The sequence below is a fragment of the Lactuca sativa genome, chromosome 8, assembly GCF_002870075.4.
Source record: "Lactuca sativa cultivar Salinas chromosome 8, Lsat_Salinas_v11, whole genome shotgun sequence".
NCBI lineage: Eukaryota > Viridiplantae > Streptophyta > Magnoliopsida > Asterales > Asteraceae > Lactuca > Lactuca sativa.
The window spans coordinates 82,076,606-82,148,694 of NC_056630.2; the positions used below are offsets into that span (position 1 = coordinate 82,076,606).

General features: G+C 36.2%; 3 protein-coding genes and 1 non-coding gene across 5 annotated transcripts; 2 read left to right on the top strand and 2 right to left on the bottom strand.

Moving 5' to 3' along the window:
• Positions 1–11,168: 11,168 nt before the first annotated feature.
• LOC111896151 (heavy metal-associated isoprenylated plant protein 36) lies at positions 11,169–12,632 on the bottom strand. Its single transcript, XM_023892170.3, has 3 exons — positions 12,488–12,632; positions 12,294–12,369; positions 11,169–12,186 (listed from the first exon to the last, which is right to left on the bottom strand). Exons 1-3 carry the CDS (start codon positions 12,536–12,538, stop codon positions 11,405–11,407), a joined length of 909 nt encoding a protein of 302 aa, XP_023747938.1. The 5' UTR covers positions 12,539–12,632; the 3' UTR covers positions 11,169–11,404.
• Positions 12,633–41,861: 29,229 nt separating this feature from the next.
• LOC111896126 (dephospho-CoA kinase) lies at positions 41,862–43,574 on the bottom strand. 2 transcript variants are annotated; one of them, XM_042897620.1, is made up of 4 exons: positions 43,126–43,405; positions 42,854–43,006; positions 42,539–42,684; positions 41,862–42,465 (listed from the first exon to the last, which is right to left on the bottom strand). In XM_042897620.1, the coding sequence occupies exons 2-4, from the start codon at positions 42,893–42,895 to the stop codon at positions 42,021–42,023; spliced, it is 633 nt and encodes a 210-aa protein (XP_042753554.1). In that variant the 5' UTR covers positions 42,896–43,006; positions 43,126–43,405; the 3' UTR covers positions 41,862–42,020. The 2 variants fall into 2 exon arrangements, with proteins under 2 accessions (XP_042753554.1, XP_023747913.1); XM_023892145.2 differs by lacking the exons at positions 42,854–43,006; positions 43,126–43,405 and adding an exon at positions 43,412–43,574.
• A 96-nt stretch (positions 43,575–43,670) lies between these two features.
• On the top strand, positions 43,671–43,741 carry TRNAG-CCC (transfer RNA glycine (anticodon CCC)). The gene has a single exon. It is a non-coding gene; the product is annotated as a tRNA-Gly (tRNA).
• An 8,437-nt stretch (positions 43,742–52,178) lies between these two features.
• On the top strand, positions 52,179–54,300 carry LOC111896042 (pentatricopeptide repeat-containing protein At5g56310). The gene has a single exon (XM_023892064.3). The coding sequence runs from the start codon at positions 52,466–52,468 to the stop codon at positions 53,825–53,827; it is 1,362 nt and encodes a 453-aa protein (XP_023747832.1). The 5' UTR covers positions 52,179–52,465; the 3' UTR covers positions 53,828–54,300.
• Positions 54,301–72,089: the final 17,789 nt, after the last annotated feature.

Sequence of the window (72,089 nt, forward strand, 5' to 3'; positions counted from 1 at the left end):
CGACAAATCCCAGAATGAACCCTTCCACACTTTCCAAAAGAGTGGCTCTGCTGACTCCCAGGCCTCAAATCAGCGGTTTTTGACCGCTTTGGTGCCGACTGTGACTGTGTCGGGTCCGGCCGCTGCTCCCTCAGCTGCAGCTCAATCTCTAACTCCCGCCGTCTAGTGGCCTCCTGTAACTCCAGAAGAGTATCACATCGCTGGGTAGATACAAACTGTCGGATATCAATCTTGAGCATACTCAGATAACAGGTGATCTGAGACTGCTCGGAAGCAAACTCTAGGTAGAACATCGTCCGCTCAGTGAACATACGGGTGATCTCCGTCACCGACTCCCCATCCTGTCTCAAACTCAGAAACTCCTGTGCCAACCGCTCCCACTCAACCCGTGGGATGTAACGGGCGCGGAGCATGTCTCTGAACTGCTCCCAGGTAACCATAGCTCTCTGATCATCAGCGTACGACCCAGTCGCCAGTCTCCACCAGTCTTTGTCCCTAGACCTAAGCAGGTTCAGAGCACACCTGACCTTCTGGTTAGCAGGACATGAGCAAGTGAAAAAACACCCCTCGACATCTGAAATCCATCTCATAGCCTTGATGGGATCCTGCGTCCCATCAAAAGTAGGGGCTTCGTGTTATCGAACTCCCTGTACTGAAAACCTCTACCAACTCCTCCCTGTGTCGCTAATACAGTTGATGCAGCTGTTGCGGTGGCTGTCTCTGCAAGGGCTACGTAGCACTCACCAAAATACTCCACCATGACGGTCTTAATCGACCCGAACATCTTCGGAATGCAGCAACAACCTCATCATGTAGGATCTCTCAAATCCTGGCATCCAACTCCTCTGTACCCATCTGCACCACCGGCTGAGGTGCTGTCAACCCCTCCTGAAACATACCATAAGATATCAGATAATCCCTATAAATAGTTGGGAGCCAACTCCCCACTAATCCTAGGGATTGTGACTTACTTGACATGCGTATGGGTCCTGTGCTTTCAGTAGTACGAGCCCATACTACCTTCCACACCTACCCATATTAGCCTCAAGCATCATCACAATGCCCTAACTGAATACACAACATGGCGAGCGCTCAATTCTCACCCTAGAGGAGTGATAAACATCTCATAACTTTCCTCCCGGCCTCACTCAACCCACCTATCCATGAAACTTCCACCAACCCTGTGGCACTAGTGTATGCTAGCCATACATAACGTTGGACCCTATAGACTTTCGAATATCCAATCCTACCCTAAGCTCCTAATCAAACAAGAACAGAACATAAGGCCAAATCAAACATTCTCTGGCTATAAGATCTTAATTATATATAACTGTGATGCATACACTAAGCCACTACAGTAATGATGTCAATTTCATATAAAGGAAACCCTAGGCTAGCAAGCATCATGAAATCAAACAATTCTACCGTGCAATTTCTGAAGATCCCTAGCCTAGTACTAACATGTTGTTCTAACATATCACATAATCAAATAACTTGTATGGTATTTTGAGGTCTACTTACTGGCTCCGGCTGATCGTACACCCTGCATCCTCCTTTATTTATTTTGAAAACCTTTTTAGAAAAATCATTTTGAAACTCCTTTCCTTGATTTGAGATTGGAGTTACACGAGTGTTCCTCCAATTCACTTAAACCAAGGCTTTGATACCAACTTGTAACACCCAAAAATTTCAAACCAATTTAAACTTTTAAAACATGTCAAGTTCGTCAAAATATTACAACTTTGTTTTCAAAATATTATTTATCAGAGTACTCCCAGAAACATGAACATAATATGAGGAGTTGTACGATCATGTCTTCGCCTTGTCGCGATCCCCTGATGTACCTGAAACAATAAACTAAAACTGTAAGCCCGAAAGCTTAGTGAGTTACCCCCAAAATACCGATACACATACAGTCCACATAACCATGTCAGCAATAACATATCATAACAAACTGAACAGAATAACACATAACGGGTTTACAGCCCTACAGACTGTAATACCCATGAACCCACAGTACGACTCTCCCTTAGCCCGTAGCTGGAATGCTCCCGAGCCCACAGTACGAGTCTCCATTAGCTCGTAACTGGAATGCTCCTAGGGTTTGTTGGCTACCGCACGAAGGAGTACAACCTCAACCCATCCCATATAACAAACACATAACGTAACCACTGAGCATGCAATAATCACATAACGTCATAGGTAGTCCTACAGATCTACCTAACTGGCATAACCACTAGCATGCAACACTAACTCGTACTCAACCTCTAACACTACTAGGATAACGTATCCAATGGGCCGGCCTTGGTGCCTTAGACCCCTTAGTATAGTGAGGATAACTCACCTTGCAACTGTCGTCTGAAACTAGAAAGCTCGACTCCTGGATCACCAACACGAACTTCACCACCTATAGTCAACTGGTCAACTCTTGGTCCAAGTCAAAGTCCACAGTCCATGCTGACTCGACTCGTCGAGTCCTTCCTGAACTCGAGAAGTCATGAAATCCCTGATTGGCTCATCGAGTTCCCTTTTAACTCGCCGAGTTCCTCTGTCCAAGAATTGGGAGAAACCCTAGCCGACTCGTCGAGTCTTCGAACGACTCGCCGATTCCAAGGAAATCTTCAACGGACTCGCCGAGTTATTAATCCAACTCGTCGAGTTTATGGCTATCTTCAACGGGCTCACTGAGTTGTTCATCCAACTCGCTGAGTCCTTGCAGACCTTCATCCATGCCGACGCTTTTAAAGCCATGGCAAGGCTCCAAATTACAGATCCAAGCTTCTAGGGCATGTTTATCACGTAAAGTCACAAACTTTACATGCATGCAAGGCTTTAAGACCCTTAAATGGCAAAACTAAGCTTACAATGAAGTCTCACACTGGAGGGAAGGCTCCTACCAGGCAAGGCTGATGACTTTATGGATCTAGAGGTCAAAGGGAGTCCATATCTGAAGTTAGAACTTCAGATCTTAGCTTAAACATGGGGAGCCTTTCATAAAACCCAACCAAAAGAGGTCAAAAGAGAGATGAGCTAAAGGAACAGCTTAATACCTTCCAGGGAGTGACAACTGATGAACCTCTTAGCTCCCCACGAGTTCCTAGGCTTGATTTCCTTGCTTCCCAAGTGTTTCCTTCTTCAAAGTTCCTCCTCCAAGCTTGAACACACCAAAAGAACACACACACACACACACACACGATTTAGGGCTTGAGAGGGACAAAGGGCAGTAAGGGGAGGCTGGGGGAGGCCAACGATCCTTTAAATAGGGTGCAAAACCCCGAGATTTAGGGTTTCATCTGCCAACTCCTACTCGTCGAGTCCCTTCATGAACTCGGCGAGTAGCTCATTAAAATATGTGGCCAACCCGCTGCTACTCGACAAGTAGGGTAATCAACTAGTCGAGGAGCCCTTGAAATCAAGAACTCACACACTAACTCAATACCTGAAAATCGGGGCGTTACAAAGTTCGCTTAATGAGCACTCGGGAAGTCACATTGCATAGATTAGACAAATGTTAGGTTAGAAAGTCATAGAGAGGGTTGGACCCCGATATTGCTCTCTGATGCCTAAGTTAGATGTCGACGTGGGGTTATAAGAATAGATTGATTAGAGTCCCTTTCTTGAGAAAGATGAAACTAAGTATTTTATAGGTAAGTCATGTCTGGTTCATGGTCTTCTTATCCGGGTCTTGCTTTGGTCCAAAGATTACAAGGGTAGAACCTTTAATAAAATAACCTTGCATTTTTCCATGATTCTTCGGATGTTGCTTTAGGGATCTTATACAGAAGATTTTGTTTGTGTGTTATTGCAAGTCTGCGTGACTTAGTAGATTGACTACCAACCCATTTGTGGATTTTGGCATTGCCTTATCTTGTTTAATACATCCGTTCTTTCATTTGCTTGCCCTTGTATGGGTCGGTCCCCATATACCATTAGTGATATCTACATTAAGGGGCTTTCATCGTCTTTATTCCACGAGTTTCGGTCCAATTTGAACATTCTTTAATTAAATTGAATGAAGATGATAATGTATATGGATGATGAGACTCATGTTAGATCCATTTTTGTTTGACCTTATAGTTTTTTGTATTTTTTGTATTTTATTTTTTTTAATGACAAACTAACATACTCTTAAATATCACTTATGTATCCTAATAAGACTTGAACCCACGACTTTTAAATTGGAGAAATATTATGTCTAACAGTGATACATCCAAATCTTTTATATTTAAAAAAAAAATTAAAAGATATTATATTTGCTTCTTCTGGTGACTATCAAACCTATATTGTGAGTCACGCTAATTCTTTTGTGAAGGAAAATTTCTATCTCCTTTATATAGGTAACAAGATTCACCCTTTAAACGCTTTTGGCCAAAAGATGGATACCAGTTTTATCAAAACTACTCATATTTAAGCTTTTAACAGCAAACATAGGCGAGACCTTGATCACATTGGCCATAATTGATTTCCCTAAATGTATACAAACAGTTATATATTGATCTTTAATCGAGTAAGACCAATCTATCTTTATGATACATAGGTTATGAATATAAATTTGGATTTAAAACGTTAATATGTGTGAGCTTGTTTATACTTTAGAATAAAGTAAGTAACAAAAAGGTCTGTTATTACAGAAAAATACATGCAAAAAATGTTGGTGTTACTTTTCCATCTCTATTCTCGTTTTTAGGAGGAGTAACGAGGAAGATATTCCAAAATAAAAAAGAACCGGAATTCTTTTTGTCCTTTTCCTTGGCAATTACCCAAAATGACAACGTTATCTTGTTTTTAACCAAAAAATAACATCTTATTATAATTTTATGAATATATTGTTATTTTATACAAAAGAAAAAAATCCGGTTAATAACTAGTAATGGTAACAAACTTTGCTCCGGTTGGTTATTACTTTTTTTATATAGATTTTACCATTCACTTTTTACATGTTTACTAATATTATTATAAATGGTTATTATAGGTTTTATTATACACTAGGTGTGAAACTCATGTATTATATTAGTTTATTTAAAAAAATATTAAATATGACATTTTAACAATTTGAAAAAGTTTGAATTATTAAAATTAATGAGGTTTTAATGTATTGAACATATTACATATATAAACCATTTTTAATAAATATTTTACATATATATTACCATACATATTAAATATAAAATTTTAATTTAATAAAATGAAAAAATACAATAAAATGACAAGTGTAAAATAGAAAATTCAAAAATTATACAAAATGTCATGTGTCCAAATGAAGGAGAAGATGACATGTGGTAAAAATTTCTTTATTTATTAGGAAAGATATTTACTCACATATCTTTATTTTGTGCACATTTTACTAATCGTTTATTTATATATATATATATATATATATATATATATATATATATATATATATATATATATATATATATATATATATATTGATTTACCATTAGTCTTACGTATATAAATATATATTATTATGCATTAACACATATAAGTATTTATATAAAATATATAATCTACATATTAATATTTGTTTACTTATAGTTATATATTTTAATGTATACATACTTATTTTTCTATTAAAAACTATGTTTTCATGTATAAATTATATATAATTATTATTTAACTTGTATTATATATATATATATATATATATATATATATATATATATATATATATATATTGTTTATTTATAGAATAATATCATAATTATAGTCCATCTTTCCTTTTTAGTTTGTCCCAAAATAATAGTCCACTTCTAAAAATAAATAACATTTTTACTAAAATAACTCTCATTATTACTTAACCAACTAAGCATTTAATGGAACATTAAATGAAAAGTGAGGACAAAACTGTCATTTTATTAAATAAAGTTAGTGGTAATTAATATTTTTCTTAATCTGTGTGTTTTTTGGTCTGTGGACAATAATATTGGGACGGATGGAGTACTTGTCAGCTACCGAAAAAAGTTTCAATCATTCTATTATCACATTCAATTGTTTTTAAATTTTTGAGGATTCAAATTAAAAAGATTAGAACATAACCGATGATAATTCACAAAGAGCCAAAAAATTTTGAAATGACAATTATATTAAAGAAAGCAAAAACAAAAGCTCACCAATGAGAAAGAAGGCATGGAGAATAAGAAAAACAAATTACATTATACTAAAAGGACAACACCACCATTTTGACCAATTACAACCATCGAAGTTACCTCTATATTTGACCCAATTAAACACCAATAAAATAATATTATTCGTCGTCTTGGCAGGAGAAGTGTAAATGTTGTTGAAAACTTTGTCGTTTCTAGCTTTCCAAATGCTCTACAGGTATCCGTAGACAATCGCCATAATGATCTTTCTTTTTTTAGGGCAATTCCCCCAAAAAGCGGCAAACTGAATGAAATCAATCACCGAGTCCGGATGAAAGGATGAGATACCACACCATCTCAAAGATCCATTTTTGGACCTCTCGAGCATAACTGTAGTTGACCAAGACATGATCAGTGACCTCTGAGATTGAAGACGAACACAGTTGACAATTGTTGGAAGGAATGCAAACCCCCCCTTCGCGAAAAAGCCACTTAAGAAGGAATCTGACCCATAGAAGCCCACTAAACGTAAGTGTTAACCTTAAGGGGCACCAGATGTATCCAAGTTGTATGGTTATCAACACCCTTAGTAAACTTAGCGTCAATAATGCTTCTGAAATCGCATACATGAAATCTGTCATCAGAAGCTGAATTAACCCACCAAGTATCTAAACCACCAGGAAGAGCAAAATTAGAAAAAATCGCACCAAGTCGATGTAATTTTGATCACTCAATATGGTTACGGGGAGCTATTTTCAAATCCCAGTTGGGGCCAAAACGATTTAGCCTATCTGAAACAACACAATATTTTCTTTTCTCCAGAGCGTAAATGTTAGGAAATTGGGAAGGAAGTGACATATCATTCAACCAAGGATCTTGCCAAAACAGAAAATTAGATCCGCAACCCACCTTAAAAGAGAAAATAGTTTTTAGATCAATACCAAGATTATCAAGGTTGTAGATAATACTAGAAATATTTTGCCAAACACCAGGAGATGATTTTTAGCAAAAATGAAGGCTGGTTTTCGATTGAGATTATAAATGCCCCTAATAACTTTGCTCCAGATAGACCCGCTATTGGTCCTTGGAAGTATCCCTTTATTTTACTTCACAAAGAGCCATATTACTTTGTTTTCATGTTGTAGATTATTATCCACAACTAGCTGTGTTTAGATTTTGTCATTTTCAATTTTCAAAAGTTAGAAAATAATTGCATATTGATGATAGAATGATTGAAGTTTTTCTCGGTGGCCGTAAAAATACAATGTAATATTATAGTAAAAGGTGCATTTTTATTTATAAAAATGTTGTGTGTATATATATATATATATATATATATATATATATATATATATATATATATATATATATATATATATATATATATATATAGAGAGAGAGAGAGAGAGAGAGAGAAAGAGAGAGAGAGAACCATAATAATTGGTTCTTCAAGGAACCAAATACTTTTTTTCAATTTCTAGAGCTTATTTTTTATCGAAAAAAAATCAAAAAATATCTAAATTCATATACTAACATTGTGAATGTGAAAAATATTTTTCGGATTCATCGTGTGAATCCGGATTCACATTATGAATTTTCAAAGATTCACATTGTGAATTTGACTAAAAAAAATCGAATTTGATATCATTGGAAAATGATAAAAATTTATGAATTTCTGTATTTTTAGTTTTTTTTTTTTGATAAAAAACAAGTTCTAAAAGTTAAAAAAAAAATAGTTTCTTGGTTTCTTGGTTAATTATGGTTCTCTATTAAACCTCACCCTATATATATATATATATATATATATATATATATATATATATATATATATATATATATATAGGGAAAGGATCAAATGAGAACACCTAAAAGGTTGAGAACGCGAGAACAATTCTGGACCAATCAATATATAAGGGCATATTAGTAATTGTATATTTTAATTAAATTAAAATAAAATAAAATTCAATCAAATTCCCTTAAATTTAGGAGCAGTTACCAAAAAAGAAATAAATATTCAATTTTTTATTTTTATTATTAATGGAATATAAAAAACAATTTTACCAAAATTTATCTTAAAACTGAAAAAAAATTAAGAAAATCAATTTTTTTCTTTTAATTTCACGGTTTATTTTTTTTCAAAAAAATGAATAGAAATCGAACCCTAAATTAATAAATTTGTATTCACAAATGATTTTTTTTTTCAAAAAACCTGATACTTCTCCAATCACAAATGAATACACATCAATTTACAAGTAATCTAATTCCTTTTTTTAATCAACTGAAAAATAAAAAGAGTGCAAAAATTATATTTTCTTCATAAAAAGAATACATCTAATCATAAATAAATACATTCATTAACACATGATTACACTGCTATTCAGAAATGAATTTACTGCTATTAACAAATGAGTTCCCTATTATTCACAAATGAATAAATGAATACCTCTAATCATAAATAAATATATTCATTCACACATGAATACACTTCTATTCAGAAATGAATACACTGCTATTCATAAATAAATACACATTTTAACATTAATATAGAACATAATACAATTTTTCATTCTCCTCTAGCTCAACTTTACCATTTGGTTTCCCATCAACTTTAGGAATAACTTTGATGTTAAGATCAACCACGAAGCTAGAAGCTTCAACAATTCAAGCATAAGACTTTTTGCTAACATCATTGACAATAGTAACCACTAGGATGATTTTGATTTGGAATCATTATCAACAATCATCGGCTCATTATCCCATTTAAGATCCAAAAAACTAACTCCCTGGTTCATTTTCAAATCAGTCCCACTATCTGATCCCATCTTCACATCATCATTTGAACCCTCATTCATTACTTCATCATTACCACTACCAGAATGCTTCACAATCTTCATAGGAATAAGAATCGTAACATGAGATGTTTCATGAACAAGGGATGTACCAGGAATCTTACCCAAAATACCCTTAGCATGAATCTGATTAAGATGGCGGTCCCAGTTTTGACTTTCTATGGTTTGACAATTCAAATCAAAAATCAATTCTGATTCCTTCTTTGAATATGAAACTCAATTTTTGAAAAACACCGAATTTGATTTGGAATTGAGTTTCTAAAGATCCATTATGCATCAGTTCATAAACAAGAAGCTTGGTTTCATCATGAACCCAATATCCCAATAAGGTGATGATATTCGGATGATGAATTTTACTCAATAGATCAACCTCCGTCTGCAAAAAAGAAAACCCTAATCACAAAATTGCAAGAATTAAAAGATTAATTAAAGTCTGAATCTTTAATATAATGATAATTAACCTGGAATTCTTTAATGGCGTCTTGATTAATACCATCTAATCTTTTAACAACTACATGCAAATTATCATCGAGTCGAGCTTTATACACGCATCCAAATCCACCTACGCCTAATATCTCGCTTTCACCGAAGTTATTTGTTATTGATTCTAACACGTTATAATCCATAACAACCACCGATCCCTTTTCGTTTTTAGTTTTGAAAACACTGTTAGTTCTGCTAACGAATGAACTCAATGGAAGCCCTTTCAAAGAATCTTGAAATTAAAACAACAAATCTGTTTAGAATCTGTAGAAATTGTCAAAACCTATTAAGTTTTACATCGTCTTACCTAATTTTTTGGTACCTATTTTGCCTGATTTGTGTATATTCTTTCTGTGGCATATCCACAAACACATGATGGACACTATGATGATTGCCATCACAGACGAAACTGTGATGAGCCCAATAAGAACCTTTCGACTTGAACTGTGTTAGTGCTTCGTGATATCGATTTCAGTTCCTGATTCGGATGAAAGTAAAGATGTTAGAGGTAGATAGCAATAACCCGGATGTGAATGATGGAAGGGGATATATACCTGAAGTGAAGTCGACCCATTGATGTTGGAATTGAAGGAATGGGAGGCGCAACATGCGAAGTTCACTTTGTGGAATGTTTCTCCGGCGGCTCCTCCTCCGACTACCGGCGCCATTCAATGGAGAGAGAGAGAGAGAGAGAGAGAGAGAGAGACCGATTAAAATGTTTCTCCGCTGATTCTATGGCCTCCTCCGGCTCTGATATGTTCTATGAGATGAGGCGGTGAGATGACTAATTATATGAGATTAGGTCAACCAAATAAAGCGACATAGAGTAATTATAGGAGTTTACAAAATTAGGGTAATGTTTATTTACCTTAATAGCCTTTATAATTTTTTTTAATTTAAAATTTAAAATTTAAATGTATTAATAATTAGAAAAATAACAATTAATTATAGTCACACATCTTAAAACGTAGATGGTCCAGATCTGTTCTCGCGTTCTCAACCTTTTAGGTGTTCTCATTTGATCCTACTCCTATATATATATATATATATATATATATATATATATATATATATATATATATATATATATATATATATATATATACTAGGTGTAAAACCCGTGTATTACACGGGTTGATTAAAAAAATATATCAAAGTTTAAATATTAAAAAAATTTAAAATAAAATTTCAAAATAAATAAACATATTCAACTAATGACATGTGGCATTTAAATTTAATTTAAAAAATTACAAAATTACATGTGCAAGTTTAATAAGAAGATGACATTTGGCAAAATGATCTTCATTTATTAGGATATATATATATATATATATATATATATATATATATATATATATATATATATATATATATATATATATATATATATATATATATATATATATATAAAAAATACAGGATTAATAGTAAAATGTATATATAATATAAAGTATTAGTGACTAAATATATTAAAGATTATAATTAATACCAATATAAAAAAAGATTAAATATATATATATATAACAAAACCTATGATAACGGATTGTCATAATATGTTAAATGTATTAAAAAAATAGTAAGTATGTACAATAATATGTTAAACGTATTAAAAAAATTGTAACCAAGTATATACAACTATACAAGAAACAAAATTCGGTTATTATTACAGTAATAACTAAATGTATACAAGAAAGCAAAATTCGCTTATTATTACAAGACATTATGCCAAGAAATTTTTACAAAACAATAATTGGAATAAAACTTACGCGCTATTTTATATAGTTTGTTATACTTCAACTGATTATTTACAAGTTACAGCCAGCGACTATACTTTACAAAATCCATACAACACTACTTTTAAGACCATATTTATAATTAATCACATTTAGTATCTCAAACTATGATATATAACTTTTATATATGTCCAACAAACTTATATTACATAGTTCACTTTTTGTCAAGGATTGTAACTGAATGATTCTTGCGTCACATGATAATGCAACCCCTCCCCTGCCCATTATTTTCGTCATCATGGTCATCAAACGCGCTTCTAGGATAATACGCCGGGGGTGGTGGTAGTGGTGGTGGATAATAGACGGATGTTGGATGTGATTGGGCGTATCCATACACCGGTGGGGTATAGTATGATGATTCAGCACTTGGGTAAGTTGTACTGTAACTTACCCCGTACGCCGGAGTGGGGTAGTAGTTCTGATATGCGGGTAGATCGTACGGCGTCGCGTATACCCCCGGACGGCTGAGATTTAACTGCTCCATGGAGGCCCCTACATTTTCTGCCATTAACTCCGGTGCATTGCCCGCAGGTAGGCCTTGGGTATCACCGTTTGGTGGTGCGTTATTGTCCTTTTTATCAACTTTACCTTTCTTTTTCTTGTTTTTCTTCTTTCCACCACCACCACCACCACCACCGTTACAATCACCGGCGGCGACACCCACCTGGGCTATTTCCTGTTCTTTTGCGCCATCGTTTCCTTCAGTCGTCGCAGCTTCGGATTCCTCTTTTTCTTCGTCGGCATGTTGGTTATCAGCATGCGTTGTTTCGTCCTCCTTCTGTTTGTTCTGTTTGTTCTTCTTCTTCTTCGACTTTCCGGGCGCACTATCTGCAGCCGCCCTAGCTTCAAAACTCTCCGGCAGCACCTCCGCGTGCTTACCAGATTTTAGAAGCTTCTGGACGAGAGTATTGCCGTCGACGGATCCAGTAACTATAGCCTTGTGCTGGAGTGAATCGATTTCGGTCTTATAAACTCCTGAAAAGTTATATCACGGAGACATACACATAAAACCTAATTAGTCGAGGAGTAAAACTGAAAACAGAGGATTGAAAAGGAAGGAGCAAGATGATTAATTTAATCACCATCGATACTCTGAAGAACTTTGAAGACTTTCTTCTTGCATCCTTCGCAATGGATGTAAACTCTCAAGGTCCAAGTCTGCAAAGTAATTGATTACAAGGAAACAGCTTATATACTCAGAGAAGAAAGAAACTATATATTAACATGATGAAAGACGCATAGCGACTATTGATACGTTTTAGCAGCTTATACTTGCCTCAAGGTTGTCGCAGGTGCTGTTGTTACCGGCAACAGGTAGCTTTGCCATAATTTCCGGCGAGGATGTGTGAAATTAAATGGCAGGAAGTGAGAGTGGGAGTGTGGTTATAACGAAGGTGGTGGTGGAATGGGGGGAGGGTATGTTTGGTGTGGAGGACACGTCAGCACACTATACACAGGAAGACAGCCATTCACTAACACGTCATTAATGTCACGTGACAGAGCAAATGCCCAAAAGTAAATATGCACCAAACCCAACAACTCTAGGTGGATCACAAATTACAACAATATTTGTTAGCTTAATTATGAATTCATTTTTTTCACTTCGATTTTTATTTTTTGGATTTTCAAAAACATACCATAAAAGTGTCAAATTTGTCGCCATTTGATTGACGAACAGCGATTTAAAACTAAAAATTTTAGAAATTTTATCACTTAGTTATTATAAGAATATATTATAGCAGGGTAAACATGCTATTATACGATGACAAATTAAATATTAGTCTATATTTTCTTTCTTTCTATCCATATGAGATGGAGACGGTGAGATGTATAACATTTTGATAATATATATATATATATATATATATATATATATATATATATATATATATATATATATATACTAGTTGTGATACCCGTATAATATACGGGTTGATTAAAACAAAATGTTAAATACAAATGATTAAACAATAAGTTTTATTTGAATTTGAAATTTGAAATAAGTATAAATTAAAAAAAAATAAAAAAATTAAATTAAAATTATGTGTTTAGTTGTTAGACCCGAATATTAAATGTGTTAATTATAACAAAATTTTAAATACGAAGGTTTCAATTATAAATTTATTTAAAATTGAAACTGAAATTTGAAATTTGAAATTTAAAATTTGAAATTAATATAGTTATTATGGTATGTTTAATATATAGAAACTAAATTAATGGTATATATTCAATAATGATAAATGAAGTAATTGACAAGTGGAAAATAAATATCTCAAAATTATGACAAAATGACATGTGGCATAATGCATGGGAGTGTGACAAGTGGCAAAAAAAACTTTCATTTATTAAAGAGGATATATATATATATATATATATATATATATATATATATATATATATATATATATATATATATATATATATATATCCGTGGAAATCAAAACACTATTAATAATTTTAAATCATGATTATTAACCAAATATTTATAAAAAAAAATATTAATTTATAAAGATAGAATGTGTCTTCATGTATGTTTATAATGATTAGTTAAAATTAATATATAAAAAACGTTATGAATATCCTAACTACACTCTCTGTGTAAATTTTTGATAAAATCATTATATTTTCACAAAATAAAATTAGATAAAGGGTATATGTCATTTTACTTTAAACAACTGCTAAAGTTGCTTAAAAACATCAAAATAAGTACCATTTTTAAGCAAGTATTTTGTTATTTTTCAACAAAATACCGTGTAATAACTAAGTGTTGTGATTACTTACTAATTTGTAGGTTTGACACTTTACTGTTGCTATTTAATGTCTAGTTGCATAACCTTCAGGTGTGAAGGGCAATGAACTTGCTTTATTGGGAGTTATGTACCTTCTCAGGGGCATGCCATCTATCTATGTTATCTTTTGTGTTATGAATATCAAAACTGAAACTCAGCTTCAACATTTTGATGATGTTCTGTGATACATTGGTTTGTGTTTGACGTGGTTTGAAACTCTTATTTTGGAATTGACGTGTTTGAATTTCAAAAAAGTTATAAGTGTATTTTAGGGAGGTTACATATAGTCTTTGGCCACAAAGGAATTTCATAGATCAAATACATCAACAATTTTGCTTCTTTTCCAGTAGCTATAAGGGTTACAAATTCAGATTCCATGGTTGAATTTGTTATGAATGTTTGTTTCTTAGAAGCCCATGAAATAACACCTCCACCAATAAGAAACACATAACCACTTATAGAAAATTGGTCCTCAATATTTGTAATCGAACTAGCATCTAAATATCCTTCTTTGACAGAAGAAAACCCTACATAAGTCAAACCATAATCCATGGTTTTCTTACGATACTTCAACACTTTCTTTACTGTTTATAAATGATGAGTATTAGGATTGCTAGTAAACCTACTTAGCTTTCCTACATAAAATGAAATATTGGGCCTTATGATAGTCATACCATACATCAAACATCCAATGACCTTTGAATGCTCAAGTTGTGAAACTGCTTCATGGTTATTAGGCATAAGTTTCACACTTGTATCAAAAGGAGTACTTACAGGAGAACAATCTGAACAATTGCATTTATTAAGTTCTTTCTCAATATAGTGAGACTGTGAAATTGAGATTCCTTGATGCTCATGTTTGATTCTTATTCCAAGAATCACATTTGCCTCCGCCATATCCTTCATGGAGAACTGGGATGATGAAAACTCTTTGGTCATGTGAACTTACCTTTGGTCAGTACCAAATATCAACATATCATCTACATATAAACATATGATCACTCCTTTTCCAAATTCATCAAATTTACTATATAAATACTTGTATGATTGATTCAACTTGAAACCATATGACAAGACAACATTATCAAACTTTTGATGCCATTGTTTTGGTGCTTGTTTAAAACCATACAACGATTTTACCAACTTGCACACTTTGTGTTCATTTCCAAGAATAATAAAACCCTTAGTTGTCTCATATATGCCTCTTCCTCCAAATCACCATTCAAGAATGTTGTTTTAACATCCATTTGGTGAATGACAAAATTGTAAATTGCAGCCACTGCAATCAACAACTTAATGGTAGATATACGAGCAACATGAGCATAAGTATCAAATATTCAATGCCATGTTTTTGTCTAAAACCTTGAATAACCAATCAAGCTTTATACTTGTCAATTGATCCATCAAATTTCATCTTCCTTTTGAATATCCATTTACAACCCAAAGATTTCCATACAGGAGGAAGATCAGAAAAAACCCAAGTACTATTTCCCAAGATAGAATCCATCTCACATTTATTGCTTCTTTTTTAGAAAGTAACATCTTGAGATCTCGTTGCATCATTATATCTTTTAGGATCTTCTTCAATACTTAAACAATATAAATATTGACCTGTAATCTCGTCTCTAGAACCCTCAACTAGATAAAGTTGAAAATCATTACCAATTTATTTAGCTTTTTTTGTCTTTTGCTTCTCTAAGCTCAGAAGATTCAATTGAATCATGTAAAACTTTCTTGGTTGTTACACTGGAACTAAGAACCATATCCTTTGGTCTAGGTATGGATGAAAAATGATTTTCATCAAATATTACATTTCTTGAATCTATAATAGTGTTAACTGAAATATAAGCATAGGTTCTATAATATAAAACTTATAAGCCTTGGAATGTTTAGCACATCCAATAAATACATGATTTCATTTATGATGAAAGGACCATCTAAAATCTGCCTTCCTCTAATAAAAGCATATTGTTTTAAGCTAACTAACCTATCTACCACCTTCACCAAACGGTTAGCCAAAATCTTACCCATAATCTTTTAGTGAAATCTATAAGATTAATGAGCCGAAAGTCTTTGACATTTTTAGCATCATTGACTTTCAGAATGAGAGCAATAAAAGAAGGATTGCATCCTGTATGAATTCACAATTAATGGTAACAAATACTATCAATAAAGCATAAAGCATACACTAGCTATAAAGCATGGATCACATACAATAAGATATAGGTAAGCCGAATAAGAAACAAAAGTCATGCTCATAAGACTACAAGCACAAAAAAATTTCAACATGAAATGATTACACAAGTACAAACAAATAGTTATATTTAAAAGGCGACTCGTATGGTACTCCGCTATATCATACTCCACTACCATGATCTTATGCTTCATCGCCATTTTGTGATTTATATCCGAGGACATATCTCAAAAAGTGTTGAAACAAATAAAAAGACTTCGACTGAATTGTTTCTAACATTGCAGGCATTTTGATAAACAAGGAAAACTTGGTTATTATCTCAATTCCTCAAAAATCATATAGGCATTTTTTAATATTCCATTTTATAATCATATCTACATATTAATATTTTGAAATATTAAAAAGATGTTTATGTATAATGCATGAAGCCATTCCCTTTCAAGTGTTAACTCTCGTATAAATTTTAAGACACTTTTCCACCTTTACTCATTTTCATCGGGCGATATAAAAAGATTTAGTTGTCAGTAGATAGAAGTCATTTGGTTTACTCTCATTCTGCATTTCCGTTTCAAACGGAATAACTGATTCCAACCTTTGCATCACAGAAGTTACTCTACTTCCATGTTGGAATTTGCAACACTTGGCTTTTCTTGGTTTGTCTAGTTAATTATGCTCGTTTCTTAGACCCTCTTTGGATATTGTCTTTGCTTGTTTGGTTTTTTCTCATTCTTTTACATTTTGCCACATATGTTTCTTTGATGTTCAGAAAAATTAATAAATTTAAACCTCTCTACATGAGCACTCTAAATAAACACAAAACGTCTTTGTAAACATAAACTGACAATAAAGATTTCATTATTGATTTCCGTGTCTTCTTAATTAAAAGCAAAAAACCAACTACACGAAATGTAAAAAAAAATTCAAAAACATCCCTTTGTACCGGGGAATACTGTGGAGATGATAAAATCAATAACTTTCATTTGGTGTAAACATAAAGAGTTTGGAACCTTGGTCTTTTTCTTTGTTTGTAATTTTCTTGTTTTTCCTTTATTGTATCGCACTTTTTCCCTTGCATCGTCTTGATGTTAGGTGTTTTTTATATTATATATTTGTCTGTTCTAAAAAAATATAAAAAACTTTTATCATTTTACTACTCCATATAACATATATATATCATTGTTTTACTATTTTATTTACAATTTACTACTTCATACCAAAGAGTTTCTAGTCCAGCCGTATTAGGTGTTGTTTTTTCTTCTTAAGATCCTGTTATAAATATAGGTGGAATTAAGAAATAGTTTAGATTGGGTTTGATGTTTAAGAAAATATTATTATTTTATTATTTTAGTTATAATTTACTACTAATAATAATAAACTATATATAAAATGATAAAAAAAAACATGGTAAATGTCATAAAATTATCTAATTTAAATTTGTCATGAAAACATCTTTAATTTATTTACTGTCAACTCAAAGTAAAAAAAAATTAATAATAATAATAATAATACAAACTTTTTGCAATCTCCAATTTTACACTCAACCACTCACCATATCCCTTCTTTTGCTTTTCAGTCAAAAGCAAATATCATGTCATTTTTGCAAATGCAACAACAATAAACCAATGATTTCTTTCAGCAATAAACACTAGGTGGTCTATCATGTCATGAAGCAAGAGGTTCTAGGTTCAACTGAATTAAAGGTGACAAAATGAAAATGTTATTACGATAAAGGGTAGAAAGTAATGTTACAATAGATAAATAAGTGACCGATGAATAATTAGTTAACAATATAGTAAAAAAAGTTTTATATATATATATATATATATATATATATATATATATATATATATATATATATATATACTCCAATGGTTGAAGAAAGTTATTATTTGAGATTTTGAGATATGCTCTCAAATTGTAGACACCTAGAAAAGAACAAGTAGAAAGGCTAGTCTCATGTTAGCCCAAAAAAGAATTAACAAATAGAAAGGTTAGCCTCAAGTTAGACCTATATAAAAGGTTAAACAGAAAGGTAAACACCAGTTTGCAGCAAAATCAAGGGCAAAGAAGGAAGAACAACATGTGCTCATATACTTTAATTTTACCCATAATAGCAACGACTGATTATAGCAATTAACATCGATATTTCAAACCACCATCAAGGGGAGCTAATGGTTTGAATCTCACAGGTTTCAATTTTGGAAGGCATGTTATTAAAAGAAACTGATATTACACAATTTTCCCAGTTGAAAGTAAACAATCTTCATCATTTTATTAGCATTGAAGAGTAAATCATTCTATACTCGAAAATTGAATATGAAATCGGACCCAAAAACATAAGGACAAAAGCATAACATACAAAAAAAATAGTGAAATATAAAAATGGGAGCACTTTTCTAGACCTTAGATAATATAAACAATGGAGAGGGTAATGAAAACAGGACAAACTACCATAAAACAAAAAGATTCTTAATTATGGAGTTATGTATCACTTCTCCAACTTCCAATGAGCCAATTGTTTCACCAAACTTTCTAAGGGTTTGAATGACATGCGACCTTTTCTTGCACAAATAACTCTAATGGGAAAAAAGTTGCATAAAAGCAAGATCTTTATTCTTACCAATAACAAACATGCACTATTTAAACAAAACAATCAATAAAGTGCTATCAAAATGGCCACAAGTTATCGTTGTTTATTATGGATGTTGACTTGCACCAATGAAACCAACCAACAAGAGATTTTTTTAGATGTAAGATGGCTTAGAAATAACAAGAGGAGTTTTAAACCTAAAAGGCCTCTATCAGGAGTTGACGGATAGGTCCCCCTTAACCAAATGTTGATTGTTCAAGTCTCTTTGAGACAAAAGGTGTAGATTAAGAAGTAAAGTAGTGGATACATGTGTAAGCCGTTCAAAAAAAACGAAAACCCTAGCATGAAAACTTGGATCCTAAAGGCAAAAGCTCCTAGCCCTGCAGTATTAGTTCCCCCCCCCCCCCCCCCCCCCCCCTCCCTTTTATCTCTTTGAGGTCGAGGGTTCAAGTCTCATTGTGAACATATGTGGAATTAAGTATTAATTTAGGAGTAGATTATATATTTATATTTGTCGGTTAAAAAAAATCATATAACTAGTTGATTCCCTTAATGACATGTCTTGAGAATTTCCATGGAATATGGTTTAACTAAACAATGAAATTGCTTGAGAATATCAATAAATCTTGGGGTATGACTAAACGAAAACCTTTGTGTTATGTTTTTTCTAGTCCACTCCCATGAGCCAAAATTGTCTTTCTAAAACTTTCATTTAAAGCCTCTAGATATTCCTCTTAAAATCGGCTAAAATAAAAAACGACAACTTTTTCCAACATTGATGGCAAGAGGAAACACAAAGTGGTTTTCAAGCCTATAAGACCGTCCGGTATACTATCAACGGAGCCCTCCATTGTCCAAGTTGGCACCAACCACGAACACGAACACCACCCCTGGTCTCCATTGTTGGCTATGGCCGTGGTGGATTGTGATGGCTATGACAACGAACAACACCCACTCGGAGGCGTTGGGTCTTCTACTTCTCTCCCACACTTCTTCTTCTCTTTCTTCTTTCTTTCTGTTCTCTCTCTTCTTTCACACAGTGGAGAGTATCCCAAATCCCAATGGTTGTGGTGGTTCAAGGAGGGCTAGTCGTGGGTTACTTATAATAGAGAGTATTGCAGATGGTCTAAAAGGAGTTAATTGCTTTTGTGTTAAAGTGTGCCAATCAAATATGCTTTTAAGTATTTGATTCTTCTTTCTCTTGTTTCAAAATGTTAAAAGAAGTTAATCAAAACTTTGGAGAATGCAGGTGTAATTTGGAGGGTGATTTGAGAGATTAGTCTACCTGACTATAATAATTTAGTAAATTTCGTTCTCTAAAGGCCCATGAATCTGTGATCTTTCTCCGTTTTTGAAGTTTTCCACATATGAACTTATTTTTTTGTTTCTTTATTAGTTATCATTAGAAGGTTGTTGGGATCCTAAGATCATTTCCCTAATAATCCATTGTTATGATCACTATGTCAACAACATCCTGTTCAGATGCGAAGACTGTCCGTCTCTGCATTTTCTCTAGTCATGAGGCATTGGAGTTGTGTTTTAGAATCAATCCACACAATAATGGTCGACTTTTTTCTACCGGTCCATATTGGCATGGCCTAAGGCGAATGGTGTTTGGCATGGACAAAATAAGGACAGACAAATCATGGCCAAGTTAAACGAAACTAATTTCTTGAATTTTAGTCTCATCCAAACTTCATTATAGAGATTCATCCTTACTAGCCCTTCATCTCCTTGATCTTGCATCCTTCATGATAGAGAGCTTGATCTCCCTCACTCGTAAACTCAACTCAACTGTCGTAAGAAGAATTGCTTAGAACTGAAAGCATTTCATTAAAAAAAAGTTATATCGATGATGGCCAAAGTTGCTTCTCGAGGTTTTATTACTAGAGCATGCCTAGCGAGCCTCTTCGGAAGAAGTATACTCTTCTTCATGGTGCAATCCAATCTTATCTAACTTTGATGTTTAATCTCTCTGCTTTCCTTCAAACACCCAAACATTAAATTTGTTTTAATGCTTGTTTCTCAATCTACAACTCATAAGAAGTTGATAATTGTTGGTGGTTGACTCGATATCTTGTCTATTTGGTGGTGTGTTTTATACCAATAAAGGTGAACAGATACATGTGTGTGAGTGTGACTAGGACTTGGATGCATATGCATTTGTGTAATATATATATATATATATATATATATATATATATATATATATATATATATATATATATATATAGAGAGAGAGAGAGAGAGAGCTAGGTTATAATGTGGATGGACAACTATTATGTCGCTATATGGTTGAATATGGACCAATAATTTAAATTATTTTAAGAAAGTCATTTACAATTTTAATTGAAATAAAGAAAATGGAAAATACCGTTCTAATTAAATGAAACGGGTTAGTAAGGATAAGAATGTAAAATTACATCACCTACAATTTAGGCAACACCAGATTTGTACCACCTGGGTCTTGGTACGTATTTCTTTCTAAGTATTTCACATTTTTGGCCTTGGACTTGGCGAGTTGAAGGACCAACTCGCCAAGTAGAAGCGGGACGGGATGCGGGATTTAAGTGATGGGCTCGACGATTCGGGTCCCGGACTCGACGAGTAGACCCTGTCTGGACAAAAACCCTAACCCGCAGGTTTGCACCCTATTTAAACAATGTTATGTCGGCCACAACGTCCCTTATGCTCCCAGAATACCTCTCATTGAAACCGTAGCCGTTATTGAAGCAATCTAAGCCTTGTTGGTGGATTTTGGGGCTTGTAGTCTTAAGAGGGAAGGAGAAAAGCTTGAGGAAGCAAGTAAAGACCAAGGGAAACCGATTTTGTGCACCTTCTACAGTTTATTGAAGGTAAAAAGCGGTAACCTTGCTCTTTCATTTGTTAGATCCCTTTTTGGGGAGATTTAGGACTTTTATAAGCCATTTTTGATGGCCAACCATGATTTCAAACATGGTTGGGGGTTAGAGCTTCTGAATCACATCATTAAGGGAGTCACAAGGCAGTTGGGGACTGCTTTTGCACCAATGAAAGGTCCCATGCATCATAAGAGCTTGTTTTATGTCTTTTTGAGCTCAAAGTCCCATGCAAGCACGTAAAGTTTGTAACTTTACGTGCTAGATCGATTGTAGGAGCTTGGATCTATCTTTTGATCAAAGGTTGTACATCAGAAATCGAGGATTTAGAGTGTGGACGTGACCGACTCGGCGAGTCCGTTCCTGGGACTCGACGAGTCCAAGACTTTGAGTCCCATATCTGTCGAGGGTCAAAAGAACTCAGTTGGGTGTTAGAAGGGTTGTAGCCGGACAGAAAGAGTGACCCAACGCATTGGACGTAATTTTAGACCTGGAGTTCATGGGACTCGACGAGTGCTAGATTAGACTCGGCGAGTCCAAGGCAATCTCCTTAAGATTTAAGACAAACTCGACGAGTTGTTCATACAACTCGGCGAGTCGAGGACAAGACTTGTTCATCAGATGAAGGAGGACCCGACGATAGTTCATACGACTTGGCGAGTCGGATGAGGCTCATACGATGTTCGTATAAGGGAGGAACTCGTCGAGTCGATGCCAAACTCGATGAATCGAGTCGTGGATAAGGACGAGTTAAGGGTTAGGGACTCGACGAGTTGACGGCCCAACTCGGCGAGTCGGGTCAACTCGAAGTTGACTTTGACTGGACTTGGACTAACCCTGTTTAGGGTTGCACGTGCTGTGTGTTGACTTGAAGGTTGTCGTGTAGGGATCGAGGAGTCGAAGGGAGTCGACTTGTGCGCTGAGGATAATTCAAACACTGCACGACATTGAGGTGAGTTACCTTCTAATAGGGGTGGCTCTAAGGCCACAATTCCGGCCCACCAAAAAGGGGTATTTAGAAGATGATTGTCTTTGTGATAATTATCTTGGTATGGTTATGTGCTTGGTCATGAGATTTAACTGTATGACATGTTATGTGTGTAGTAGGAATTAGCTTCCCTGACAGTGGTCTTTAGGATTTAGGGGTAGGTCAGTACCCGGATATGCCTGACTGTATGCTTATATCTGTTGTTGCATGCTAGTGGTAGGGGTGAAATAGTCCCCAGTTACTGGTTGAAAGATACCGATGGCAGTTACCGGTTGAAAGATACCGATGATGATTACCGGTTGAAAGATATTGATAATGGCTACCGGTTGAAAGATACCGATGGAGGTTACCTGTTGAAAGATACCGACGATATTGTATGGTATGTGGTATGATGGGGGAAATCACTAAGCTTCGTTCTTGCAGTTTTGTTTTTGGTTTCAGGTACCTCTTCATCGAAGGGGAATGAGTCGGCGGTGTAGCAGCGCATCACACACACACATGGTTTCCGCATTGAGTTTCTGGGATTGTACTCTGATTTTCACTACTTTTGATGTCATGGTTTGAGGCACAACATTATGATTTTGTAAGGTGTTGTTTTATCGACAATGTTTTGGTAAAATGTTTACTAAACATATTAATTCAAAAATGAAATTTTCGGGCTTGAATTTTGGGATGTTACAAGTTGGTATCAGAGCCCTGGTTTGAGGGATTCGGACGCACCCTCGGGGGTGTCTAGACTCAAACCGAGGGACTAAAAGATTTTTACAAGGAAAATGGTTTTCTAAAATCTAAAGTGAGAAATTTTAAGAAAGATGAAGTGTGTGATGCGTGCAACCGGCCGGGCTCAAGTAAGTTTTCCCCAAGATACCTATACTTGCTATGTTATGTTATATGGTTTTGATTCAGAGAACTGCATGTTAGAATAGGACTAAGGATCTATGAGGATGCCTTGTGTTCCTGATATATGATTCTGAAAATTGCATGCTAGTTAGGGCTAAGGGTTTAAGAAGGATGCCTTATATGCCTGTTGTATGAGCTGTATGCTAGGACTGATTAGTCAGCAGTAGGATGGCTTGTGTAGGTTATGCCTGGTTTGGTTACTCAATGCACGAATGCTGCTTGCTTTGTGTTATGGGGGTTCTGGTCAACTTCAACTAACTAAGGAACGGATATGTAACAATATCCGCAAGCTAGTTAGGGGGAGGTGGTGGGGACTCCTAGTGCAGCTGATGGCAGAGAGTAGGTCGGAGAGTGCCCTAGGGAAGCCTAGGATGAGGTCAGTGGAAAGGGTATCGGAAAAAGGGACTTGACGAAGTCGAAGCAATCCTTGAGGAAAGTACGGATAAATGTAAAAGGTAGTATGGGCCCGTACTACTGAAAGCATGGAATCCGTACTCGAGTCAAGGAGAGCCTAGATGGAACCAGGAAACTTGGAAAGTGTATGTGACCCTGACAATAGTATGTTTATTTTCACAATGGTGGTCACGCGACATGGATCGGGAGGTTCAGGATCCAGGTCAGGATCGGGCTCGGGTGCAGAATGGTTATTTATGCTTTTATGTTATGTCGCTGTGATTCTGATATATTATGTGCCTTGCTTAGGATAGTTCCATGTGAACGGTATCCCAGTTCAGATGTTGTTTGATTCGGGTGCCACCCGATCATTTGTCTCTCTTGCGCTTAGCAAGAAGTTTCGTGAGTCTTCAGGCATGTTAGATTTCCCTCTAGAGGTCGAGATTGCGGACGACCGGTCTGAGCGAGTGTCAAAGGTCTACCGGGATTGTGTTTTGTGGCTGTTTGAGGAACGTTACCTGGTGGACTTGGTTTCCATACCTTTTGCGGGGGAACAAGGTTATTATTGGTATGGATTAGCTGAGCCCCAATGGGGCAGTGATCGACTGCGCGCAGCAGTCAGTGCGAATCAGGACCCCTAGTGGGGGAGAGCTGGTGGTTCAGGGCGAAAGGCCACAACGAGGACCAACCTTATGTTCGGAAGCGAGGGCTAGGCGCTACCTCCAGCAGGGTTGTGCAGGTTATGTCGCCTATGTTATGGATACCCGGGAGACGGGAAAGGCGACGATGGGCGATGTTCCTGTAGTGCGAGAGTTTACCGATGTATTCCCCGAGGAGTTTCCTGGGATACATACGGAGAGACAGGTGGAGTTCAGGGTCGACTTGGTCCCTGGTGCGGCTCCGATAGCCAAGGCACCGTATCAGTTGGCTCCTCCTGAGATACATGAGCTGTCTACACAGCTGTAGGAGTTGTTAGACAAGGGGTTCATTAGACCGAGCAGTTCACCCTGGGGAGCCCCGATTCTGTTGTGAAGAAGAAGGACCGGTTGCATCGGATGTGTATAGATTATCGGGAGCTGAATAAGGTGACGGTGAAGAACCGTTACCCACTCCCACGGATCGATGACCTCTTTGACCAGCTACAGGGAGCATCTTGGTTCTCCAAGATTGATATGCGTTCAGGATACCACCAGATGAGGGTCGGAGAGGAGGATGTGCAGAAGACTTCCTTTCGGACACGGTCACTATGAGTTTGTGGTGATGCCTTTCGGGCTTACCAATGCTCCTGCCGCGTTCAAGGATCTCATGAATCGTGTGTGCAGACCGATGCTGGATCGGTCTGTGATAGTTTTCATCGATGACATCTTGGTCAATTCCAAGACGCGAGAGCAGCATGAGGAGCACTTTTGGGAGGTTTTGAGTACTTTGAGGAGGGAGAGCTTATATGCTAAGTTCTCCAAGTGTGAGTTCTGGTTGCGCGAGGTGCAGTTTCTTGGGCACCTTGTCAACCAGAACGGGAATTCGGTAGATCCGGCCAAGGTAGAGGCTGTGATTGTTGGGTTTTGAGCATTCTAACACTCCTAAGTGTACATGCAACCCTAAATACCTTGGATCTATGTTTTCTCTATTATACATGCAAATATGAACATCCAAGGTATTATCCTAATCTAACATACAAAACAATGAATATAACAAGATAGAATGCATACCTCTTTGATGTAGAATGTCCTCATGAAGCTTGAGTGCCTAGTGCCCTAAGTGTGACACCTCAAATGGTTCACACAACACCAAATACACTTGGAATAACTTGAGAGAAACTTGAACACTTCTAAAATCGGCTAGCCCTTCTCCTATTACCCATAGTGGCCGATTTTCTCCAAGAATAAGATCATTATATAGTTAGGGTTACACCATGTAAACCCTAATTGTCATGGCCTTTCATTTCCATGATCCATGGGTACAAAAACACCATAGAGCATCCATGAAGCATCATATGGGTTTTAGCCCAACTAGATAATTCATGGAGCATTAGCCCACTATATAAGTATGGATGATTTACACAATCAACCCATATATTTAATTAGTCTTCTTTTGATCACTTAATTAATTCTAGATTAATTCTTGATCAATACTAATTAAATAATCTTATTAATATATTATAACTTATAATATATTAACAAACCTTAAGTGTTATTTCTCTCATTATAGTCTATCCAAATGCATGATGCCATGCAACCCAAATGGACCATGTCGGGTCGGGTCAAGTCTTACCAATTATAGTTATGGACTTAGACATTAATCCAACAGTCTCCCACTTGGATAAGTCTAAAACTATTATTGCGTATGACTTCAAGAACCGACTGGCAAGCTTCCGTCAAACTCTGGCCTTGCCGATGATCTCTGACCTTTGTCAATGACTAGTCCATTAGATAAGGGATCATATATTCCTCAATTCTAGATATCATATGGACTGAGACATGGATTATAATCGTTCTCTCTGTCCATTTGTTGTTTCCCGATTTCCGATTCATGACGACTGACTGATTGAACAAATCAAATCAATCCTGGCTTGGCCTAGCACTCACATGTATCATCATTAAATCATCGAGGGGCCCACAGATATCGCTTTTATCCCGAAGATAAAAGGAATGGATAAACTTCAACTCATATGGCTTGTTCTACTACTTGTTGAATCATACACAAACACACGTTTTATAACATCGAGTTACCAATGCAGTTTCGTGCAATCAATGTATAACCAACTCATAGTAACAACTCATATCTCTAGGTTTGAAGAATATAAGATATTATCGTCTCATGATCACTCGTGATAAAATCCATGAAGTGATTCAAATGAGCGTGGGTTGAATCCAATACTCAGAACTTATGATCACTCATGAGCGTTGTAGCACAAGTTTGTCCACCAACTTGGACCTCTACAAGCAAACCCATGTCAGTCTTGATTCATATCTACTTCCAACATATGACCGACTGTGGATGGTTTTGAATAACTTAGTCATTTCGGAAGAATAACCTAGTTATTATGGAAGTCAAAACATGCAAAGTGAAACACACGAATAAATGAATCTAATATGGTATCTAAATCTATGAATATAAATAAAACACTTTCTATTTATCACCATACTGATTACTCATTATTCATTGTGTCGGTTTTATTAACTTTATACTTGAATTAAAAACACTAGTTGTCGCATGCTCCAAGCATGTACACTATGTTTTTCTAAACAATAGCTTTGCCATACACCAAGTATGCACTCTATGTTTATCTATGATATTTACTTTGTGATATAGATCAATTGAACATAACTCCAATGATCCTCTTTTCACAGTTCCAAATCCTTACTGCAAATGCAAGAATTCCAAATTCATGCCATTTACTGAAATCTGTTAGATTCTAAACTTATATGCATTGATCCTCTTGTAATGATTATGCACAAAGTCAGAAAGACTTGACAACAACCATTACAGAGCATTCCAAAGGAGATCAGCTCCTTGGAAACATCCTTCTTGCATTAAGTTTCCTAATCTTACACAAACTGAATAATTTCTAAATTTGAAACATTTCCAGATTCCATTTTGACTATCACTCTCTGAACAAGAGTTGCCACTTTTCAGACTATGTCAATATGGCCCTTCCAAAATTCACACTACACTTCCAACTGTCCTTGAGCAACTAATCTTTGGTCAACCTTAGATTGTCCTCGAAAATTGCTTAATCACTTTAGTCATATCCAATTCTATACATTTTCCTCCTTAATGCCCCAAGGCATTTGGAAAATTCAGAAAGAATAAATATTATAGCACAAGTAATCGATCTTGTACCCAAAGTAAATGGGACACGATTCATGATGTTTCACATAAATACATGGTTCTAGACCAGTCTTTTGCCATAATAATTTTTTTTGTTTGCCATATTCTCAAAATTTTACTATGAAAAGGGATGTCGTAATCATAATTGAATTTTGAGAACGCAATATATAGAATTTTCTTAAGTTGAACCAATCCAACATGACATTCATATATATATATATATATATATATATATATATATATATATTCTTGACTAAAGGTGATTAAAATCTCAATATAACCTCTTTAGAATGATTATAAACTCAATCTAAGCTTTTCATAATTGAAATGAAGTATAATTTCCTCTCCCTTAATTATAGCAAAACAACTTTTTCAACCCCTGCAACCTCACGAATTGAAACTTTTGTTTTCTATAATTAACATTGCTAACTTGCAATACTTAACATAATTATCATGCTCCCACTAACATGATGATTATTAGCATAACACTTATGCTCCCACTAGCTTTGACATGTACTCAGAAATCAGTTATTGACTTTTTTGCCAAAGTTCAGATTTCTGATACTAGATTGCTTTGATAAGACTCTGATCAAAATCATACACCTTATCTTAGATAGCTCACAGGTGTGTCTAAACAATTTCAGAACTATGAAAAGGGATTCCATAATCATAGTCTTAATTGTTTAGACCTTTGCTATTTCTCATAAGTCCATGTTAGTGTACCTACTAACAACTTTGAGAATGCAAAGATTACTATCTACTTACAAATCTACTTAGTGGAAGTGTTTCCTCACCATCATTTTTCATGAATCGGAGAGAAACCTTATGACACTTAGATTTTTATGGTGTATAAGTTCCTACCCATATGAATTTGTCAAAACCTTAGTCACAAGACACGGATAATGACAAATCCAAACACATATGGACTGAACTTATGCAATTTTAACTTCTTGCCACTTGGCAGTACAGGGCCTGCCATTGCTTCCAAGTTGTTATGCAACCAACTGAGAACTCTAAGAACTCATATGCAGAGCTAACTTTAACTGGAATGGGCACAGAATATGTCAACACGATAGGTTATAAACCTCAAGTCGTGTGCTAGTGAAGAACCTCAAGTTTTATTCTTAATTAGTTCTTGAGACTTTCAAGACCTTTAAGACTCCCACTGTCCTCTTGACATATAAGACTCTCTTGTCAAATATTCAAGACAGTTCGGATTCTTTATCAAGACAAACACTTCACACTATTGGCCTAAGTTGGTCTTTTGTTTTATCCAAAACATCACAACTTATCAACTTCAAATGTACAAGAGTAGGACACTTTTACTCTTACATTTGACATGTGTTTTTAAACCTTTATGTAAGTTATGTCACTCAAGTTACAATCTTAGAGAATAACTCTAAGGATTGTTTTGGAATGAAGTATGACTCATCTTCTTGATTTAACCACTTCAACAATTCATAACTCCTCATCTTAGCTATCAGAATGCACTTAGAGGATAAATTGTGATAAGGTCTCTTAATCATTAAGATGATCATATAACATGATACTAAAGTACTCTCCCATCTTTTTAGATTTGAGAAACTTTTATCCTTCTGCCTAATTTGATTCTTCTCATTCGTTCTGCCATACATCGAAATTTTTCCAATGTATCATAATTACACTTAAGCCTGTAAGTATAACCATATTTACTAAACTTTAGTAAATCATGACGAATAGTCCTATCCATCTTTTGTGGTGGACTTTGACAAGTGCACATGACTGTGTACTCGATCCCTTAGTCCTTTACTTGACTCACACATCCATGTGAACAAGTAATTAGTCTTAATTTTCTAATGCTTGAAAGTTCTCATTCATCATACTATACAACTTGCATGATTTCAAGTTTCGGTCCAATTGAAACTTGGGTGATGAGAAATTTTCTGTATTTGGTAAATTTAGACATTACCACAAATGAAAGAATCAAAACCATTTTCCATTATTGCCATCAATGGAATCATATAAACAATAATTTATTTCACAAATGCCATTGTAAGGATACTTAAAATAAATAAAATCAAAAATTTCCTTTTATTTTAAAAAACTTTGTGGAAAAACTTATCCTTAAAATCCATATGAAAACCTTGTTGTTATATATTCCTAAGCAATGTGTCATTACTCCTGAGTAACAGCTTCAAAATTCTGATGTGATTGAAGTCCATCTTCGCGATCAGAAGCAGCATATACTTTCCTTAAGCTTTCTCTCCGTTTTTTTTCCTTTGATTCTTATAACATCACCATGTGACTCAGTCACATTATGTAATAAGAATCTCTAAATAGGAGCTTAACAGAGTTAGACAATGGACTTTACCTGAAGTAGAGTCAAACTTATTGACTTTAACATCCTTAGGTAAATTTGGCAGCTTCGTAACCAATGCCCCTTCCTTTGGCAATTTAACATATGGGCTCTTTGATAATGGTACATGGGAATATCACAGACTTAGCATTTCTCTTTACCATTTGCTCAACTGAGTTGACTATGGCCGATCCCTTTCTATTGGGAAGAGAATGTTTCATTTCCTGGATTTCCAGTGTCATCATTGTCAATGTCCATAAAGTTTTGGGAAGTTGATCTTCTAATCAAATTTTCTTTACTAGCCTTCCAAATCATTGCTGATTCAGCAGCACCAAGCAAATAGATAAGATTATTAAGGGTCATGTCATAGTTTGTTTCATAGGAGTCCCAAAGGAACTCACTATGTGACTTAGAAAGTGATTGAACATCCAACTTTCTCAAGACTTTGACACCCAACTCTCCCGGATTGTCAATATGTGATTTCATCTCTAAGATGTGATCATACCTAGACCTTGCCTTGCTAATAGGGCTTGAGTGACCTTGAACTTGTGGGTTAGGGAGAATAATTGGAGGAGGTGGAGAAAGTGAAGTTCCAAGAGATTTGGGAAGATCATAGATGTCTGAACTAGACATCTTTTGGGAGATATTCAAGTTTAGTTGATTTAAAAGTCCTTAATATAACACCCAATATGAAATATTAAGGCTAGGACCCAACAACCTATTTATAACTGGAAGAGGGATGCCGTAATCCAAGTTATAAAATAGTTGAAGGTAGGTAAATGACGATTTACCAATTTCCACCATGAAAACAAAATATAATTAAGTTTTAATTGGATTTGAAACTCCTAGATCTTTTGAGATTCATTGAACTTTTCAATGGCATGTTTCAATCTCAAGTGTGCCCTTCATGTTTTGTGACTGGGATGCCAAGGATCACAAAACAAGGTGTGAAGTAACCATGCAAATTACTTGGTACTCTTAAATGTTTATCACCCAACCGATGTGTCGGTAAACCACACACGCTCCACCGGCCTATGATTAAACTTTAAGAAACCCTTTGCTTGCCTTGTTAAATCAAGCTAGTGTGCCGGTAAACCACACATGCTCCACCAACCGACTTAAGCAAAGTATCAAGTGTAATTTCATGGATTAGCACCTTATTCACATTTTCCTAAGTAACTAAGATTGGTAATTATAAGTGTTTAGTTACTTAGTATTTATCATTAATACTTTTAATGAAGGGAGAACTTATAGTCTTTGTCCTACCCGTTCGGCTAACGACCCTCCACCAGTCAAGGAAGCGGTGGGTGAGAGTGGACACCCATTAAACTGCCATTTTATAGACAGTAACCTTATACCCTCCTTATAGACCAGCTTCGTGAATGAGGCCTACTAACGGTAAGACTGACTTGTTGTTATATATATATATATATATATATATATATATATATATATATATATATATATATATATATATATATATATATATTATTAACTTATAATATTATAAAGTATAAGGGTTGAATTTTAACTTTTAAAATTCTAAGTGCTAACTTGGAATTAAAGTATTCATAAGTGAAAACTTTTCAAATTCCAAAACTTGAGGGCAAGTTTTGAAACTATTCAAAACTAATTAATTTCATAACTTATATGTTTAAAGTAGTTTTAATGAAAAAGACTCTTCAAGTTCTATAACTTGAAGACAAGTTATGGAAGACTTTAAACTATTAAAGAATGTAACTTTTCTTTATTTTGTAACTTATGGAACTAATTAAGGTTATATTTTTCCTTTTATTTATTTATTTATTTATTTAATGAAGAGACTCTTGAACCTCCATAACTTGAGGACAAGTTATGGAGTCATAAAACCATTTAATTAGAACTAGACTCTTCATTTTGTAACCTTTGCCAATTTTTATGAGTTTTATGATTCTTAAATGTGACTTTTCATATAACTTGAGGACAAGTTACAAAAAACACACTTTGGAATCAACTCTTAGATTAAAATTGATTGAAACCAACTATTTCACACAACTTTCCTATTAATCTAAGAACAAGATAATTCAAATCATCAATCTTCAAGAAATTAGCATAAACATACAAACTAATACAAATCTTGAAATTATGACAATTATCTTAGAAATTGGATGAGCATGAACATTACCACATCAAAAATAAGTTTATAAGTCTAAAAACAGCTTAGGGTAATGTTCCTAGTCCATTTCTAGCCAAAAAGTCGAATATATGCTGTCTGGGGCTCCTACTTGTCGAGTGCATGAACCTACTCGATGAGTAGGATGATTTTACTCATGGACTCGGCGAGTCCAGTGCCCAGAAAGCCATAAAATTGATTTTTTTCAGCATTTTTCAGCAATTTGCATCAAGTATAAGAGAAAGCAAGCCTAGGCTCTGATACCACTGTTGGGTTTTGAGCATTCTAACACTCCTAAGTGTACATGCAACCCTAAATACCTTGGATCTATGTTTTCTCTATTATACATGCAAATATGAACATCCAAGGTATTATCCTAATCTAGCATACAAAACAATGAATATAACAAGATAGAATACATACCTCTTTGATGTATAATGTCCTCATGAAGCTTGAGTGCCTAGTGCCCCAAGTGTGACACCTCAAATGGTTCACACAACACCAAATACACTTGGAATAACTTGAGAGAAACTTGAACACTTCTAAAATCGGCTAGCCCTTCTCCTATTACCCATAGTGGCCGATTTTCTCCAAGAATAAGATCATTATATATTTAGGGTTACACCAGGTAAACCCTAATTGTCATGGACTTTCATTTCCATGATCCATGGGTACAAAAACACCATGAAGCATCATATGGTTTTAGCCCAACTAGATAATTCATGGAGCATTAGCCCACTATATAAGTATGGATGATTTACACAATCAACCCATATATTTAATTAGTCTTCTTTTGATCACTTAATTAATTCTAGATTAATTCTTGATCAATACTAATTAAATAATCGTATTAATATATTATAACTTATAATATATTAACAAACCTTAAGTGTTATTTCTCTCATTATAATCTATCCAAATGCATGATGCCATGCAACCCAAATGGACCATGCCGGGTCGGGTCAAGTCTTACCAATTATAGTTATGGACTTAGACATTAATCCAACAGTGATGAGGTGGGATGTCCCGAGGTCCCCATCCGAGATTCGGAGCTTCCTGGGACTGGCAGGTTACTATCAGAGATTCATTCAGGATTTCTCCAAGATAGTCGTGCCCCTGACCAAGCTGACAAGGAAGGTCGTGGTCTTCCGTTGGGGGCCTGAGCAGCACGTTGCATTTGAGACATTGAGGCAGAGATTGTGCAAAGCGCCGATTCTATCCCTGCCAGAGGGCATGGAGGATTTTGTTGTATACTGCGATGCGTCCATATCGAGTTTGGGTGCAGTATTGATACAGAGAGGGTACGTCATTGCTTACGCTTTGAGGCAGCTGAAGCCTCACGAGGCGAATTACCCGATGCATGATTTGGAGCTGGGAGCTGTTGTATTTGCCCTCAAGATTTGGAGATATTACCTCTATGGGGTCCGGTGTACTATCTTCACGGACCACAAGAGTTTGAGGTACCTCATGGACCAGCCGAATCTAAACATGAGGTAACGTCGGTGGTTGGACGTGGTGAAGGATTACGATTGCGAGATCCTTTACCATCCGAGGAAGGCCAATGTGGTGGCTGACGCGCTTAGCCGCAAGGCAGCGCCGATCAGGGATATCTGTCTGAGGATGACAGTGGTGACTCCGCTTCTGGAGCGGATTCAGGAGGCCCAGCAAGAGGCCATGAAGGAGGAACATCGGAAGAGTGAGAGAATAGTGGGGCAGGTTTCCTCTTTCGACTATGACAGTCGAGGACTACTTACACTACACCGTAGGGTGTGGGTGCCGTACCACGGGGGTGTGCGCCAGGCTCTGATGGAGGAGGCGCACAAATCCCGATTCTCCATTCATCCAGGGGCGACGAAGATGTATAGGGATCTTCGTCTGGACTATTGGTGGCCCTGTATGTAGCGGGATGTGGCATGGTACGTGGAGCGGTGCTTGACCTGCAGGAAGGTCAAGGCTGAACATTAGAGACCTCATGACAAGATGCAGCCGTTTGATATCCCGTTGTGGAAATGGGAAGACGTTACGATGGATTTTATCACAAAACTTCCCAGGACCGTGCGGGGAGTGGATTCGATTTGGGTCATCGTCGATCGGCTGACCAAGAGCGCCCACTTTATTCTGATTCAGGAGAATATTTTGGTCGAAAAGCTAGCTGACATCTATATATCAGGGAGGTGGTGGCGTGGCACGAGGTGCCAGTGTCGGTGATTTCGGACAGGGATGTTCGGTTCACTTCTAGGTTTTGGAAGAAATTCCACGACGAGTTGGGCACTCATCTACATTTCATCACCGCCTTTCACCCACAAATGGATGGCCAGAGCGAGCGGACCATCCACACTCTGGAGGATATGCTGCGGGCGTGTGTGTTAGATTTTGGAGGTAGTTGTGATACTTACCTTCCGTTGACTGAGTTCTCCTACAACAACAGCTACCACGTGAGTATCGATCGTCCTCCCTTTGAGATGTTATACGGGAGGAAGTGCATGACCCCAATATGTTGGGGCGAGGTTGGCCATAGGGTCATGGGGAGCACCGATGTAGTGCTCAAGACGACAGAAAGGATTCAACAGGTCAGGAGCAGGCTTTAGACTGCTCAGAGTCGGCAGAAAAGCTATGCCGATAAGCGCCATTCAGACCTGGAGTTCCAGGTCGGGGATATAGTTCTCCTGAAGGTGTCGTCATGGAAGGGCATTATCTGATTCAGGAAATGGGGCAAATTGGGCCCCAGGTACATTAGACCATTCAGGGTTATAGCCCGGGTGGACAAGGTGGAGTATAGGTTGGATCTGCCAACCAAACTTAGTCAGATACACAGCACTTTCCATGTTTCTCAGCTACGAAAGTGCCTGGTGGATGACTCAGCAGTAGTGCTCTTGGAGGACATTCAAGTTGACGACAGCCTGAATTACATCGAGCAGCCTATGGCAATCCTCGACCGGAAGTCGAAGGATTTGAGGAACATGAGGGTGGAGCTCGTGAAGGTGAAATGGCAGCACCGGAAGGGCTCGGAATGGACTTAGGAGCCGGTGGACAAGATGATGGAGCATTACCCAGAGCTGTTTCAGGAACGAGCAACAGACTTCGAGGACAAAGTCAAAAATAAGTGGGGGAGATTTGTAGCACCTGGGGCTTGGTACGTATTTCTTTCTAAGTATTTTGGATTTTTGGCATTGGACTTGGCGAGTTGAAGGACCGACTCGCCGAGTAGAAGCGGGACGGGACGCGGGATTTAAGTGATGGACTCGACGATTTGGGTCCCGGACTCGACGAGTAGACCCTGTCTGGACAAAAACCCTAACCTGAGGGTTTGCACCCTATTTAAACAATGTTATGTCGGCCACAACGTCCCTTATGCTCCCAGAACACCTCTCATTGAAACCCTAGCCGTTATTGAAGCAATCTAAGCCTTGTTGGTGGATTTTGGGGCTTGTAGTCTTAAGAGGGAAGGAGAAAAGCTTGATGAAGCAAGTAAAGACTAAGGGAACCCGAGTTTGTGCACCTTCTACAGTTCATTGAAGGTAAAAAGCTGTAACCTTGCTCTTTCATTTTTTAGATCCCTTTTTGGGGAGATTTAGGGCTTTTATAAGCCATTTTTGATGGCCAACCATGATTGCAAACATGGTTGGGGGTTAGAGCTTCTGAATCACGTCATTAAGGGAGTCACAAGGCAGTTTGGGACTGCTTTTGCACCAATGAAAGGTCCCATGCATCATAAGAGCTTGTTTTATGCCTTTTTGAGCTCAAAGTCCCATGCAAGCACGTAAAGTTTGTAACTTTACATGCTAGATCGATTGTAGGAGCTTGGATCTATCTTTTGATCAAAGGCTGTACATCAGAAATCGAGGATTTAGAGTGTGGACGTGACCGAGTCGGCGAGTCCGTTCCTGGGACTCGACGAGTCCAAGGCTTTGAGTCTCGTATCCGTCGAGGGTCAAAAGAATTCAGTTGGGTGTTAGAAGGGTTGTAGCCGGACAGAAAGAGTAACCCAACTCATTGGACGTAATTTTAGACCTGGAGTTCATGGGACTCAACGAGTGCTAGATCAGACTCGGCGAGTCCAAGGCAATAACCTTAAGATTTAAGATGAACTCGACGAGTTGTTCATACAACTCGGCGAGTCGAGGACAGGACTTGTTCATCAGATGAAGGAGGACCCGACGATTGTTCATACGACTCGGCGAGTCGGATGAGGCTCATACGATGTTCGTATAAGAGAGGAACTCGTCGAGTCGATGCCAAACTCGACGAGTCGAGTCGTAGATAAGGACGAGTTAAGGGTTAGGGACTCGACGAGTTGACGGCCCAACTCGGCAAGTCGGGTCAGCTCGAAGTTGACTTTGACTGGACTTGGACTAACCCTGTTTAGGGTTGCACGTGCTGTGTTGACTTGAAGGTTGTCGTGTAGGGATCGAGGAGTCGAAGGGAGTCGACTTGTGCGCCGAGGATAATTCAAGCATTGCACGACATTGAGGTGAGTTATCTTCCAGTAGGGGTGGGTCTAAGGCCACAATTTCGGCCCACCAAAAAGGGGTATTTAGAAGATGATTGTCTTTGTGATAATTATCTTGGTCTGGTTATGTGTCTTGGTCATGAGATTTAACTGTATGACATGTTATGTGTGTAGTAGGGATTAGCTTCCCTGACAGTGGTCCTTAGGACCTAGGGATAGGTCAGTACTCGGATATGCCTGACTATATGCTTATATTTGTTGTTGCATGCTGGTGGTAGGGGTGAAATAGTCCCAATTACCGATTGAAAGATACCGATGATGATTACCGATTGAAAGATACCAATGATGGCTATCGGTTGAAAGATACCGATGGAGGTTACTTGTTGAAAGATATCGACGATATTGTATGGTATGTGGTATGATGGGGGAACTCACTAAGCTTCGTGCTTATAGTTTTGGTTTTGGTTTCAGGTACCTCTTCGTCGAAGGGGAATGAGTCGGCGGTGTAGCAGCGCATCACACTCACACATGGTTTCCGCATTGAGTTTCTGGGATTATACTCTGATTTTCACTACTTTTGATGTCATGGTTTGAGGCACAACATTATGATTTTGTAAGGTGTTGTTTTATCGACAATGTTTTGGTAAAATGTTTATTAAACATATTAATTCAAAAATGAAATTTTCGGGCTTGAATTTTGGGATGTTACAAGATTATTTGGCTAATCTGATCATATTCTTCACGTATTCTCGCACACATTAACCTTCAAAAACCCTTACTATTTGACCATGAAATCGGATTTGAGCTTGTAGAATCAAACGTAATCACAAAGCTTTTATAAACCTAGGTTTATATAAATAACAATCAGTCGACATTTGAAACTCTAAAATCATCAAGAATTACAATTAATTGAGCCATAATTAAAGTTAATTACTTTTGAAAATGGAACCTTTATCTATTCTTGAAGAATTTGATTTATTTATTTTTTAAGGAAATCGATACAAACAGGCAAACAAATATTCATACTCGCAAATAACAATACACGTTCTTCAATGAATTACAACAAACACGAAAAATATACATACATTCTAAAAGAATAAAACTAAATTTCATTCATTCTTTAACTAACGTCAACCATTCATAAGAAAAAGATATAAGCAATTCTTTACAGTACAAAAATGTATTGATATAAAATGTGAGAATACATTCTGCCAGATTTCTCCTTAAAGAAAGAATGTTGTCGTTTTGTAAGGTGGACCCTTATATTATGAAAGAATGTTGATGTTTTTTGTAAAGTGGATCCTTCTATTCTGAAAGAATGTTGTTGCATTTGTAATATGAACCTTGATATTCTATTGCCCAAACAACTTCATTCTGATCAAGATAACAACAAACAACATAGTATTAAGACTAATGGGAGCAGCAAGAATCATGGCCTTTTACCCCAGTACGATGAGATGCTAGAAGGATCATATACCAACATAATAACTCACTACTTTCATCAGTTTGAAAAAAAATATACCAAAAATCAAAAAATTCAGAACATAGATGTAAATACCAATTGACAATTCTGACTTACAAATTCTTATATATAAAAATTAAGAAATTAATTACATGAATAAACGTTGATGAATTGCGATACTACAACCAGATAATTCGAATTGGTATTTGCTAATAATGAATTCAATTTTGATTGTTTCAAACTTGTACTCTAGAATCACCAAAAAAATGCTTTAGGACTAGGGCTGGCAATTCTCGACATGACCCACGACACGACACGAAATAAATGAGTTTGGTTGAGTTTTTCAACCTGCTAACTCGCTAACCCTCCAACCCGTTTATTAAAAAGGTCATATATGAGTTTCTCAAAAAATAAATGGGTTGAACCGCCAACCCGTTTATATTTTTAATAAAAAAAAAAATTATTTTTAAATGTATTTATGTATCAAGTATTAATATTTAATAAGTATTATATAATATATACCATTGATTCATAAACCATTTGACTGTTTTGACATTTTGACTCGTTCTTATCAAAATCAAATTGCCTCTGAGCTTATCTCCCTCTTCCAGACTTCCAGTCTCCTGGTCTCCCACAATCCCACTCTCCCCTCTGTTACTTTGTGATCGAAATCAGGTATCGAAATGGTGTTGGAGAATTGACTTTGTTTTTTGGGAGAAAAATGGGAATTATGGCTATTACTTTAGCACTTGAATTATCTATGCTTGTATTAATGTTTAGTGTGAACATGTTTCTATGAATGTTTTTAATTTTCATTTGGATGTTTAAGACTTAAGTGTCTAAAATTCGGATATATTTGCATCAACCATCAAGAATTTATTCATGTTTAATTGTCAATTTTATTTATGGAATTTGACCCACAAACCCAATTCTGACCCACGAACCTGCCAACCTGTGAACCTATATAAATAAATGGGTTGGCGGATCATATATGGGTTTATGTTCCAAACCCGCCAACCCGTGACCTGTATATTTAAATGGGTTGTGTTTGGGTTGGCATATTTTGACCCGCGAACCCGCGACACGTGGACCCGAACACGACACGATTGTCAGGCCTATTCAGGACATACCTTGATTTCTAGTCTTATGGTTCAGTAATAGAGAAACATTAGCCCACAACAAGCTACAACCACCATGGTCAACCTCAGCTCTATGAGCCACCCCCATAATAGCAACATCGCCACCACATCATCAGATCTGTGATTCTTCTTTTTGATGGTTTCAAATTTGCAACACGTTCTCGTAAACTACTAAAAAGCATAATCCATAAATCATATTCAAAAACAAAAATTGGATTCAATAAACATAAATCAAATATCAAAATGAGAATTCCCTAAATAAAAAATAATCAATGATGAAAAAAAATTAGATTACGTAACGCGTATCAACGTTTTCGATTTTCGGTTTAGGGTTTGGTTACGACCATCAGTGAATTAGCATGTCAATAAGTATTTTCAAGTGTTACTTGTACTCTGGTAGTAACACAAATCATTTGTTGTAAATTGAAACTTGATTTGAAATCGTAGGTATTAGTTTTTGTCGGCAAAGTGTTGATAGTTGTAATCGACATCCAAGGGAGATAATGGTGGTTGTGGTCTTGGCCGATGGTAATGTCAAGAATGCAAATCGTTTAGTTGCCTAAATATAGGCTTTTAATTTGTACATTCCTAATTTAAAGGATTTTATTTAGATATTCATTAAAAACTTATTATGCTAATCACATATTTACCCTTATAATAATTATAAATACTTTAAATTTTTCTAAATTGTTATTAGTTCCTAAATCCACACAATACATGTCAATCCACATATCAACCTAACTAACTAACTAACTAACTAACTATATATATATATATATATATATATATATATATATATATATATATATATATCCCTTTCTAATAAATAAAGAGGTTGAATCTGCTACCGTCATGTGTCAAACTGTAACACATCTTAATCAATTATACATGTCACCTCACCTTTTTCTATTCACTTTTGCATTTAATTCATTTCAAATTTCAATTTCCTTTTATTCATCTTACGATATTTAAACATATTATTTAATAGTTTTTATATTATCTTTCTAACATGCATCACTAAGACATTAACAGTTAACAACTAAGTTAACAACTAACAGTTACACAATGTTGAAATGATGACAGACCAATACCAATTCAAAATTAAAACTTCTTACATTACAATGACATTCTAAATATAAAATCAATTAAAATTAAAATATTCAACTTAATATGAAATATGAAATCAAAGATATTACAAGGTCATATATTTGCAGATTTTGTTCAAACAATTATTAGATGGTTAAGTTTATTTTTTATATTTCCAAAACCATATCATTACTTTTTCCTGCAATAAATAATAAGGTATAAATAAGTTGATTTTTTTAAAAAAAACTATGTTCATTGCCTTCTTTTTTTATTTTTATTTTTGTGTCTTTTTTATTTTTTTTTTCTTTTGTGTAGGTTGAAGAGCATACGCCACATCTATGTTTTACAAAACAAATAACCCATTACGTATCCTACATGTATGTTTTGCCATCTATGATCGATTATATGTTGTCCTATCTAGAGTTTAAACTAGAGAATGATTAAAATTGTTAATTTTAGATAAAGATGATAGACTTACAAATAAAACTTTTAATGTTATTTATAAAAAAGTTTTCAGAAATTTGTAAGCTGTTTGTAAAATATTATTATGAGGAATAACATGTTTTCTTAATATTATTAATAAGACTAAGTTAATTTTATTTATATTATTTGATTAATAATTACGGCATTTTAGTATGAAAGTGTAATTAATTTCGCAATTATAGTTCCCACGAGTTATATATATATATATATATATATATATATATATATATATATATATATATATATATATATATATATATATATATATATATTCTCTGGGATATTGTCTCTTGAACTTGATGGATTGTTGTGTCTTAGGGTCATGTAAAACCTTTTCATATGTTCAGATGTCCTTGAATCACATGTAAAAGCTCATAAGGTACAAAGATTCTATAGTAAAGTGTTTCAAGGTTTGCCAATGCAAAGCAATGCGCAAGAGGATCGTTTTTCAACTCAACTTATAAATTCTTGGATCGTTTTTCGTCTCAACTTATAAAAGAATAACAAGAACTAGATCATTTAACTTGGTTGTAAAATGGAGCTCTTATCGAATTATTACGAAATTGTGGAAGGAAGAAATATCAACAAATCTTGGTGATGAAATGGAGACACCAATCTTTTCTATTGTTAGAAGTTCTTCCAAAAATTCAATCAATCTCTAGGTTGTGTTTGTGTTTGTTATACTTTGGCCTATACAAACTTTCTAGTGCTCTTCTTGATGATGAGGATGAGGAAAAAGAGAGAATTCACGTCTTTTGCACACACGAAAAACTGAAAAGAAGTTTTTGTCCCTGTCCCACTCCCTCCTTTTGGTTTAGGCAAACTTTTGTTTGATTGTCATGAGTACCTAGTCCCTGTCCTAATCTAATGAAACTATGCAAGCCAAACGCATAGTCCTCCGAGTGGTGTGTAACAAACGGGCCCCTATAAGATGGTACATGTATTATACAACAATTATATAGGACAATACAAGAATCCCAAAAAAAAATGGTAAAGTACATACACGCAATCATAACAACTTCCATTAAATCTTGGTCACTTTCATAAATTTTTAAAACAAGGGAGAAGTTTTCGTCCACTATTTTGAAGGCACAAAGAACAAGGACTCATTTTGCATACAACTCTATCAATTTTCAAATTTCACAGTAGAAATGTAGAATCACAAACGTGCAACCAACTTCTTGCATCCAAGAACACCAGAAAATATTGATACAATAGCCACTATAGCACCTTGTCTGGAAAGCCAAAATTCAGTCCATGTCAAGGGCTTGCTAACCTGATCTAATATCTTCCTAAAATTTTCATTTAAGTCCTCTAGAGACCCATTGTTATCAATCACTATGTCTGCTTTAGACCTTTTTTCATCCAAAGGCATTTGGGCATTTATCCTGTTTTGAGCATCTTGTGCAGATGTTCTGTCTCTTTCCATGAGGCGTTTCAGCTGTGTTTCAGGATCAACCCACACAACAATGATTGGGTTTGTCCACCTGTCCATCTTGGCCTCAAACAGTAAAGGAACATCAAGGATAATGATATTGCAACCCTTTATCCATAGCTTAAAAACTTCCCATAATATGCCATATGAAATGTATGAGGCAAGAAGCCTACAAACAAATTTAGGAAACTTTAGGATTTTCTAGTGATAAACTTAAGAAAGCCATTCAGACATTTATGTACCTATTAAGAAGCTGGCGTTTTGAAGGATCCGTGAATACAATCTGACCCAACTTTGGTCGATCCACTTCCCCATTTTCTAGCAATATGTCCTCCCCAAAAGCTGCAACCACCTTTCTCCAGCCACCAGTACCTTTCTTTAATACATCCTGTAATGTGAACAAACATAAAATTAGCATTGAAAAGGTGATTAACAATATTTTTAACAAATGAGCTTTTCCAACATTAACTTCTTGAACTAAATACTTGCACAAAAAAGCAAATCCTGGTACTGCTAGCATTTTCAACATGGATCTAATTACTACTTTTGCAGCTTACAGCATTATTAGCCAATAATCTCTTCACGAGGTGGTCTTTCATGGCATCATCATTGCTGCTCAGGATATATGTTTATTTTGGTTATCTTCACTTCATATTGTACCAATAATGCCTTTATTAACATTCATGGGAACAACTTGGTTGTAACTTATCCTAATTATCAACAACAAAAAAAAAAATCACTTCAATTGAGCACATTCTCAGTCTTCCCAAGTTTGAGAGAGCCTATCTAAGTTAGAACAGAGTTTAAGAAACAAATCACGAGCCTTTACCGTAATTACTGATGCGAAGACAAACATCAGTACTTACGTGCGTGTCTGTGATCACCCACTGCTCAAGGGCAAACGGTTCAAGCTAGGCCAAGTAATTCATACATTCAACTTCAGGTGTTATTGTTCAATGGAGATATGTTTACATCAGAAGCGATTATTGTTCGATATAGATCTCTTCACAACAGAAGCAATCAACTAGGGTTTTACTTCAATGTTTGCACAATATGGAAGTCAAACGGAGAAATACAATAACAGAACCAGAGGTAGTGTGTTTGAGAGGTCTTACACGGGCGACGACGTCGGCATCGACAACTGGAAATCCATTAGCTTTGAAGAGGTTCGAAACAGTACTTTTCCCCGTCGCAATTCCTCCGGTCAGTCCGATTACCCTCATCTTTTCTTCGAATTCACGTATACCTCAAACCCGAGAATTGCGATCTGGTTAGAAGTAATAAAAGTGAGTCTTGACCGGAATCTAGTTGGATAGTATATTATCATTTTAACTAAACTATATTATTTATTATTTGAAGCATACATATGCATAAGCGCATCTAGTGTAGTGGTATCATAGTACCCTCCCACGGTACTGACCGGGGTTCGATTCCCCGGATGCGCAATGAAAATTAAGTTTTTTCATTTTTTCTTCTACTTTACACCTCACCCACAAAAACACGAAACGCTCAAACCCCTAATTATTTCCTAACAAACGATTATTGCAAATTATTATAAAACGACAATGATGTGTGATGAGGAGGAACTTTTGGCTTTCTTCATATTTAGGTGTAATTTAGGTTCTTCATTATTAATTTTTTTATAATGAGAATAGCATAAAGATGTTCCTTTTTGTTATATATATATATATATATATATATATATATATATATATATATATATATATATATATATATATATATATATATAAACTTATTCAAAATTTTAATCATATTGTCGTTAAAGATAAATCTAGATGAATGAGAAGTGTAAATTTATAACTCTATTCAATGGTGTGAAGTAACTTGACATAGATTTTTTTTATACCAAGGTTAGAGTTTCTTTAAAATGGAATTCGAATTTGATTATGAATTTGATAGAAAATTAAAATAAAAATACTTAAATAAAACAATGTTTGCATGTCATTTAGGTTGTTTTCAAGTTTTTTAGGGTTGGTATTGTTGGCAATTTCAAGTTTTTCTAAAATAACTACTCATTAACATTTCAACGATCTTACGAAGTTTTTTAAAAATTCACTTAAATATACATGTAAGATATATACGGTCATTTATAAAGACATATCATAAAAACATATCATACTGATGTGTAATACATTAAAAATACAATTTATTAATTATAAAGTATATATTTCAGCTAGTTTATCAAACGTAATATTTTTTATCAACTAGCAGTGACTACTCATGTATTGTCTAGCTTTTCAACTAGTTTTTATCAAATATCAGTTTTTATGGTTTAATATGTCAAACATAATCTTATATTTTAGATATAAAAGTTAACTTATTTGAAAGTAATATTACACTAAATTATAAATATTGTTATCGAGTTTTATAATATGGGCATATGGTCATATGTCTTATTTGTCCTTTTTGCTTTTAATGAGTTTGGGACATATTTCACTAGATTGCATGGTTAACTTAGGGTTAAAGTGATAATGACTAAAGTCATCCCCCACGGAAGGTCAATTATGAGTTTAAGACTATTTTTATTCACAATCAAACTCAGTTTAATTATTTATTAAAAAACTGATTTTTCTTCGTTATATCTATACAACCCAACTAAACTCAAACTTTAATTCTCATTAACCACCCAACCCCAATCCATTTTTTAATTACAAAAAATAAGGATTTGATATTTATTCTGTTTTTAAAAAAAAATTATGTTTTTTTTATTATTTTTATTCCAAGTTTATAAAAATCAAAATAAAAACTCATATAAAACTATATTAATATTGGTTTCTATTTAGAGAAAAAAAAAATATTTATTTTAGTTTTTTTGTTTTTTTTTAATAATAATAATGTATATTTAATAATAAAATACGTCTTATATAAAGAAATTAATTGCGTTTGTTATATATTTTATTTTTTAAGTTAAATAATATTAAATTTTAAAATAGACAACAAAGATTATAAAAGAATTAATCCTAAAACTATATATTACAATGTATTCCATGTGTCAATATTAGGGATGTGCTTCGGACCGGAACCGACCTGAACCCGAATAACCCGAAATGGACTAAAAGTGGGAACCGAAACCCGGACCAATTATACTAATATGGGACCGGTTCGGTCCGGGTAATACGGGTTTCGGTTCGGTTATTAACTCAAAATGACCGAAATAACCCAAATAAACATTTACACTATGTTTTTGAACTGAATAACCCGAGTAAACCAAATAACTGAATAACCCAAATAAACCGAAATGACCCGAATAATCCAAATAAGGAAATTCTAAATATAGTATTTCCTTTTTTGGGTGATTCGGGTCATTTCAGTTTATTTGGGTTATTCGGGTTATTTCGGTTTATTCGGTTCAAGTGACTATCTACTTTCTGGGTCGGTCTTTTTGGCCCGATAAAGCTTTATTTGGGTAACCCGGACCGAAAAACCCGAAACCCGAAGTGGGCAAAAACAGATACCTGAGAATCGACCCAAATAACTTATTTGGTTCTAATTTGGGTTGGTCTAGTCCGGGTTTCGGTTTCGGTTTGGGTATTTGGTCCAAATGCACATCCCTAATCAACATATATACTATTAAAAAAATTTCCAACTCCTCTTCTTTGGGTCAAACCCGTCGGAAGGGCTTTGGGGTTTTTGTTTCTTTTATATTCCATTTTTACCGACTGACTCATCATTTTGTCACGGATGGGGTGTGGCATTCTGTAACACCCATTTCCCATAATGTATTAGTTTAGGGCAGTGAAGAGTCAAAGACATGGTTTTGGAGAAAAACCACAAGTCATGAAGTGACCATAAGGAGGTCACAACGTGACAGCTGAAGAATGAGAACGCGTATTGGAGGAGTGGTCATGACGTGACACATAGTTGGTCACGACATGAAAAGGGTTGCAGCACAAGCCCATGATCTTTTAGGGTTTGTTTCGTATTTAAGCACCCTAAACTATAATTTAAAGTTCATTTCTCAGCCTCCACCTCTTTTAAACCTTAGAAACCCTAATCGTAGATCAACTTGGTGGTTTTGGCTCATTTTGAGTGATTTTGGTGGTCTTTGTTGAAGATGGTCCCTTTGGTGCATTGTTTTAGCAATCAAGCCTCTTCCTCCCCACCTTGTATTGTTTCTGGACCTTTACAAGTCCTAAAGCTCTTGCTTTTGTCATTTAAGCATGTTAGATCTAAGTTTTATTCACTTTTCTTCATGATTGGGTCAGGTAGCATACATGGGATCCATAAAGTTAGCAACTTTATGGATCATTGAGGCATTTTAATTAGTATATGACTCAGATATGAGAATTTATGGTGGTTTGGACTCTAAGCATGAGTTTTGGCCTCATTTTCCATTATTTTGACCTAGAATGGGTAGGGGACATGCATGGAGCATGCATGTCCAGAAAGTTGTCAATTTTTATGGACCTTTAGAGTCCTATAAAGCTTTTGGAAAAGTTGGAGTTGAAGACTTAAAAGATTAAGGACTCAAACTATTAGGATTTTGCTTCAGCCAACGGTCATATCGAACCAGAAGAGTGTCACAGCGTGATAATGGGAGGTCCCTTGACTAATTTGTTTGGATGTGTTCACAACGTGACTATGGAAGGCTCGCATCGTGACGTCGGGTGTTGGGTTGTTCGTGATTGAGTTAGATGAGTTGGATTATGGTCGAGTTCGAATCGGGTTGAGTGCTTTCTCACGACGTGACCAAGGGCTGGTCACGACGTGAGGTCCAACTGTTAGTATTGTTGGTTGTTGACTTTGACTGTTGACTTTTGACCATGGTTGACTTCTGGTCAAAATAGGGCTTTTGGGTGTATACTAAGAGGGTACTTCTTTATTGTTGCTAAGTGTCTCATTGTACCTGTCTACCCAGTGTGTGAGAGCTGTGGTTTTTAGCTGTTCTTTTCGAAGTGAGTCGTCTCACTATACTTGCATGTGTGGTAGTTTGTGCATGTTGACCAGTTGGGTCTTAATTGTTGATAATTGTTATATGAGAACTGATTTGTTGATAACTCTTGGACTCCTATGAGTCTATGGGACTGTTGATAGTCCCCAGGGTTAATGATAACCCGTGAGGTGTGATGTTAATCCATAAGAGATGCTATTAGCCCACTAGGACTGCCAATAGTCCTCAGGCTACTGATAACCCATAGTTGATTATTATGTTGTGATGTATGAGATATTTTAGGGAACTCACTAAGTTTTGTACTTACAATTGTGGATTAAATATTTTGCAGGTGCATACCGGTTTTGTGAATGCAGGACTATACACACACATCAACAGATTTATGATTGAGTTTACGCATTGTCTTCTGTAACTTTGATTCTTGAATAATGGTTATAAACAAATGGTTAACTCGAATTTACTTTTACTAAAACGGATGTATTTTATTATTTTAAAAATGAAAATTTTGACCTAAGATTTTAAGACGTTACACATTCAACCTAATAAACTCGTCATTGTAAGTTGAGTTGAATGAATGAGGGTTTAATCCCAATTCCATTCCACGGTTGTATAGGATTTTGCCTTTTTTCAATTTGATATAATGACCTATATAGAAAGTTAACCTTTGATATTTTTTTATTATAAACAATTTATATATTATTATTTGTTCATTTATAATATATTTGTAATATATTTTATTTTATATTCAATAATTTAATTTATTAAGTTCATTTATATTTTTTTATTCTAAACAATAAAAATATATAAATCTTAAAATTATTTTACAATGATAACATCTTATTTATATAATACAACATAGTGAAATTGCATATTAATATTATTTATAAAACAAATATAATAAAATTTTGATGTGATTGAACTCTTAAAAGTTTAATGGAATGTAGAGTTTAATGAGTAAAATAGTATGATCAATGGACTTTTAACAACATCCACAATGGGGGTTTAGTAAGGGTTGAATAAATAATGACTATGATTGAATAAGAGTTGAATGAAGTGCGATTGATGACATGAAGGGGAGTTGAATATGAGAGTTGTATGATCATTTAGTGGTTCAATGGATTTAATTTTCTCATTTTCAATTATTTTTCAAACCAAATATATATTTAATCATATTTTTTTTATAAATTTTGTATTTGATTTATATATTTTTTTAATTAAACCATAAATAATATTAACCTTATTTTTAAGTATTATATTATTGAATGTATCATATTTTAGTTATTGTATTTTTTTTCAAATAAATAAATCAAATCAAATGTTTAAAACTAAAAATCTATTGAAAAAGAAATATATTCATTACCAATCTGATAAATATTACTTTCGATAAAATATTACATTAATTGAAATATTAAACATTAATTTTGATTGTCATGCAAAAAAAATATGCTCCACTAATGTATTTTTAAGTAATGCACTTTTTTTTTAACTATTACATCTTTTATTTTTAAACTTATAATTATGTTTAAAAATAGAATGATGATTATACAAAAATATTAAATTTTATAGGGTTTAATGGATTATGATGTTAAAAGTATTGTTAAATAAAAAATGAATATTGATATGTCAATGATGTGACAATCTATTGAACTTGTTAGGCTAAGGTAGAGGTGACAACCGTGTGTATCGGGTTTGTGTCGTTTCGATATACTAAACGGGTTGAAAGTGTTTGACTCTAACTCGACCCATTTAATTAACGTGTTGTGTCGTGTCAACTCGTTTATTTCGTGTCGGGGTTCGTGTTAGGGGCATACCTTGAAATGTGTCAAGTCATGTGAGGTTAAAAAATTGAGCATGTTGAAAGAGTAGGAGTTGGGTAGACGGAAAGGAAAAAATATAGTTTAGAGGCGGAATAGATGAAGTTATAGCAAATTTAGATGACAAAAATTGAAAGAGTAGGAGCTGGAAAGTCGAAAGATAAAATTGTGAAGATGAGAGAGTAGTTAAAGGGAATGTGTAGTTTGGGAGAATGGAAAAACTGAAACTAAAAACGACTCAATCCGAAGGTTTTCTTTTACTTATTGTTTTGATTTTATATCTTTCATTTTATTTAAAGAATTCAAAAAACTTGCATATAAATAAACCAATCATATTCGAATTGAAATTCTCAACCCTAACCTTGTCCGTTTAATTTAAGTGTCGTGTTGTGTCAACCCGCTTATTTAAACGAGTTGAAATATCTTACCCAAATCCGTTTATTTTGTGTCAAGTTCATGACGGGTTTCGTGTCGTGTTAATTTTTTCACCTCTAGGCTAAAGGGAGTGGTCACCACCAACCCATTAAAAAAGTATTGTCAGCTCAGTACCACATCAGCTCCACTACAAGCTTAATACCAAACCACTAGTCTTTGGAAATGACTATCACTCCATATTATTTATTTATTTACTTATTTTGATATTATATTAAATAAAAAATAATTAAAACACAAAGCTTAGCCAATCACATGCGAAAAACGGTAAAAAAAAAAAATAAGAGCTTAACCAATTACATGTGTCGTCTTCGTAGATTTCCATGGCCACTCTACAACCAAGCCACCGGACACCGAGGTGGTGTTCATACGTGACTTGCCCGTCCACTTCAGCTCTTACGCGACTTTTTGACACTCACTCCAGATAGTCTTAGAGTTAAATGGATTGTGAATAACTAAGAATGTCCGTCATATCCTCTCTAATAAATAAAAAACTTTTTGCCACATGTCCTCTTCTCCTTCATTTGGATACATGTCATTTTCTAGAATTTTTGAATTTTTTATTTTCCACTTGTCATTTTATTAAATTAAAATTTCTCATTTAATATGTAAAGTAATATATATGGAATATATTTATTAAAAATGAGTTATATATGTAATGTATTCAATACATTAAAACCTCATTAATTTTAATAATTCATTTTTTTTTTATTTTTCTTATAAATTCAAAATTTTTAAATTGTTAACATTTTATATTTATTTTTTCTAAATAAACTCATGTAATACATGGGTTTCACACCTAGTGTGTGTGTGTGTGTATATATATATATATGCTTATGTTATTTTGTTTTTACTAAGTATTTGTGTGCCTATGAAATTGATTTTGAGCCAATCATTTAAGGTAATTTAAGAAAGGGTTTTATATTTATTAACTAATTAAAAATAATCAATTTAATCACACAAATTTCAGCACAAGGGTATTTTAGACAGTGAACTGTATTTAAAAAAGGAAATTTTCGGAAATTTAGGGATAATTAATTCTCCTACTTTTTAAAAACTAATTTTTTAAAAGTAATTTAATATTAATTCTAACGCATTTTTTTATAATAACTAAATTTATTCTGTCAGAATGACATTTGGTTAGAATGTTATATTCTACTAGAATATCAGATCATATCATTTTCAAACGAAATAACAACATTTTTTGATTGGATGAACTTTCTAAGATTAACAAATTTTTTGATACAAGTTAAATTTTTGTCATCACATTCTTAAAAAATAAAAATCTTAATATATTATTCTATCATAATGAAACACTCACTAATAACAAAACAAACACAATTTGTAGATTATTCTAACTGAATATTCTACCAGAATATACTATAACATGTAGTTTTATAATTATATTTTACATTATTCTGCCAATGCTTTCTTTTGTAAAGATCATTGACCATTGTTTATATTCATCCACATGCCATCATCCAACCTTCAAGCACTTGATCATCTTGTTCTTTTCACGCATTCTTTGATATTAACTTCCTTAAAATCGAGCATTCTATGATAAAAACTATCATAAAATCGAATATGTAAGAGTAACATTCTATACATTCACCATGAGCATTCCTAAGTCTTTGTCTTGTATGAACAATATTTGATCCTTCTTGGAGGCATTCTAAAAGAATAACATGTATTATGGGTTAGTATTACCCGCTAAGCAACTATACTTGTTGTTAACAAACATTTTCAAAGACATTCTTACATAATGCATTTATATAAATAAATTATGACAGAATACAAGCATTACTTATTTAATAGAAACGATATAATAGAGAATGATAACATATTCTACCAATTTTTTTTTTATTTTCCTATCTTACAATGTTTTTAACTTTTCCTATCTTGACAAATAATAAGATTGAAATCGAATTCTAATAGAATAATAGGCATCTTGAGAGTTTTGACAGAATACATACAACATTGCCAGATTCTCTTTCAAACATTTTTACAAACACCTTTTGTGCAACATATATAAATAATAGAGAATCAAAAGCTCAATGTATAAAAAAAAAACAAATATCCTCGTTGTTCTTTATTGAGCAACAATCTGTTGCGAATTTAAGAATATTTATCCACATCAAGAGAAAAAAGGGGTCTGGAAATGCTAACTGTGATCTCGATTGGATGCAATGATATATTCGACTCCATTGTTTCCATTAGCAATTTAGCACATCCTAATTACATTTTCAACGGGGGTAAACCTAAATAAAATAATGTTGATCGAAAGCAAATCATAAGAATCGGGAGGGAGATAGCTTTTCACATAAATTATCAAAGAAAATGAAACTCAAATAAGAGGATTACATACATAATAGAGAAAAGGTGAAAATTACAGAGTATTTATGTGGCTATCGGCTAAATGGTGGAATAGATAAGGTTTTGATTGAGTTTGAACCTGGATTAGGTAGATTACACAAAGGTATTACCAAACGGAAGAACCCTAATTCAATATGTGTAGAGAGTTTGGTCGATGTTAGTAAGATATATTCCACAAAGGTATTACCAGATAGAAAGAAGAATTGTTTTAGGGTTTGCTTCGGACTGAGAACTTCGCCGAAAGAACTTCGCCGGAAGAATCGAATTGCCAGTGAATGAAGATGGGGATCGTCGACAATAAGGAGATGATGGGAGGTGGTTCTTCCTCTTTTTATTTTGGTGATTTTAAAATCAAATCTCTCATTTATCTAAATTACCATAATTTTATAGTCATGATTTATTAATTTACCCTTATTAATTTATTTAATGATTAAATTATTATTACCTTATTAATTTATTTAATGATTAAATTATAATTAAATTTTATTGGTGTATAAATACAAACAATAAAACATTTGAACCGCATCTTATTGACTAACTCTCAATATATAGTTTTTTTAAATTCAACAGATGAATAGAAGATTTTGGTTGATGGATTTTGCCTTGTATGCTTCACCTTCTTTCCGTCATCCGCACAGATGAACAGAATCATCCATCTACTGAAAAACTGTACTTCCGCCTCTCACATCGACCAGATCCAAGCTCAGCTCATCCACCACCATCGCCACCTATATCTCAACATTACCGTAGCCCACTACTTCATCACTGCCTGCAAATCCTTTTCCCTCTTAACCTCAGCTTACCTCCTTTACACTCGTCACCTCGACTTCAAACCCCACGTCCGCATATGCAACACCCTCATGAAAGCATTAACGCCTCATGCTTCAATATCATTCTACGCCCACATGAACCGCAACTCCATTTTTCCCAACAACTACACCTTCCCTCTTGTCCTTAAATCCCTCTCCGACCTTAAAGACACCTTAAGAGGTCAAGCAGTTCATACACATATCATTAAACTGGGTCATCTTAATGACATTTACGTTGAAAATTCATTGATGAGTCTGTATTCGTCAGGTGGGGAAATGGGGCTGTGTCGCCAGGTGTTCGATGAAATGTCTCAAAGAGATGTGGTCTCCTGGACGGTTATGCTTACCGGATATAGACAATGTGGGAAGCTTAATGATGCATTATTGACATTTAACCAAATGCATTATGCAGGTGTGGCGCCTAATCAGGTGACCATGGTTAATGCGTTAGCAACATGTGCGAGTTGTGGTGCTATTGACATGGGTGTTTGGATACACGAGTTTATAAAGAGGAACTCGTGGGAACTTGATGTGATCTTGGGGACTTCATTGGTCAACATGTATGGAAAATGCGGTAGGATTGAAGATGCTATAGATGTTTTTCTTAGCATGGAACAGAAGAACGTGTTCACTTGGAATTCCTTTCTCAAGGGTTTAGCCATGACAAAACATGTTGAAGAGGTGTTGTGGTGGTTTTCAAGAATGGAACAAGAAGAGGGTATCAAGCCTGATGAAGTGACTATGGTTGTGGTACTATCTGCTTGTGCTCATTCTGGATTAGTAGAAAAGGGGAGAGAAATCTTTTCTTCATTATTTAACAGGAAATACGGGTTTCTTCCAAATGCCAAGCATTATGCTTGTTTGGTTGATCTTTTAGCACGTTCGGGTTCTTTAAAAGAGGCCATGGAAATCATCAAGGAAATGCCATTTGAGCCTAGTAAAAGTGTATGGGGAGCTCTTTTTGCTGGGTGTAGAGCTCATGGGGACTTGGAAATGAGCGAGCTTGCAGCTTGGAAACTTATAAAACTTGCACCAAATGACCATACTTGCTATGTTGAATTGTGTAGTCTGTACACTGATATGGGAAAGTGGAGTGAATTGGAAAGAGTTCAATCATTGATGAGGGCAAACGGGCTTAAGAATGATTCAGGAGTTGCTCCCTTGGAACCCAAATACATGATTACTTATTAGTTATTAGAGATGATTACTCATTGATGGGGGCAAATGGGCTTAAGAAGGTGGTGTTTGTTTTTTGAGCTAATAGAGATGAAACTCGACTTAATCTACTAAGCTATACATGAGTGTTTTTTTTACTTAATGTAGAAAAAAACGAAAGTGTCCTAACCTTTTACAAATTTGCCAATCATTTTTCTTTTTTTTTTCTTCCATTGTGGTCTATCTTTTTCTTAAATAGTTTTAAGGGAAAATGACACGCTTAATTTTTTTTTTCTTTTCGGTTTTACCTGCCGGTTACCATGCCACGTGGTAGCCACGTTGGCTGGCTGCTGACTATGTATCTTGGTTGATGTAAAGCCACGCCAACACACCAAAATGAAAGGAAACGAGAACTCATGATTTTGTAATTAGTAACATCCGTTTTGCATATGTTAGTACACTTTGATACGTATTTAATGTATCTTTCAGTAATACTTATTTTTTTCATATTATTCAAGTATTAAATACATATTTTTGGGTATTATAATGTATAAACATATTTTTAAATGTAAAAACTCACATTTAACATGTTTTTTTATGTATTTTAACCGTATTTTGATTTTTATATAAAAATGTGTATTTTGTACAGAAAAACACTTATTATTATGTACAAAAGATAATTTTAAATGAAAAAAATACATATTAAATATGTTTTATGTAAATCTTTGTGTATAAATATGTACTTTACATTTAAATACATACTTACCATGATTATATGGTTTTAAATGAGAAATTATATATTTATACACAAAAGTTATATAAAAATATTTAATTTGTATAAATATTTATTTAAATATGTTTTTATAAAAAGAAATACATAACAAACTGTATAAATAAATAAAAACGTATATACATATGAAAACATATTATATGTATTCATAGAATATAACATATTTATAGATAGCCAATGACGTCTAGTTCAACTAGGCGGGTGTCGAGTTCTATTACCGTCTAAAGCAGTAAAGCCTCTTAATGAGAAACTGAGTTGTTAAGAATGTTGTTATCTCTTCGGGGAGGGATGTAATAAAAATATCAATAATACGCTATTTAATATATATATATATATATATATATATATATATATATATATATATATATATATATATATATATATATATATATATATATATATAAGTTAATTTACAAAAATATGGTTTAGTTTGGTGGTTGTGCCGTGTTATATAAGTTAAAAGAAGCAAAGGAGCTTAATTTGACCGAAAGTTGGACTAACGCATTGCGTCACGTTCAACATATGTTACTTGGATGGTACATGAAAAATTGTTAGACGCATCATGTTCATATATACAATGCATTGTGTTCATTATTGCATAGAAACCTCCATAAATAACCTTAAATGTTTAACCTAGCTAATGAGAATTCTAATTCAATACACCACCTTGGTCGACAAGAAACCTTAAAACAACCATTTTGAGAGTACAGAAGGCAGACGAAGGGTCGTCAGAGATATGAGGGATCTAATAGCAAAATTGTACGAGACTTCCTATAGTTTGCTTTATTTACCATATTTTGCATTCTTTGTGATTTTTGTTATGTTTTACTTTCTGATTTTGGGTCTCAAACGTTTATTTATTTATTTTTTTTTTTTGTGTTTAGCTTGATGGATCTTTGAGATATTGTTTTAATTTTCTATTTAGATTATTTAAAGTTATTTGGTGGAACTTTTGGTTGAATTTGTTGATGGAATGTGTTCATGTGATTTTTTTTCTATTTTGTTGAAGTTTTGGTGAAGTTTTTGTTAAATCGAATTTTATCCGGTGAATTTGCTCATGTGCTTTTTGTTGAATTTGCTGAAATTTGTTAAATGAATTTATCCTAGACAAGACACAAAAGAAGCCTAAGTGTAACACGTCGTTCTTACTTTTTGAGATATATAAATACAAACCATTATTTGTAAAAATGAAAGTGAAACTACATTACTTTTTAACCAAAGTAGTAATATATGTGAAAGTTGTAGTAGACATGGATACAAATCTCGTGGATATAAAGAACGTCAATAACGGAGCTCGTATTAAGAAGTTATGGTTTTTTGAAGATTACATCGAATTTCATCATTTACGCAGTGCGTAAATGGCATTATGCGGCGTGTAAAGTCAGATTTCTATGATTGTGTAAAAGGAAAGAAGACTATCATCTCTGGTGTCAGTATGCAGCACGTAGGTGCCAAATTACGCGACATGTAGGTCTGTTTTGAGGCTATAAAAGGAGGGTTTTCTCCCTCCTCTTCTCTTTACACCTTTCACTCTCAAAATATCCCTCTCCCTCTCGAGATTTCAGTCCCTCGTGCTTTGATTTTGCGTTTTTGAGTGTCATTAGAAAAGCGTTGAAGTTTGGAAGGATCCTTATAAGAAAAAAAAACATCTAAGTTACACTTGCAGTCTTTCAGATTTATTTAGTCGAGTAAGTTACACTTACTCTTATCTGTAAATGAATTTATTCTTAGTCGTTGTTATGAACCCTATAAATATAAGCATGTTAGCGTGGTTTTTGGAATTCAAAAAGGGTTTATGACAAAATGGTTGTGCCTCCCGATTGTCTTGATTAGTCGTCACACCCCGACCAGCGGCGAAAACGTCGGGTTGTGCGACATCGTCATGGATCACAGTTACTGAACATACATTGAACAGTACAAAAAAATGATAACTTCTATTATTACCGAATAAAAATACATCGTCGTTGTCTATAACTAAGACATAATACAGATCTACTAGTTTGGCGTTTACAAAACATGGTGCAAAAAGAAAGTTTTCAACGTGCGATTTCTTCCATCTACTAATTTTATTAATAACCAAAAGTGTATTTATAAAAAAAATTGGTTGACCAGTTTTTATAAAAAGTGTATTTTTTTCTAACCAAAAAGTATAAAATAAAACGAGTTATATAAATATTTTGGACTTATATAGAAACATTATATTTTTAACCCAAAAAGTATAAAAATAAAAAAGATATATAAGCGTTTTGAACTATATAAAAACATTACTTTTTCTATAAAAATTGAGATTTGAAAGTGCTTAATCAACTTATAAAATTTAAATCTACTTGTAAATTCGTACAAGTGTGTCTATTTACTTGTTTAGTACATTACGAAAATATATTTGTAAACCTTCTTATCGTTAAGTTGATAAGTTCTTATACTAACTTATATACATGTGTTGTATCGTCGTACAAGCGTTTATTGGTTCAGTTTAAGTTCCATACCAACTTAACTTTGTAACACCCGGTTTTAAAAGTGTTCAATTGTGTCTTCGGAGGTCAAGGGCATAAGCGTAATTTGGCGATTTAGTTTTTTATGGGTCTCGGGTTTTATTCGAAAGGTTTTAAGGCTTGGGGTGTGGCTTGGAGCGTAGGGTTTCATGCCATCTTTTCGTGGATATAAATTTCGTTGGAAACGGACTTAGAACGAAGGAATTATAATACTTCGAAGTTGTTGGCAGAATTAGTCCCTGAATGAAAAAGTTTGCATTTCAGCCCATGCATGCAAGGTGGTAGCCAGGTGAGTACGCCCAATGTAGGCTGGGGTACGCCCAGCATAATGTTGGATAAGGAGTCGCGGGTGCTAAACACGTACACCAACGTAGTGTTGGATAAGGATTTGAGTATGTTATCGATGAAAATAATTAAAAGGTTGACTAGGAATGAGTGGAAAACTCGGTTCGTGGGGTCCATGAATACCACAGGGCATTCGTCAGACCAAAAGAGCATAACAAAGAATTCTTAATGACCGTATCGAGTTCGGAAAGCAGTTTTTTTGGAACATCCCCTTCTCGGCCTCGAAGTTGATGATAACCGGTTCTTAGATCTATTTTAGAGAAATAATTAGCTCCTTGAAGCTAGTCAATAGATCGTCAATCCGAGGGAATGGGTATTGGTCTTTGACTACGAGCTTACTTAGTTCCCTATAATCGATGCGCATCCTGAAGGATTCGTCCTTCTTCTTGACAAACAAGACCGGAGCTCCCTAGGGTGAGAAGCTTGATCAGCTGAATCCTTTGCTTATCAACTCACTTAGTTGGCTGAATAACTCCTACATTTCGGTGGGAGCTAACATGTAGGGTGAATTGGCAATTGATGTGGCTCCTGGTATTAGGTCAATTCGGAATTTGATCTGCCTTTCTGGGGGTATTCCCGGAAGGTCTTTTGGAATTACATTCGGGAAGTCACATGTCATCGGGATGTCTTTAATGTTGATTTTCTTCTTTGGCTTTATATACAACATGAGCGAGGGACGCATAGTTCTTCTTGTGTAGGCACTTTGGTGCCTTGATGCACGAAATAAGACGAAGATTGGCGCCAGGTTTATCACCATAGATTATTAGGGTTTCGTGATTGGGGAGGTGAAGACGAACGGCCTTCTCGCGACACATAATATCAGTATGGTGGGGACTTAACCAATCCATGCCGATTATCACATCAAAACTCTTAATATTTACTGGCATCAAATCTATTTGAAATGAATGGTTGTTTAGTGTTAAGGTGCATCCTACATAAATATCTTTGGGTGATTCGTTTTTCCGATTAACCATCTCCACCGTCAAGGCTTCATTTAGCTTCTGGGTTGTTGTTTTAGTATGTGTTTGAATTTTTTACTAACGAAGTTTCGCTCAGCTTCACTATCAAATTAGATGCCAGTGAAAGTGTTGTTAAGTGGGAACGTACCAGTAACAACCGTCGGGTCTTGAATTGTCTCGCCCTGACCCAAAGTCAAGATTTTTCCTAATCCACCTGCCTCCTGGTTGTTGGCTTTGGGGCATTTGCGTCTAAAATGACCGGTTCCTCCACATCCGTAGCAAGTGTAACTAACCCCAACGTTATTGTTATTGTTGTTGTTGTTAATGTTGTTGGTGTTGTTGTTGTTGTTGTTGTTGTTGTTGTTGTAGTAAGTGATGTGTCCTTTCTTGTTGCATCTACTACAATACAACTTCTGGCAGGCTCCCTTATGATGGAAATCTTGTTACATTTTGGAAGGCTTCCAACATATGGTCTTGTTGGTGTTGATCTAGCAGGTGTCATGGTCGCATGGACAACAACAACATGCTGCTTCTTCGAGGACCCTTGAGTTGGCTGTCCCTTTCTCTGACTCCTAGACTTTCGCTTCCTGCTGTCACACCCCTGAACCAAGGATGGCGGAAACGTCCAAGGATGGAGGACTTCATGTGTAGTATCATAACAACAATGGTAATAGTGATGAAAGTAAATACAACCAACATATATATAATTGAAAAAGTTACATCATTGTATGTATTACATGTTTCAAATTCAAATACAATATGTTGACAAAATAAGATAAGTTTGACGCCTTAACGTCCCATCCTCAAAAGTATTTTGTTACCTGCTTAGCGATTTCCTGAGAATACAAGCAGTTTGAAAAGTGTCAACACAATGGTTGGTGAGTTCATAAGTATTTGGATATCTTTATGAAAAAGCTCGTCAAATAATGGCCTAGTTGTTCCAGAAAAATCCGATATTTTTCTTAAAGTGAATAATGTAGTTTTGTATCCGAAAACTGTAATGTATGAGTAGTCTTCCTTATTTACAGAAAATAATGCATGATTATTTCAATTTAAACGCATATGATATTAGTGAAACTCTCGAAATTTCTTAAATTTGTTAATATTTTCTGTGCGTGTAGTCCTAAATCTTAGGACCAAGAAAGTAACAAGTATTGTCCATACTTAAAATTATAAACGTGGTATCACATGATGTGTAGTCGTAAATACCGAAACCGAAAACGTGCAGTAATGCCCGTACTTATTGAGATAAAAGTGATTTCAAAATCGTCATAAAGCTCGTTTAAGTTTTATAAAAAAAAATCCCGTAAACTTTATGTATTGTTATATCCTTATGTGAGCCGCTATAATCATACTTAAGACTAATGAACCTGCCACGACGTTTCTCAGGCGTCGATTAACTGAAATGACAATTATCACCCGTAGACCTGCAGGTCCAACTGTAGCTAGCAGCAAGGTGTGGGGTGTCAAAACCCAATATAGATCTATATATAACTATCACGTTCTCCCTCCGGGAGACTCTGATTATAACGTACAGGATTTTATATTCCGCACTCGGACGTACGGAAAGAGAGTGTCTCACAATTTAGGTTAACAAGTTTACTAGTTGTATGCGGGAGTGTAAAACCTTTCTGTATGAATGTACCCTTCTCGTACGTGTGTGTTAGGTGATGTATTGAAAACTATACTTATTATAGTTTTATCCAAAACGTTTGTAATATATAAGAACTCTGTTATGAAAAGGTCTTAGGATTATAAAATCCAATAAACTATGCGTATTATAGTTTATGTGTATGTATACGTGTTCTAAATGAATGAATAATCTTATCATGAGTGACTTATTTTCAGTTTAAGATGATAAAATTTACAACATATCACATTCAATACTTAGAACTTGACAATATACACCTTGCTCAACACAATACAAAGTGTAGTAAAAATTACAAGCTGTTAACAAATTTTCAGCCTTTCTACACTGTTTTTGAAACTTTATAGAAAAATCATACGAAGTCGAAAACTAAATCCGTAAATTCTGGGAGTTCCCAAAATGTGTCTAGTTTACTCATAATTTTTACCATGATTTTCAATGACCTGCAACTTAGGTGAAAAAGTCCATAATCACAGACTGGTCCGGTTTGGTGTTTGAAATGATAGGCAGTTTTGTAAAAATCACCATAAATTGTAGAAAAATTGTATGGAGATGTGCAAGTAGTCATTTTAAAGCTAAGAAGTGGAACTACATGCACCTAAAACAGTTTTGAAAACTAAAATGTTTAAGGTGTCCAAAACAGTCCGTGAATGGAGTCCAACTTTTCTGATGAAAGCTGTTAGAAAGTTTTAGTTATGTTCTTGGTGTTTTAACTTGTATTCCCCCCCTAAAAACTTAAGAAACATGAAAATGTAGGGGTATGAACTCACCTTATGTGATTTCAGTAGATAAGTGTTGAAGAAAAGAAGTGTTCAATCCAAGAACACTAGAAGGATCGCTTGAAGATTCGAAGCTCTAACACAATTATAATGGAGTTTGTGTAAGATATCCATGATTTGAGTGGAAATAACTAAGATAATCATAAAGGAAATGGATTATGCTTACCAAAGGTGGAGGAAACTCTCAAGATCAGCCCTTGAATCTTGGATTTCTAGAGAGAGAGTGAGAGAGAAGGAGTTTGATCTTCTTGTGAAAGTGAGAGCAAATGAGAGAAAAATGGGGAGAGAGGGTGAATATCCAGCTCTCAAAGTATGGGAGGTGGCTTGTGAGGGAGGTAAAAAGTACAAGGTATGGTGGGGAGGAGTGTGGGTTGTCATGGAGTGGACATGGGGGTTGCTTGCGTCATAACTAGGGTAAGGTCAACACTTCTTCTTTTGTACTTTACCAACTCCTTTTTAAATAAAATTTTACCCTTAAAATGTGATTAAATCATTAATTTAGGGGTCCTATAATTAAAAATAAAGTTTTGGGTGAAAATCCCATGTCAAAATAATTAAAAATGGGCTTAAAACGCAAAAATATGCAAAACCGGGGCGAAAAATGCAATTTCCAGCGAGTTTCTTCGGATCCCGGCCGAGGCTCGATCAGCTGGGCTCGGTTCGGACGCGGAGGCTGAATCCGGAAGCGAAGGCGAGAAGCGGAAGGCGGGTTCGGTCCGAGGCAGCTATCCGACGCGAAGGTAAGGTTCGGTTCGAAGGGTGGCTAGAACCGAAGCTACTGTGGTGAACAGTAACTTCGGTTCGGACCTTCCTTCCATGTGAGGTTCGGTTCGGACCTTTCCTCTTTGCGTGGTTCGGTTCAGATCTCTTTCATGGCCAGGTTCGGTTCGGATGAACAGTACTTTCGGTTCAGCTCATGAACAGTACTTTCGGTTCAGCTCATGAACAGTACTTTCGGTTCGGACCCTCATGAATAGTGCTTTCGGTTCGGAGGGTTCGTTCCCTTAAGTCCGTTTTTCGCGTAGACTTCCGTTCTTGGGCTATTTTCGCCAAATTCGAGGGTCGGGATGCCCCGAGTGATTATAGAAAGTTGGGAGAGATTTCGAGAGAGATTTTGAGAGAGATTCCTCGTTCTCAGAGAGATTTGGGAGAGATTTGACGTACTTGGAGAGATTTCGCATACGAAGAGATACGTGAGAGAGATTTCACATACTTAGAGAGATTTGGGAGAGATTTGGGAGAGATTTCACATACAAAGAGATATGTGAGAGAGATTTCACATACTTAGAGAGATTTGGGAGAGATTTGACATACTTGGAGAGATTTCACATACAAAGAGATATGTGGGAGAGATTTCACATACTTAGAGAGATTTGGGAGAGATTTGACATACTTGGAGAGATTTCGCATACAAATAGATATGTGAGAGAGATTTCACATACTTAGAGAGATTTGGGAGAGATTTCACATACTTAGAGATATGTGGGAGAGGTTTCACATACTTAGAGATATGTGGGAGAGGTTTCTCATACTTAGAGATATGTGGGAGAGGTTTCACATACTTAGAGAGATTTGGGAGAGATTTGACATACTTGGAGAGATTTCACATACAAAGAGATATGTGGGAGAGATTTCACATACTTAGAGAGATTTGGGAGAGATTTCACATACTTAGAGAGATTTGGGAGAGATTTGACATACTTGGAGAGATTTCGCATACAAATAGATATGTGAGAGAGATTTCACATACTTAGAGAGATTTGGGAGAGATTTCACATACTTAGAGATATGTGGGAGAGGTTTCACATATAGGAAGATAGAGTGAAAACGTTTGAGAGTGTTTTCGTGTGTGATGAATGAGAGTGTTCGGCTTCGCAATGCAAGGTCTTTAGACCCCGTTGTGCCATGATTTAGGATCTTACGCACTCCCTATGAGTATGCAACATTGTATTATTGTTTTTGTTCATTGTTTAGCACTAATGCTAAGGAAATTTAAACATATGAACTTTCCAAGTGGTGTTTTCTCATTAGAATAGTGAGTTATACAGTAATTACATAATATAAACCCTATCATACAAGGTTTTAATCGAGTTGACCGGTTTGACTCGTTCACCTTGACCGGCTTAGACTTGACCTGATTTTGACTATTGTCACATCATCCCCCCGTTAGAGGGAATTTCGTCCCGAAATTTACGCTTTGGCCAGGGCTTTAAGGGTTTAGGAAAAGGTGTGGGTACTTTTGCTTCATTTGGTCTTCGCGCTCCCAGGTGAACTCAGGTCCTCGTTTAGCGTTCCATCGAACCTTCACGATGGGAATACGACTTTGTTTCGTTCTTTTGACCTCCCGATCCATAATCTCAACTGGCTCTTCCACGAAGTGGAGATTTTTGTCAACTTCGATCTCGTCGAGAGGTATCACAAGTGTCTCGTCGGACAGACATTTCTTCAGGTTCGATACGTGAAAGGTGGGATGTACCTTATCGAGTTCTTGAGGTAATCGAAGTTTGTACGCCACAGGACCAATCCTGGCGAGGATTTCGAACGGTCCAATGTACCTCGGGTTTAGTTTCCCACGTTTGCCGAAGCGTATCATTCCTTTCCAAGGGGAAACCTTTAGTAACACACGATCACCAACCTGGAATTCCAAAGGTTTGCGTCGCTTATCCGCGTAACTCTTTTGTCGATCACGGGAGGCCTTCAGCCTTTCTCGAATCTGAACAATCTTTTCTGTGGTCTCCCTTATGATTTCAGGACCAGTGAGGGTGCTATCCGGAATTTGCTCCCTAGCCAACTGAGTATCCCCCACTTCAGCCCAACATAGGGGTGACCTGCACTTGCGTCCGTAAAGAGCTTCGAATGGAGCGACTTTAATGCTGGTGTGATAGCTGTTATTGTAGGAGAATTCGATCAGTGGCAAGTGGGTATCCCACGCTTTACCAAAGTCTATCACACATGCTCTCAACATGTCTTCTAATGTCTGTATAGTGCGCTCGCTCTGCCCGTCAGTTTGTGGGTGGTAGGCCGTACTCATGTCTAGCCTAGTACCCAAGGATTTCTGCAGGGACTGCCAAAATCTCGAAGTGAACCTACTATCTCGGTCTGAGATGATAGATATTGGTACACCATGCAGTCGCACAATCTCCTTGAGGTATATTCTGGTTAATTTCTCCATCTTGTCTGTTTCCTTTATTGGTAGGAAGTGCGCAGACTTGGTCAATCTGTCTACAATCACCCATATAGTGTCAAACCCGCTCGCAGTCTTAGGCAGCTTGGTTATGAAGTCCATGGTTATCTGTTCCCACTTCCTTTCCGGTATATCAGGCTGTTGAAGTAGTCCTGAGGGTTTCTGGTATTCCACCTTGACCTTGGCGCAAGTCAGGCACTTGCCCACATATGTAGCAATCTCGGCTTTCATATTCGGCCACCAGTATAACTTCTTGAGGTCTAGATACATCTTATCTGACCCAGGATGAACGGAGTATCGAGTCTTGTGTGCTTCGTTCATGACCACGTCTCGGATCCCACCGTACTTCGGTGTCCAGATCCGGTTACTAAGATAACGGGTTCCGTCGTCCTTGACTTCTAAGTTCTTATCCATTCCCCTTAATGCCTCACCCGCCACATTCTCTGGTTTCAAGGCTTCTAATTGAGCTTCCCAAATTTGTGTGGCCAGGTGGGAATGGATGGTCATGGTTAAGGATCTTACTCGGCGGCTCGAATATTCCTTTCTGCTTAGGGCATCAGCCACTACATTGGCCTTGCCCGGGTGGTAGCGAATTTCGCACTCGTAGTCATTTAGCAGTTCAACCCATCTCCGTTGTCGCATGTTGAGCTCTTTCTGATTGAGGATATGCTGAAGACTTTTGTGGTCAGTGAAGATGGTACATTTCGTGCCGTAGAGATAGTGCCTCCAAATCTTTAGAGCGAACACTACTGCTCCCAATTCAAGGTCATGGGTGGTGTAATTAACTTCGTGTGTTTTAAGCTGTCTCGATGCGTAGGCGATGACTTTTCCTCTCTGCATGAGCACGCATCCGAGGCCTTGGTTTGAAGCATCGCAGTATACCACGAAATCATCAGTTCCTTCGGGAAGAGACAAAACTGGTGCGCTGCACAGGGCTTGTTTTAACGTCTGAAAGGCGGTTTCTTGTTTATCTCCCCACTTAAATACCACACCTTTTTGAGTCAGGGTGGTGAGTGGTTTGGCGATCTTCGAGAAGTTTTGTATGAATCTTCGGTAGTAGCCGGCGAGACCTAAAATTTGTCGAATCTCCGTCGGCGTTGTAGGTGCTGACCAGTTTTTAATAGCTTGGATTTTTGCGGGATCCACATGTATCCCCTTCTCGCTAACCACATGGCCAAGAAAATTCACTTCTCTAATCCAGAATTCGCATTTAGAGAATTTGGCGTAAAGCTTCTCGGCCCTCAGTGTTTCCAAGATCAGCCGGAGGTGTTGACGGTGCTCTTCCTCGCTTCTGGAGTAGATTAAAATATCATCGATGAACACAATCATGAATTTGTCTAAGTAGGGTCGACACACTCGATTCATCAGGTCCATAAATACTGCCGGTGCGTTCGTTAATCCGAAGGGCATTACCACAAACTCATAGTGCCCGTAACGAGTTCTGAACACAGTCTTGGGGATATCCTCTTCTTGTACTCGCAGTTGATGGTAACCCGACCTCAGGTCGATTTTTGAAAAGTAGCTTGCTCCTTGGAGTTGGTCAAAGAGATCATCGATTCGGGGTAAGGGATATCGGTTCTTGATAGTGAGTTTGTTTAGTTCCCGGTAGTCTATGCACATGCGAAAAGATCCGTCCTTCTTCTTTACAAACAAGACCGGTGCTCCCCAGGGTGAGAAGCTTGGCCTGATGAATCCTTTGCTTAAAAGTTCATTTAACTGGCTGGAAAGTTCTTGCATTTCTGCCGGTGCTAAACGGTATGGAGCCTTAGCGACGGGGGTAGCTCCCGGGATTAAGTCGATCCGGAATTCGACTTGTCGTGCGGAGGGTACACCTGGAAGATCTTCGGGGAATACATCGGGATAGTTGCACACTTCGGGAATGTCGTTGATATCCTTCACCTCTTGTTTCGTATCTACTATGTGGGCTAGAAATGCGTGGTACTCCTTTCGGAGGTACTTTTGGGCCTTCACGCAAGAGATGACTTGCAGATTCGAACTGGGTTTGTCGCCATAGATAAAGAGGGTTTCGCCATTCGGCAGATTAAGGCGAACGGCCCTTTCGTAACATAGAATGTCGGCCCGATGTGAACTTAACCAATCCATACCAATGATTATGTCAAAGCATTTTATTGTGACCGGCATCAGGTCTACTTTAAACGAATGGTTGTCTAGAGTGAGGGTACACCCTGAGTATATATCATTAGTGTGCTCTTCTTTCCCATTAGCCATTTCTACTACGTATGTATCTTTTAATGAAAGAGGGGTTTGTTTTAGTAATTGTTTGAATTCATGGCTCACAAAACTCCTCTCCGCTCCACTATCAAATAGTACGCATGCATATGTGTTATTGAGGAGAAACGTACCAGAAACCACCGAGGGATCCTTGACCGCTTCTCCGTGTCCCATTGTCAGGACTCTCCCTACACCATCACCATTAGGGGTTTGTGCCTTGGGGCAGTTTCTCCTGAAGTGTCCTGCTTCACCACATTCATAGCAGGTTTGGCTTGCCCCCGCATTGGCAACTTGGTTGTTTGGTCGTGCTGGCGCTCTACAGAAACGAGCGGTATGCCCTTTCTTGTCGCAGTTTTTGCAGTGCAATTCCCGACAAGCGCCCTTGCGATGGTAGTTGCACTTGTTGCACTTGGGGAGGATTCCAGCATATGGCTTTGGCGGCGCTGGGGCAGGAGCAATAGTGGCTGCACGGACAGCAACTGTCCGTTGCTTCTTTGCGGGGTCCCGCATCGGTTGTTTCTTTTTAAGGTTCCAGAACTTCCTCTTGTTGTTTCCTCCTTTTGTTTAATTGGTGGCGGCGACCATGGTGCCACGGCTGGCCCTATGATCGATAAGTTGTTGTGCCAGTTCCTTGGCACTTTCAAAGGTAGTAGGTTTCGAGGCCAGAACACTGTCATGAATCTGGGATGACAGCCCCCAAAGGTATCGCTCTACCTCCTTCTCCTCCGGAGTAACCATTGCAGGGCAGAGGAGTGCTAGATCGTTGAATCGGGCTGTATAAGCTTCGAGGTCCATTCCTGACATCTTGAGGTTCCATAGTTCCTCCTCGAGCTTTTGTATTTCTCCCCTCGGGCAATACTCTTTTAGCATCAACGCTTTTAAGTTCTCCCAGCCGATGGAGTTAGCCACTGCAGGCGTAAGTGACTTAACTCGGCCATTCCACCAAGTAAGAGCTTTTCTTGTGAAAGTGAATGCCGCATACTTGACTTTGCTTGCCTCGGGGCAAGCACAGATTTCGAAGACTGCTTCGGTCCTTTCGAACCATTGCATCAGCGCTATGACGCCCCCGCTCCCGTCGAAAGGATCGGGTTTGCCATTAGTGAAGTCTTTGTATGAACACTCCTTGATGCGCCCTGTGCTGTCCCCCTGATTTGAGTTAGTATTCCCGGATCCGGAACCGCCGGAACCATTTGTACCCATTTGCGACATTGCTGCCGCCACGGCTGCTGTTACTGCAGCCTGAAACATCACCGGATCAAACTCCAGGGGTGGCGGCGGAGTGGGTGGTGCTGAGTTTCCGGAAGGTCTTGGTCTTTTCCTTGGTGGCATGGTTCTGACATAAGAAAATAAAAAGAAAGGCTTGATGGTAAGACTTCAATGGTGAAACGAGTCGAGCGTTACTTGTTTCATTTCAATTGCATTTTGTCCGAGTTTATTAATTTAGAAGGCAATTATTTGTCAAGTTTATGCAATTAATCTTATGAATTAATTAGTGTTGACTCCAGCAGAGTCAAGTGCTTGGTTTGTGTCAGCATCAAAAGAAATAAAATACAAACCACATTCATTGATAATTTGCTAGTACATAATATTCTTAGGAATTTGACCTCATAAGGGTCTACATTACATCATAGTAAAAGATAAAGTTTTGGCAGTACAAAAGTCCATTTGACTAGTGGGATCACTTAGTCGCAAGATCAACCTATTCGCAACAAAGAGTAGCACCAACGCATACTCGAAATCCTAGATTTATAACAAAATATAAGTAGCGCGAACACTACTCGTGGCGTGAAGCATCTGATCCCTGGTGGCCCTGGGATGAGGTCGAGGCTCCCTGAAGCTCCGCAATCCGGCGCTCAGCCACGATTACCCTCTCCTCGAGAGCTGCGTGTCTCACCTGGTACTCCCTTACCTCCGCTCGAGCGGCGGTAAGGTCCTCGATGAGTCGGTCCAATGGATAGAAGTCCCTCTCCAAATCCCGGGTGCGTGCATCGGTGGCTGCCGTAATAGCGCTGAGATTTCGAATCTGGTCTGCCATTTCCCTACTCTGGTTTCCCAAGTTCGTGATGTGCTGGGTCATAACGGGGAGAGCTCTGTCAGCCGGTCCCCCGTGGCTGAGGTCATAATAACCTCGTTGGTCGCCATAGGGTGACCTCTGGTGCTGTTGCCGACTCCACCTCTCGATCATGGTTGCCCAACGGGGCTCAGGCCCATTGTGCCCCCAGCGGTTTGCAGGTACCCTAGCAATGTAAGGAGGGTTGAAGACTTCCTCCTCTGGCTCTTCTTCACTTTCCTCCTCATCCATGTCCACCTCGTCGTCTTCCTCTTCTTCTTCTCCTTCATCTACTTCCTCTTCTTCTTCCTCGGGCTCTTCTTCGGGATCCTCTTCGGGATCCTCTTCAATCAGCTCTTCGGGCTCTTCCTCAATCCATCCAGCATTTCCCTGGTTGGGAAAGTATGGGTCTCCTGGTAGGTGAAATCCTGCCATGACGTCTGCGCGAGAATAGAGGGGTAAGAAGCGGATAGTAGTAGATATTAATAATATTGCGATATAGCAACATACAATTACTCCTATAGTATTTTAAATGTTTAGATTTGGTTCTTATAGCACTCTTTGTAGGGTGAAGTTAGGTTATAAGACTTGTTGCCCTCCTACGGCTATCCCCCGGTATGAGTAAGTCACTTTCCGGACTAATATAGTTGATCAGGCTATATCCTTCCCAAAACTGATTACTTATACCAAGGCATACTCGTAGCGTTCAACTCCTCTTCTTTTAGTTTAAGTTCTTCTAGTTATGACACTACGCGCGTATGCAATGCATGTAGGTATACTTTTAAACAGAACTTATTCGTTTTCGAAAAGTATAACCAGTTAGAATGTTTTAAAATCAGAGACTCTTAGTCCCAAATGTGTTTATAGTTTGTATATCCTATGTTGTTTGATATACTTAATTCACTATAAACCGTGCTCTGATACCAATCTGTCACACCCCTGAACCAAGGATGGCGGAAACGTCCAAGGATGGAGGACTTCATGTGTAGTATCATAACAACAATGGTAATAGTGATGAAAGTAAATACAACCAACATATATATAATTGAAAAAGTTACATCATTGTATGTATTACATGTTTCAAATTCAAATACAATATGTTGACAAAATAAGATAACTTTGACGCCTTAACGTCCCATCCTCAAAAGTATTTTGTTACCTGCTTAGCGATTTCCTGAGAATACAAGCAGTTTGAAAAGTGTCAACACAATGGTTGGTGAGTTCATAAGTATTTGGATATCTTTATGAAAAAGCTCGTCAAATAATGGCCTAGTTGTTCCAGAAAAATCCGATATTTTTCTTAAAGTGAATAATGTAGTTTTGTATCCGAAAACTGTAATGTATGAGTAGTCTTCCTTATTTACAGAAAATAATGCATGATTATTTCAATTTAAACGCATATGATATTAGTGAAACTCTCGAAATTTCTTAAATTTGTTAATATTTTCTGTGCGTGTAGTCCTAAATCTTAGGACCAAGAAAGTAACAAGTATTGTCCATACTTAAAATTATAAACGTGGTATCACATGATGTGTAGTCGTAAATACCGAAACCGAAAACGTGCAGTAATGCCCGTACTTATTGAGATAAAAGTGATTTCAAAATCGTCATAAAGCTCGTTTAAGTTTTATAAAAAAAAATCTCGTAAACTTTATGTATTGTTATATCCTTATGTGAGCCGCTATAATTAATACTTAAGACTAATGAACCTGCCACGACGTTTCTCAGGCGTCGATTAACTGAAATGACAATTATCACCCGTAGACCTGCAGGTCCAACTGTAGCTAGCAGCAAGGTGTGGGGTGTCAAAACCCAATATAGATCTATATATAACTATCACGTTCTCCCTCCGGGAGACTCTAATTATAACGTACAGGATTTTATATTCCGCACTCGGACGTACGGAAAGAGAGTGTCTCACAATTTAGGTTAACAAGTTTACTAGTTGTATGCGGGAGTGTAAAACCTTTCTGTATGAATGTACCCTTCTCGTACGTGTGTGTTAGGTGATGTATTGAAAACTATACTTATTATAGTTTTATCCAAAACGTTTGTAATATATAAGAACTCTGTTATGAAAAGGTCTTAGGATTATAAAATCCAATAAACTATGCGTATTATAGTTTATGTGTATGTATACGTGTTCTAAATGAATGAATAATCTTATCATGAGTGACTTATTTTCAGTTTAAGATGATAAAATTTACAACATATCACATTCAATACTTAGAACTTGACAATATACACCTTGCTCAACACAATACAAAGTGTAGTAAAAATTACAAGCTGTTAACAAATTTTCAGCCTTTCTACACTGTTTTTGAAACTTTATAGAAAAATCATACGAAGTCGAAAACTAAATCCGTAAATTCTGGGAGTTCCCAAAATGTGTCTAGTTTACTCATAATTTTTACCATGATTTTCAATGACCTGCAACTTAGGTGAAAAAGTCCATAATCACAGACTGGTCCGGTTTGGTGTTTGAAATGATAGGCAGTTTTGTAAAAATCACCATAAATTGTAGAAAAATTGTATGGAGATGTGCAAGTAGTCATTTTAAAGCTAAGAAGTGGAACTACATGCACCTAAAACAGTTTTGAAAACTAAAATGTTTAAGGTGTCCAAAACAGTCCGTGAATGGAGTCCAACTTTTCTGATGAAAGCTGTTAGAAAGTTTTAGTTATGTTCTTGGTGTTTTAACTTGTATTCCCCCCCTAAAAACTTAAGAAACATGAAAATGTAGGGGTATGAACTCACCTTATGTGATTTCAGTAGATAAGTGTTGAAGAAAAGAAGTGTTCAATCCAAGAACACTAGAAGGATCGCTTGAAGATTCGAAGCTCTAACACAATTATAATGGAGTTTGTGTAAGATATCCATGATTTGAGTGGAAATAACTAAGATAATCATAAAGGAAATGGATTATGCTTACCAAAGGTGGAGGAAACTCTCAAGATCAGCCCTTGAATCTTGGATTTCTAGAGAGAGAGTGAGAGAGAAGGAGTTTGATCTTCTTGTGAAAGTGAGAGCAAATGAGAGAAAAATGGGGAGAGAGGGTGAATATCCAGCTCTCAAAGTATGGGAGGTGGCTTGTGAGGGAGGTAAAAAGTACAAGGTATGGTGGGGAGGAGTGTGGGTTGTCATGGAGTGGACATGGGGGTTGCTTGCGTCATAACTAGGGTAAGGTCAACACTTCTTCTTTTGTACTTTACCAACTCCTTTTTAAATAAAATTTTACCCTTAAAATGTGATTAAATCATTAATTTAGGGGTCCTATAATTAAAAATAAAGTTTTGGGTGAAAATCCCATGTCAAAATAATTAAAAATGGGCTTAAAACGCAAAAATATGCAAAACCGGGGCGAAAAATGCAATTTCCAGCGAGTTTCTTCGGATCCCGGCCGAGGCTCGATCAGCTGGGCTCGGTTCGGACGCGGAGGCTGAATCCGGAAGCGAAGGCGAGAAGCGGAAGGCGGGTTCGGTCCGAGGCAGCTATCCGACGCGAAGGTAAGGTTCGGTTCGAAGGGTGGCTAGAACCGAAGCTACTGTGGTGAACAGTAACTTCGGTTCGGACCTTCCTTCCATGTGAGGTTCGGTTCGGACCTTTCCTCCTTGCGTGGTTCGGTTCAGATCTCTTTCATGGCCAGGTTCGGTTCGGATGAACAGTACTTTCGGTTCAGCTCATGAACAGTACTTTCGGTTCAGCTCATGAACAGTACTTTCGGTTCGGACCCTCATGAATAGTGCTTTCGGTTCGGAGGGTTCGTTCCCTTAAGTCCGTTTTTCGCGTAGACTTCCGTTCTTGGGCTATTTTCGCCAA

Coding starts and splice junctions, on each gene's coding strand:
- LOC111896151 (XM_023892170.3), bottom strand. CDS start 12,538: ATGGCAAAGCTACCTGTTGCCGGTAACAACAGCACCTGCGACAACCTT. Junction 12,370..12,487: donor GCACCTGCGACAACCTTGAG/GCAAGTATAAGC, acceptor ATTACTTTGCAG/ACTTGGACCTTGAGAGTTTA. Junction 12,187..12,293: donor AGTTCTTCAGAGTATCGATG/GTGATTAAATTA, acceptor ATAACTTTTCAG/GAGTTTATAAGACCGAAATC.
- LOC111896126 (XM_023892145.2), bottom strand. CDS start 43,519: ATGAGGGTAATCGGACTGACCGGAGGAATTGCGACGGGGAAAAGTACT. Junction 42,685..43,411: donor ATGCCGACGTCGTCGCCCGT/GTAAGACCTCTC, acceptor TTCACATTACAG/GATGTATTAAAGAAAGGTAC. Junction 42,466..42,538: donor AAACGCCAGCTTCTTAATAG/GTACATAAATGT, acceptor ATTTGTTTGTAG/GCTTCTTGCCTCATACATTT.
- LOC111896042 (XM_023892064.3), top strand. CDS start 52,466: ATGAACAGAATCATCCATCTACTGAAAAACTGTACTTCCGCCTCTCAC.